We start from the raw sequence: 68,282 nt of genomic DNA, 5'->3' as shown, positions 1-68,282 counted from the left end.
TTTGATGAACCTACAATTTATCTATATTTTATGAGGTTTTTGCATGAAATTTTATGCTGGTTTAATTAGATTTTGCCCTATTTTAGCTTGATTGCAAGAAAGATTTCAGGGGGAGCCAAATCAACAAAAAGAAGGCAAAAGCAAGAAAAGAAAGCCCAAAATTTATCAAATTCAGCCCGGCCCAGCCATGAGAGCAAGGGAGTTTCATTCGGCCCAAGTAGTGCAAGCTAACTCTTTGGAAAACCCAAGGGAAGAAGCATAACAAGAAGGAAATTTCGGCCCAGCCCATTTTTAGCCCAAATAACAGCCTAGAGTGTAGCCCACATGAGCTCAAAAGCAAGCTAAGTTGTAGCCCAAATAGCAGCCCAAAGGGAGCTAGGGGCGGCAACTCCTAGAAGTTTCTTGAAGAGAAGGAGGGAGCACTCTAAAAGGTTCATGAGGGGTGTAATACACCCAATTCTAGAGACTTCAAGAAGGGGCAAGAGCCCCCTTGAAAAACTATATAAGGAGGCCTCTAGGAGGGGGGAGAGGTGTTCAATTGCTTGAGAGGAAGGCTCTCCCACTCTTAGAGGTTCGGCCACCTTGAGAGAAGAGAAGAGAAGAAGGCTAGGCGCAAGGAAGAAGAAGAAGAAGGGCTGAAGGAAGTTCAAGACAAGCAAGCTAGAAGAGAAGGTGAGTTCGAATTGAGGGTTTGTGATTCAAAGATCTTTTGTAATAAATCAATTATAGTTTCATTCTCATTTGATTCGAATTCAGTTTCTTTGTTATATTTTCTTTCTTCTTTCTCCTTTTTTCCATTCTTCCTTGATGTATTTCAGCTTGTAAAATTTCAGTTCAGCAATCTAATTCTTTTTGATTCATTCAAATGGTCATGAATTGTACTTGAAGTTTCTTGAATAATGGTGTTATTGTAGATTAATTCGGCCAACTAACCTTCAAAACTCAGATCTGAATTCTCAGATCTGAGATTGCAAGATCTGAATTGCTTGAAAGAGAATTCAGATCTGCAATTTTCAGATTGGCCGAATGGATCTAAAGCTTGGAATTCCTAGAGTGCTTGAGAGAGACTCTAGGAATTCAGATCTACTATTCAAGAACTGAATTGAGTGCAAGGTTAGAGATAACTTGCACAATTCAGTTGGTGATCAATTCAGATTTGAATTGATGCCTTAGAAGTGTTTGAAGAAATGCATGCATGGGGATTAGATTCTTGCTAGAGATAGAAGAACCGTCACTCATGCATAGGATGAACATGCGCTTGAGAGAGGCTGTTCATGACCTTGGGGTTTCACCAACCCAAGGCTCAATCATGATTTATTCGAATGATCCAAATTGATAGATTGCTGAATTCTGAGATTGACATTTACTGCTTACTCTTCTAACCTGATTTGAAGGCAATTGGGCCAATGATTTAGATAGATTTTAATTTAGGATTTTTTTAGCTTTCATTAAAGTTTTGATTTATTTGTTGATCAGATAAGAAGTGCTCAATTTAGTATTGGTAATTGTTTCCTTAATCCTCGTGGGAACGATACTTCACTCACTACTTTATTACTTGAACGGCTAGTGCACTTGCTAGTGTCACAATGAGCCACACATCAGGACATAACGCTCTCATCTGGACTCCGATTGAGATAATTCAAGATGCGTTGGAAAGATAAGGAAAAGTATACAACTTTAATGTTTTGAGTTTTGATAGATAAGGACTGAATCGATGTCAAAATCAGGCCTAATTTATCTACAACTGCATTGCTGACGTGCTGGAGCCATTTCTTAGCCTGCAAGTTTTCATCCAAAAATTGACCACTCTCCCACTAACATGAGAACTTGGTTTTATCTGCTGAAGAGAAGAGTATATAAAGAAAGGAAAAAGAAGATATTAGGGTTCGAACCCTTGAAAGAAAATGAAGAAGAAGAACTGCTAGGGAAAAAAGAAGGGCTGCTGAATGCGAACTGGAGAAGAATCACAGCGAGGAGATCGAAGATTGATGTAAAGATCATAAGTTGTCTTTCTCTTTGGTTCTACAGTTTGGTAACATAGATTTGATTAGGGTTTCTTGAGGTTTCCCTATTGAATCTTTATTCTTTCTTGCTTTTATGCGAACCATGATGAACTTTAATTATGATTTGTAATTAAATTTAAGCAGATCTGATTGAGTGTGATTTATTCTTGGGATTCTTGATTAGGGTTTCGATTTATAGAATAATCTTGGTCGAATTGTTCTTGCATCTTAGATTACTTGAATTTCTTGAGAGAGAGTTTAGGTAATCAGATCATCTAGTCAAGAAATGGATTGAATGGATATTAGAAATAATTGCATGGTTCGGTTGGCAATCATTCATACCTGAATTGATGACCTACGAATTCTTTGTTCTTAATGCATCTTTGGTGATTAAATTTCTAATAGAGATATAGGAATTGTCATTTAGAGATAGGGAGGGCTGTGCTTGAGAGAGGCTGCTCATAAATTAGGGTTTCGCCAATCCAAGACTGAATTCAACTCGTTTGGATCGCTTAAAGATTTGATTGCTGAATCAGTTCTGTCAATTTTTGTATGCAGTGATTCTTCTTATCATTAAAAGTGGTTTGATCCGAAAGTAATTAGGGTAGTTGTTTGTTCTTAATTACATCATGAGTGGCTAGGTTTCTATTGTTAGGGATTAATGCCTAATCATACATTTATTTTCAGTCATTAATAAAATCGATGAGGTTCTTGCTTATTGTGTTATTTGTGCGGATTACATATCATTGATTGATCACCAATGATTCATTCTTTAATCAAGATTATTCATTGAGAGAAGATAATTGAGGTGGAAGTAATAACACTCATTCGGCCAATGATTAGGTAGAGATATCAATTGTTGGTAGGATTTCCGTATAGGTGTATTAACAGCTTGTGTTTATGCAAAGAGGTGTTAGACATTATGAATTTATTGTAAATGAATGAAGTACATATTTGATTCATGTTCCTGTGGTGTGTTTCTATGTGATACCCTTAAACTGAACACTTATGAGACTTGTGTTAGTTTAAAATGATCATAGCCGTTGGATAAGTCTGTGGAGATTTATCTTGCCAAGGCTAACACTGGTGTGCTACCAAATGTTGGGGTGGCCTGTCTCAGCCGCCAGGGTGAGACCCAAGGCACATGTAGTATAGGATTAATTAAATCTTTGAACCAGACCAGATTTCCAGTATTGCCCTGGACCTTGGAGATTAATGGGCAAAATTGGAAAGTTACACCTAACCCCTAGACTCGATTATGATACCGCACTAGGTGTCGGATTGGGCCATCTTTGATATGCCAATCAGTGAAATCCTTAGTGGGGGTCAAAACCTGGGTATGTTGGGACAGTCTGAGAATTCATCTGAGTGGGTGATCATAGTGATAGGATCAGCCCCTTTGTCAGACAAAGGTAATGATCGAGGATGCACTCTCTCTGATGGAAACCAAGATTACCGGCAGCCAATTTCAATCATTGAGATTTGTTTTGCAAAATATATTTTATATGAGATATAAAAGTATATATATTACGTTTTCTAATTGTTTGCAAAAGGTTTTAATTCTCGAGATCCATGTAAGCAGAGAGTGCAGCACTATTGCTTGCAGCCGAAGGAGAGGTCCTCTCTTGTCGGGTAGTGTTTGATCATTATGGGCTGAGAGGTTAAGTGTAAGACCATTGAGGGTAATACCTGATGGGCTAATCTTGCATCTGCCCACAGTCCTTGGGTGTTACAAGGTGGCATGGCCCAGGGACCACTTAGGGTAAGTGTTGGGCCCATAAAGCCCATGTGATGGGTTTCAGGGGGTGCATTGTCCATAACAACGTATTCGGCCAGCCTTTGTAACAAAGGCTGGGCTGAACCCATGTGGCTGATGTGTAGATCAATGTTAGGGTCCCACACCATACAACAAAGCCCAACTGGGCAGCAGTTTGGAAGGCTAAGTGAGCGCATAACCTTATTGGGCCTAAAGCCCATTTCGAATTGGGCTGATTTGATCAGTTAAATAAGGGGCGAATTCTAAGATTATATTAGCAGATGGGATTGGATCTTAACCCTATCCACTCAGAGAGTCTAGATCTGAATGTGATTCAGATCTAGAAACCTCCTAATAGGATTAGGAGGGAGTTGATCTAATCTGCAGATAAGATAAGGGTTTACCCTTATCACTTAAAGGGAATTATGATCCAAATATGAATTGGATCAGCAACTCCTAATGGGATTAGGAGCTGATCCCTTTAAGTTTATAAAATGAGGAGGGGGCGGCAGCCTTTAGATGAAACATATTCACATCCTCTTCAGAGCTAAAATCACAGAAGAGAGAATTCAGCATCACTACGCTAAATCTCTCTTGTCGGCTCCTTCCTACTGTCGCCATATCTGCCAGTTCAATCTCCTATTCTCAGTGGGGGTGATCAAGATCAGATCTTGATATTAGTTCTTTGTGGAAGGACTAATTGGAAGGAGTGCTCATGTGTCATCCAACTGATTCTTGCAAAGGATCCGGTTCTTGTGTAGAACGTTGTTGATTCTGCTCCATCCTGCACTGCGCCATCTTGAGTGGGAGCAGTTTTTGGTTCCTTCCTTGGGCATGAACACCTCTATTGAGAGATATTATTTTTCCATATCAAGTATATCCCTCTCCTACTATTTTTGTTCAGATCTGGTTCAGTTCTTGGTTCAAGATTGATCCTTAAAAAATATGATTTTTCTAAATTAGGAAATACGATTCCCAGTAGGATGGAGAGAAATTTTTGAAATTCGCCCATTTTATTATACAAGATTTGGGCATCCATACGATGGATATCTTATCCCTTCAGTGGTATCAGAGCCAGGTACAAGTCTTGAACCGAATTGGATCAAATCTGAATCTGCGCAAATGGGCAGAAGGCGATTAATCTGAAATTAATCTAAAATTAATTTTTGGAAAATTTGTTTCTAGTTAATGGGCGATTAATCTGAAATTAAATTTTATAAATCTGATTATTATTTAAAACTCTTCTATATTAATTTTCTTGATTTTCTTGATTTATGGGCTGTTCGTACACATGGAGATTGAAATCTTGATTGGCGTAGGGAACCTGCGATTTTGCAATTTCATGATTATTTTATAACATTTGGTCTGCAAAATAATTTTTTTTAGAAGGGCATTTGATCTGATGTAATTATTAATAGAAATTAGGTTTTCTATTTATTTTTATTTTGGATCGAAGATGGCGGAGCAAGGAAGGAGATTTCGCAGACGGGAGAATCGCTATCTGTGATTTGCAATTTATGAAACTGCAAACTGTGATCTAACCTCTGTTTTGAAGGATGGATTATGCAAAGAACCCTATCTGACTGATTCTTGATTTTCTTTTATCAGTATTTAATTTTAGATTAATTTCTTGAATTAAATCTTTAATTAAAGATCAAACCCTAGACCCATTTGAATCAAATTGGTCCAAACTGGTTGGACCGAATCTAGGGTTCGATCAAGGCTGAATGTCAGCCCTATTTCTCCCACTAATGGGCCTAAGGATTGATAATTAATTGAAAGTTTAATTTGACCCAACCTGTAAAGTCCCAATTTTAATTTGTTAAAACTGCTAAAAGCCCACTTCACAAATAAAGCTATATGGACCAAATTGATGAACCCTAATTTCAGCCCATATACCTAGATAATATTAATGGTTAATATTATGGGCTTTAAAATGGGCTTTACAGATATTAATTTATTGGATCAATTCTTCCCTTCATGTGATGTATGGATGTGTGATGTGCTACATTGCCATGGTGTCCCTACTAGTCATTGGATGACCTCCCTTAGTAATGGGCCCTACACCTCCTGTAAAGGATACATGCAGAACCCTAGCTGATTTGGTCCCACCGAAATCTGGCTTTATGAAAGTTAGTGGGAGCCACTTTGTTTTGACCTAAATCAAACTAGGGCATAATCATTCGTTCCCTCCAGCAAATATGAGTGCATGTGATAGGGAGATTCATGTGATGAACTCTCTAAAAGCCTTCCATCATTAGCATGAGGATGGGTCCTTCAGTAATGAGGAAACGCACCAGAAAATGGGCTATCCATTTGTTGTTGGGCTTATTCGATTGTTTCATAAGATGATAGCGGCGTCATAGACCGATGTGGGAGGGGCTTCACCAAAAAATGGGAACTCTTTCACGGTACCTTGGCGTTCACGAATATGATGGGTGAGCACTCACTAGACAAAAATGTTTACTTGAAAACAACTCTGAACCTTGTCTGACAGAGGCCAAAGTGAAAACTCATATGATGAGTGGATATGATCCTTCACAGAAAGGTGGTGGGGTTTTGCACCTGAAATAGTTGGCTCCATGCACCCTCTATGGTTTCCCACATTTCCAGAGACAAGTCGTTGTCTTCGTCACTGAGATAGGAGGAAATCTTAGAGATAAACAAATGGGAATGAAACATAGATTCAAAGCCATATCCATGTAATGAACATGAATCAAATTAGGTTGTGGACTAATGTTTGCTATTTTACCAGAAAATGGCAAATGGACAACTTGCAAAGCTTCTTGATGACAACAAGCTTAAGGGCCCGAACTATGCCGATTGGTATTGTAACATCTGAAAGAAAGGTAGGATCCATCTAATGGATGCTATAAAGAATGCAGAATGGATGGGCAAATTTCAAAAATTTTCCTACCTTCTCCCAACTGGGAATCATATTGCCTAGATTTAGAATACAATATTCAAGGATCCTACTTGTACCATAATCGAACCAGATCTGAACAAAAAGGGAAGGAAGGAATTATACCTGATCCGGAAAAGCAGTATCTCCCAAAGTTGGTGTTCACGCCCAAAGAGGACACCAAGATCCGCTCCTACTGAAGATGACACAACTGTATGTGGAACGGAACCAGTAGAGTGCGTCCTACACACTGAATCCTTTGCAAGAATCCACTAGAAACTCAGAGCACCAAATCTTTTCAGTCTTTTTTGCAAAACTGATGTCAATAACCAATTTCTTGATTTCTTTCTTCTTCAAAGATCGAATCTTGTAAGAATGAATGGTGGCAGCTGGAGGAGAACTCTTGAAGTGAAGATGGCTGAAATTGCTTCTCTTCTCTCTGGAGTGTGTATGAGATCTAATCGCTATTCGTAGGATAATTTCTTGCACAAAACCCTAGGTTCAAAATCTGATTATGATCTCTTAGGGTTTCTCCTCTTTTCTTCTTGATTAAGAAACCTCCTAATTAGGAGTTATCCCAATCCAAATCAGTATTTGGATAGGAGATGATCTTAATCCTATCTGCAGATTAGGTTAGCATACTCTTGATCTTATCAGGAGATTACAAGATTCAAATCTGATTTGAATTTGGTCTCACAAAGTGGATAGGATTAAAGTCCCAATCCTTTTGCTAACTTTAATCCCGGATCCACCCCATAGATGGGTGAACATATCAGCCCAGCTTGAAATGGGCTTTTGGCCCATTAAGTGTTAAGTGCTTAAGTAGTTTCCAATTTGCTGCCCAGTTGGGCTTCTTTGTATGGCGTGGGACCCAAGCATTGATCTACACACCAGCCACATGGGTTCGGCCCAACCTTTATTACAAGGCCCAACCGAATTTACTGAAAAGCTCAGTAAACCCCTGAGTCCATTGCAGAGACCCTATGGGCCCAACACTTACACTAAGTGGTCCCTGGGCCAAGCCATCTTATAAAAACCCAGGGACTGTGGGCAGGTGCAAGATTAGCCCATCAGGTACTATCCTAAATGGCCTTACACTTAACCTTTCAGCTCTTAATGATCAAGCACTTCCTGACAGGAGAAGACTTCTCCCTCGGCTACAAGGAACAGTGCCGCACTCTCTACTTGCATGGATCTCAGGAATTAAAACCATTTGCAAACATTTCAAAACCGTATATATATATATATATATATATATATATATATCATATATAAATTTTGCAAAACAAAATTCCAACGATTGAAATCAATTGCCGGCAGTTTGGTTTCCATCAGAGAGAGTGCATTCCCGATCATTACCATTGTTCAACAAAAGGGCTGATCCTGTCACTATGACCACCCACTCAGATGAATTCTCAGACTACCCCAATATGCCCAGGTTTTGACCCCCGCTAAGGATCTCACTGATTGGCATACCAAAGATAGCCTGACCCGACACCTAGTGAAGTGTCATAATCGAGTCTAGGGGTCAGGTGTAACTTTCCAATTTTTTCCCATCTGTCTCCATGGTTCAGGGCAATACTAGAAATTAGATACGGTTCAAGGATTCGAGTAATCCCATACTGCATGTGCCTTGGGTCTTACCCTGGTGGCCAAGACAGGCCATCCCAACTCTTGGTGGCACACCAGTATCAGCCTTGGCAGGATAAATTTCCCTAGACTTATCCAATTTCTGTGAACATTTAAAACTAACACGAGTCTCAATAAGTGTCTAGTTTTAGGGTCTTACATAGAATTATACCAATCAACATGAATCAAACATGCACTTTATTTATTTACACTAAATATCAAAAGTACAACAGATCGGATTGAAGCTAAGGGCATACAAAATTGTCTAACAGCTCCCACTTGCACTTAGGTCCAATCTGGTACAAGCCGGAGTCCCATACTTTCCACGTGTTTCTCAAACTCCTTCTGTGTTAGTGGCTTAGTCAATGGATCTGCCACATTATCTACTGATGCTACCTTCTGAATTAGGACGTCCCCTCTACCTACGATCTCCCGCAGTACGTGGTACTTCCTCTCGATGTGCTTTGACTTTGAGTGGGCCCGAGGCTCTTTAGTCTGGGCTATCGCTCCATTGTTGTCACACAACAACGGGATGGGTGATGTGCTGGACAGAATCACTCCCAATTCGTGTATGAATTTCTTCATCCACACAGCTTCCTTGACAGCTTCACTAGTGGCAATGTACTCGGCCTCGGTTGTGTAATCTGCAGTTAACCCCTATTTCCTGCTTTTCCAGTAAAGAGCACACGATCCTATCGTGAAAACATACCCAGATGTAAACTTTCTATCATTTGGATCCGACTGGAAATCGGCATCAATATACCCTAGAACTTGTAGTGAACTACCTTCGAATACCAGACAAAACTCTTTTGTCCTTCGAAGGTATTTGAGTATGTTCTTCACAGCGGTCCAATGCTCTTGCCCTGGGTTGACCTAGAATCTACTTACCACACTCACCGCCTGAGCAATGTCCGGGCGAGTGCATAGCATGACATACATGATGCTCCCTACAGCTGAGGCATAGGGAATCTCTCTCATGCCCTCAATCTCCTCAAAAGTCTTGGGAGACATCTTCTTGGAGAGAGTGACTCCGTGCCTGAAAGGAGTCAATATAAGCAGCCTGGGATAATCCAATTATCCGCTTCGATCTATCTCTATAGAGTCGAAGACCCAGAATGTATGAAGCTTCTCCAAGATCTTTCATGGAGAACTACTGTGATAGCCATACCTTGACCGAAGTCAACATTCCTACATCATTCCCAATGAGTAGGATATCGTCCACGTACAACACCAAAAAGGTGATCTTATCCCCACTGGACTTCCTGTAAACACAGGGCTCATCCGGATTCTGCTCAAAGTCAAATGGTTTGACTACAGAATCAAAACGGATGTCTAACATAGCTTCCGCGTAAGTTACGAGATCCTCCTCACTAGTCAAGGCTTCCACCATGTAACTATCCTGGTCATAACCATATCAGACTGGTGGCCTGGATACCTGAGTGGATCTTCTAGGTTGGTCACTACCTGGAACTTGTAGGACATCTCCCACTGCTCCTGAGCTCTCCTCATCAAGAACTATTTCCTGGCAATGGGTGTCCAGGATGCATTCGATTTCTAAGAATTGGGCGTTTCAACTACAGAACACTTTCTGCTCACTTGGGTCATAGAATAGATAACCCACCGAATCTTTTGGGTAGCCTATAAATAGGCAACGACTGGTTTTGGATTCCAACTTGTCCGCACTCATTCTTTTAATGTGACCAGGACAACCCCAAATCTTCAAGTGTCTTACACTTTGCTTCCTTTCGGTCCATAGTTCATATGGAGTTTTTGGAATCGATTTGGTTGGAACCCATTTCAGCACATAGATAGCAGTTTCTAATGCATATCCCCAAAAGTATGTGGGTAATTCTGAGCGTACGAGAAGTGACCGGACCATGTCCAACAAGGTCCTATTCCTCCTCTCTGAAACACCGTTGAGTTGAGGTGTAGTGACAGGTTTGCCGAAGCCCTCAAAATTAGTACTAGTCCCACAATAAAATATTTACAGTAAAAGTGGTTCTAGGTCGAATCCCACAGGGAGCAAATCAGTAATCTCTTAGCCGAATGGACAAAGTAATTGTGTGGGAATATTAAATAACTAAAATTAACTAAACAAACAAGAGAAAATCAGTCTTACTGAATTCTGGTTCAAGGGTTCGGGTTGAATCGATTGGCCATCGATCCTAGGTACAATTCAGCATTCTTGCAATTCAAGCATTTAACCTTAGATTTATTAGGATAGCCATAATAAACCTTGTGTTTTCCTAATTCAGTTGACCAAACCCAGCATTCGATCAACACTTATCACAACTCAACTGGGTACGATAGCGTTCCATGTTAAACAGTGATAGCATTAAGATTTGTGAAAACAGTTAAACCAAAATAACAATAATTGAGATAGCTGCAATTACTGAATTTTGTTCCATCGATTCTTTTAGGTTGAACCATGTTAAAACATTGGTCAAAGGCTGTCACGAACAATTGACCCAAAAAGATAACAACCTAATTGCTACTTGTACCATTATTCGTGACAATTACGGATCACCGAAATCATGGATAGCAGTAGGAAAATCAACATTAATTCAGTTTGTCAGACTAATTAACATTAACATCCAATAAAAATGTGCAAGAGAACCAATGAATACTTGAATTGAAAAGAAAGAAAATAAAGTAACTACAGAACCTCACAATGACACAATCGAACCTCCCCCCTTGAACCAGAAAAAGAAGCTTAGCTGCTCATGATCTGTGCAATCTCCATGCTTTGCTTCTCCATGGCCGAACTGATCTTCTTGAGTTGCTTGATGCTTGATTTCTGGATGATTGAGTGATTTCTAGAGCTGGTTCGCCCCCCTCTTTATATAGCCAAAGGAGAGGGCTGTTTTCCAACTCCTTCTAGGAGATCATCTTATCCTTAGGGAGTTTTGATCTTATCTTGAACTAATCCTATCCTATCTCTTATCTAATGCTCTAATCTCAATCTTCTTATCTCTCTAGGATTACATTCAAGAATTTAGATCTGATAAAACTCTCTCCTTGGAGATTACATTCGAAATTCGGACTCTTAACTCTTGAATTCGACTTGGGCTGCTTCAAGCTACTTCTGCGAGTTGGGCTTAAGTTGTGAAATGGGCCTGGCTGCGAACTTGCTCCGACTTTGGGCTCGTTTTCTTACTCGATGCAGTTCGAATCTGTCAAAATGCAAAACATAAAATTTGTGGGCCTTCCTATCTTCTTTCTAATGCTTCTTGAATTGTGTAATTCGGTGTCCGGAATTGAGAGTTACGCCCAGATTACTGACTGTCGCCGAAACTGTGCAAAATCACCCGATTTGTCCTGTTTTCTTCCAATTGCCTTCTTTATTGCCCTGAATCGAAATACAAGAGTAATGAGTCCATTTAAGTGCTAAATAAATGTAAAAGAGTGAATATTAGGGGATAAAATTAGGGTTCGTTTTGGTCTCATCAAATCCCCCCACACTTAAACTTTGCCCGTCCTCGGGCAAGGCAAAAACTCAAGTAACACAAGAGAGACTAACTATTGTTTTTCAATCTTTTTTTTTTCTCTACATGAGGCCTGGTTCATTTCATGCTTTAGTTCAGACTTGGTAACCTTTCCCTTTTCATCTCTTTCTCCCCTTTTTCTTGTCCAAGAGTGATCGCAAATCACCATTCCTCATGGTCCCAAGTTAAATCGATAGTCAAGGAGACAAGCCTTCCAGGGCTGAAACTCCTTGGACTGCACGGGTGCTCATTGTTTTTAACAAACCAATTCAGCCAGATGCAATTACTTTCCTTTGAATCAAAACAAGGTGTGCTTATTACCATAAGCTTGCTATGTATCACATCTTCACCACTTAGTGTGAATTCCTAGGATCTGAAGGTGAGAATGGGGTTGGGGTTCTAGGGTGAGTGCATCTTATGCTCCATCTCACCCTTGCCTTCTTTTCAAGATGTGAGTGCATTTTATGCTCCATCTCACACTTGCTTTTATTTCTAGATGTGAGTGCATTTTATGCTCCGTCTCACACTTGTTTTTTGTTTCTAGATGTGAGTGCATTTTATGCTCCATCTCACATTAGTTACTATTTTATTTTCAAACTCCTCTTTTTTTTTTTTTTCACAAGAATCACAGGGTTTCACCGCCTGATCCATGAATTCATTGATTGTGGTCTCTATATGCCTAACACAGCAAGTTCTAGAATAATCAACCCGTGTTTGACAGATAATTATGTGAAAATCAATCAAACCCTTATGCATCTTGCCTATTGATTGATTAAAATCATGAGGTACCATATGCAGCCAAGAAAGATTCAGTTAGTCATGCTTGCATTCTATCTTATCTATTCAGCCTAAGCACATGATTCCTGATAAGTTGAAATCGTTCAAGGATAAGTTTCTAGGGAGTAGAAATTTCAAGAAGATAAGGTATCCCAAATTTCCATCAGATTTTCGTAATCCCCCCACACTTAAGTTATACATTGTCCCCAATGTATGTGATTATGCATAAAGTAGAAGGATTTGGGGGTACTTCCCTGTTTGTCTTGTTGGGTTCCTGCTAAACACAAACATCAAAACCAAACAAAATAACAAAATTAACTAAACACAATGGGTTGCCTCCCACAAGCGCAATTGTTTAACGTTGTTATGCTCGACATCCTCCTTTGCTACTTTAGCTCTCGTGGTTTCAGCTTTCGGTGTGCTCCCCTTCCATCCATCATGGGCGGGTTCAAATCTGGAATAGGGGCCTTCGTATCCAATTGTGCACTCGATTCTAGCTCCTCATTCATATCTTTTTCAAAAAATTCCTGCACAGTTGGATCAATAATATCAACCGAATGGTCTTCATTTGGGTACTTCATAGCTTCAAAAATATTAAATTTAATAGTCTCTCCGTCACATTCGACGAAGAGGGTACCCTCATCCACATCTATTTTGGTCTTGGCCGTTTTCATAAATGGCCTGCCTAATAGAAGTGGGGCTGAACTTTCGATCGTGTCCTCCTCCATCTTCAGAATGAAAAAATCAGCTGGGAAAATTAAATCGTTAACCTGCACCATTACATTCTCAACAATCCCTTATGGGAAGGCGTTAGAACGATCAGCTAATTGGATAACAGCTTTAGTTTCCCTTAAAGGACCTAATCTCAAAGCATAGTAAATCGAGTATGGCATGACGTTGATAGATGCACCTAAGTCTAGCATGGCATACTCGATTTTCTTATTGCCAATCACACAAGGTAGGGTGAACATACCTGGATCAGCATGTTTTTCTGGTAAGGTCCTCTTGATCATGGTTGAAACCTTCTCTCTAACTCTTGAGTCCTGCACCTTGTCTTCTTCTTGTCTTTTATCCACCTTCCTTGGTGAGGTAGGTTCTAGCTGCAGTTCCTTCCCGCTTCTCAGCACCACTGCACTTACATTCTCCTTGGGGTTGACTACCGTTTGTGATGGTAGTTTCCCGGAGCTCTGCACCTCCATCTTGCTAACGGCAGTGGCAAGTTGGCTGATTTGGTTCCCCAAATTCTGAATGCTGGCTCTTGTTTCCTGTTGAAATTGCTGAGTATTAGTAGCTAGAGCCTTAACTATATCTTCTAATGACATACCTGAATTCGAGGGTTGGCCTTGCGCTGTGATGGGTGTTGAAAACTGGGGCTGTCGACTGAAAAAATGGGGCTGGTATTGCTGCTGTCCTCCTTGGTTTCCGTAGCATAGGTTTGGGTGATCTCTCCACCCCGGATTGTAATAATTGGAGTAGGGATCATACTTTCGTTGGGGCTGGCCCGGGAATCCTTCTACGGCATTGACTTGCTGCATCGAACCATCTTGCAATGATGGACACATGTCCGTAGGATGGCCAGGAATCGAACAGATACCACACACCCTGGCAGTTTGTACTTGTCCTGCAGCAAATTGTCTTACCAAAGCAGTTAGGTCAGAAATCTGATTTTCTAAATTTACATGGCTTACCTCATTAACCCGTCTAATGGTACCGTCTGTCCTTGCACCGAACTGTTGTAAATTTTCGGCCATGTTGGAGACTAACTCCCTGGCCGCTTCGGGTGTCTTGTTCACCAAGGCTCCTCCACTGGCTGCATCGACCATACTTCTATCCATGGGCTACAGCCCTTCATAGAAGTATTGGATTAACAGTTGTTCGGGTATTTGGTGATGTGGACAGCTAGCAACAAGTTGTTTAAATCTTTCCCAATATTCGTATAGTGTCTCACCACCAAATTGCCAAACTCCACATATTTCTTTTCTTATATTTGCAGCCCGGGATGCAGGAAAATATTTATCTAAGAATATCCTATTCATCTCATCCCATGTGCATATTGAACCGGGAGGAAGAGTATACAACCAATCCTTTGCTTTATCTCTTAAAGTAAATGGAAAGGCTATGAGTTTTACCTGGTCCTCGGTCATACCGTGGGGTTTCATGCTTGAACAGACGACATGAAAATCCTTTAGATGTTTGTGAGGGTCCTCACCTGGGAAACCATGAAACAGAGGTAATAATTGAATCAAACCAGATTTGAGTTTAAAGGCTACCTCAAGAGTGGGGTACGTGATGCATAAAGGTTGTTGGTTCATAATTGGTGCAGCCAACTCCCTTAATGTTCTCTCTCTGTCAGCCATTCTTTCTACTTCTTCGAAGATGGGAAGGTCACAATCTGAATTCACCTTCTTTGGTGAACGATCCTTCCTTTGCTTCGCCTCCTTTCTTAAACGACGGGTGGTCCTCTCAATTTCGGGATTGTACTCAAGTTCACCTCGTTGAGAAGCATGAGTCATAAAACAAAAGAGGTTAACAAGAGGAAGGTAATAGCTAAGAAATTAAAGTTGCTCCCCGGCAACGGCGCCAAAATTTTGATGGGTTTGTCGAAGCCCTCAAAATTAGTACTAGTCCCACAATAAAATATTTGCAGTAAAAGTGGTTCTAGGTCGAATCCCACAGGGAGAAAATCAGTAATCTCTTAGCCGAATGGACAAAGTAATTGTGTGGGAATATTAAATAACTAAAATTAACTAAACAAACAAGATAAAATCAGTCTTACCGAATTCTGGTTCAAGGGTTCGGGTTGAATCGATTGGCCATCGATCCTAAGTACAATTCAGCATTCTTGCAATTCAAGCATTTAACCTTAGATTTATTAGGATAGCCATAATAAACCTTGTGTTTTCCTAATTCAGTTGACCAAACCCAGCATTCGATCAACACTTATCACCACTCAACTGGGTACGATAGCGTTCCATGTTAAACAGTGATAGCATTAAGATTTGTGAAAACAGTTAAACCAAAATAACAATAATTGAGATAGCTACAATTACTGAATTTTGTTCCATCGATTCTTTTAGGTTGAACCATGTTAAAACATTGGTCAAAGGCTGTCACGAACAATTGACCCAAAAAGATAACAACCTAATTGCTACTTGTACCATTATTCGTGACAATTACGAATCACCGAAATCATGGATAGCAGTAGGAAAATCAACATTAATTCAGTTTGTCAGACTAATTAACATTAACATCCAATAAAAATGTGCAAAAGAACCAATGAATACTTGAATTGAAAAGAAAGAAAATAAAGTAACTACAGAACCTCACAATGACACAATCGAACCTCCCCCCTTGAACCAGAAAAAGAAGCTTAGCTGCTCATGATCTGTGCAATTTCCATGCTTTGCTTCTCCATGGCCGAACTGATCTTCTTGAGTTGCTTGATGCTTGATTGCTGGATGATTGAGTGATTTCTAGAGCTGGTTCGCCCCCCTCTTTATATAGCCAAAGGAGAGGGCTGTTTTCCAACTCCTTCTAGGAGATCATCTTATCCTTAGGGAGTTTTGATCTTATCTTGAACTAATCCTATCCTATCTCTTATCTAATGCTCTAATCTCAATCTTCTTATCTCTCTAGGATTATATTCAAGAATTTAGATCTGATAAAACTCTCTCCTTGGAGATTACATTCGAAATTCGGACTCTTAACTCTTGAATTCGAGTTGGGCTGCTTCAAGCTACTTCTGCGAGTTGGGTTTAAGTTGTGAAATGGGCCTGGCTGCGAACTTGCTCCGACTTTGGGCTCGTTTTCTTACTCGATGCGGTTCGAATCTGTCAAAATCCAAAACATAAAAGTTGTGGACCTTCCTTTCTTCTTTCTAATGCTTCTTGAATTGTCCAATTCGGTGTACGGAATTGAGAGTTACGCCCAGATTACTGACTGTCGCCGAAACTGTGCAAAATCACCCGATTTGTCCTGTTTTCTTCCAATTGCCTTCTTTATTGCCCTGAATCGAAATACAAGAGTAATGAGTCCATTTAAGTGCTAAATAAATGTAAAAGAGTGAATATTAGGGGATAAAATTAGGGTTCATTTTGGTCTCATCATGTAGCAGGAGGAGTTAATTGTGACACTATCCTGTTGACCTTCAAGTAGTCCCTGAATTCGTTAGAGAGATACTCGCCACATCGATCCTATCAAAGGGAGAGATACTCTCCCTAACTGTTTCTTGACTTCCTGTTTGAACTCTTTGAACTTTTTAAAGGATTATGGCTTGTGTCTCATTAGGCATACGTAACCATATCATGAAAAATCATCTATAAAGGTGATGAAATACACGTGTTGGTTCCGTGTCCTAATACTCAGGGGACCATATACATCAGTGTGTATTAGGTCAAGTGTGCCTACACATCTTTTAGGCTTACCGTCAATTAGCCACTTAGTCATCTTACCTTGGAGGCAAGGCTCACAAGTGGGAAGATTTTCTATGGTTAGAAAATCCAAAGGACCATCCTTTACCAGTCTTGTGATTCGGTCAACACCGATATGGCCAAGTAAGTAATGCTATAGGCACGTGGGACTTACTGTATCACGAATCCTTTTCTTGGGATTTTTGACCGATGTAGTTTTGGTTAGGTTAGTTTCTAGAGAAGGATGTAGAACATGGAGACCGTTCTCCAGTTCCCCGCATGCGATGAATTTGTTGTTCCGTTTAACAGTAATCACATTACTAAAATAAATAGTATATCCATCAGCATACAGTTTAGAAACTGAAACTAAATTTCTTCTCAAGTTCTGTACATAAAGACAATCTTTAAATACAAGCATTCCATCTCTAAAGACTAATTCTACGGTTCCTATTGCCGCAGTTGCAACACTTGCAGTCGTTCCCAAGAATAGTGTCACTTCGCCTTCACTCAATCTTTTGCTAACTTTGAATCCCTGCAGTGAGTTACACGCATGAGTTGAAGCCCCAGAGTCAACACACCAGGACAAAGAAGTAACTAACATATTAGTCACTATGAAACAAGTTTTGATGTTACCTTTCTTAGATTCCAGGTAGGCAGGACAGTTCCTCTTCTAGTGGCCGGTCTGCTTGCAGAAGTGACAGACATCAGATGCCTTGTTCTTCTTCTACTTCTTAGGCTTGGCAGCTTTCTACTGGGGCTTTCTTTGCCTTTCTCTTTTTCTTGCCCGATTTGTTAGCTTCAGCAAGCATAACCACAGGCTCATCCTTCTTGAGTAGATCCTCAGCCCTCTGCAACATATTGCTGAGATCCTGGATGCTGACATTCAGCTTGTTCATATTGTAGTTCATTGTTAATGCATTGAAGGAAGATGGCAAAGAATTTAGGATGGCATCCACTTGCATGCCAAGATCTAGCTTGGATCCAAGGGCTTCGAGTTCGTTAATGTAGCCCATCATCTGAATATAATGGTCATGAACTTTATTCTCTTTGGACATCTGTGCGGTCATGAACAGTTTCAGGACCTTCTGTCGAGTAGAACGGTTCTGCTCTTCATACATTGTCTTTAGACTATCCAATATGTCATTGGCTAGTTTGATCTAATCGAACTGCCTCTGTATTGAGTTGTCCAGTGAGGCAATGACAAAGCAGCGGGCTAGGGAGTTCTTATCCTCCCAATCTTGATAGTCCCTCCTACGGGCCTCAGAAGCCCTATCACCCAGACGCTCTGTACCAGTCGGCATAGATTGGGCCCTTAAGCTTGTTATCATCTAGAAGCTTTACGAATTAACCGTTTGTCATTTACTAATAAAACAACAAAGACGTTAGTCCACAACCTTAGTTTGATTCATGTTACCTACATAGATATGGTTTTTAATCTATGTTTCATTCCCATTTGTTCATCTCTGAGATTTCCCTCCTTTCTTAGTGACAGAGACGGCGAAATGTCTCTGGAAATGTGGGAAATCACATAGGGTGCGCGAAGCCAACTGTTTCAGCTGCATAACCCCACCACCTTTCTGTGACAGATCATATCCACTCATCAAATGAGTTTCCCTTTGGCCTCTGTTAGACAAGGTTCAGAGCCATTTTCAAGTAAGCCTTTCTGTCCAGTGAGTGTTCACCCATCATATTTAGGTTACGCCTAGGTACCGTGAGAGAGTTCCCATTTTTTGGTGAAGCCCCTCCCCCATCGGTCTTTGACGCCCTATCATCTTATGAAACACTCTGACAGATCCAACAGCAAATGGATAGCCCAATTTTATGGTGTGTTACCTCATTACTGAAGGACCCATCATTGTGCTAATGACGGAAGGCCTTTAGAGAGTCCATCATATGGATCTCCCTATCACATGCACTCATATTTGTGGGAGGGAACAAAATTATGCCCTAGTTCTAATTTTAGGTCAAACTAGAGTGGCTGCCACTGACTTTCATAAAGTCAGATTTCTGGTGGGCCTTAATCGGCTAGGGTTTTCGTATGCATCCCTTTTTAGGATTGTGGGGCCCACCAAGTAAGGCGGGGTCATCCAATGTCCTTATGGGACACCATGGCAATGATGTGCATTCAGCCATGGTGTGCGCAAGAGTCACTAACGAGTCATCATGGGCCAAGTGTTTATGGCCCATGATCATAGCACATCCAACATCCAAACATCACATGTAAAGGAAGAATTGATCCAATCAATTAACTACTGTAAAGTCCATCGAACAACCCATTTAAAATCCCTAACTTTAACAATTAATGTCAACTAGGTATATGGGTTGAATCGCAGTTAGCAGTTCGGCCCATACAACGTTTCTCACAAGAGTGGGCTTTTGCAGTTTTAACCTTTAAAACTGGGCTTTATAGGTGGGCCGAATTAATCCCTTTCATTGAACATCTGATTTGGAACAGCAAGTGTGAGAAAAATGGACTGAAAACAGTCCCCTTCGAACCCTAGATTCGGTCCAAACAGTTTTGGTCCAATCTAGTCTGAAATTGTCCGAAACTGACTTTCAATTCAAGAATTAATTCATGAAAGATCTGAAATTATTAATTTGGATTTTAAACAATCACAAATCAAATATGGACTATTCGCACCACTTGCAAAACAAAGGTTAATCACTCGGGTTGCAGTTTCACAAACTGCAAATCGCAGAAAGCGATCTCTCCATCTGCAAATCTCCAACGCCGCCTTCTTCTTCCTTCTTCTTCAATCAATAAAATAAAAAAGAAAAAATCCTATTTCTATTAATTAATTACATTCTTGATAAAAAAACTATACATTCAGTCTAGAAAACAAAAAAAAATTATTTACAGACCGAGTTGAATGTATAATAATAATAAAAAAAAGAAGGTTGTGCAGACCATTTACGCCAAATTTGCACTGTGATCTCCAGGTTTGAACAATCCATTAAATCAAAAATAAATAAAGAATAGTTCTAAATAAATTTTGGATTTAACAGAAATTAGTTTCAGATCAATCGCCCTTAACAAGAAACAGTTTCTTGAAATAAAGAAAATAATCTTCGCAAAACTTGGCAGAACATCTTCTATCCATTTGTGCAGGTTCAGATCTGATTTTCTTTTGGTTCAAGATTCGAACCTATGGCTCTGATACCACTGAAAGAAAGGTAGGATCCATCTAATGGATACCATAAAGATTGCGGAATGGGTGAGCGAATTTCAAAAATTTTCCTACCTTCTCCCAACTGAGAATCGTATTCCCTAGATTTAGAATACAATATTCAAGGATCCTACTTGTACCATAATCGAACTAGATCTGAACCAAAAGGGAAGGAAGGAATTATACCTGATCCGGAGAAGCAGTATCTCCCAAAGTTGGTGTCCATAATCGCACTAGATCTGAACCAAAAGGGAAGGGAGGAATTATACCTGATCCGGAGAAGCAGTATCTCCCAAAGTTGGTGTTCACGCCCAAAGAGGACACCAAGATCTGCTCCTGCTGAAGATGATACAACTGTATGTGGACTGGAACCAGTAGAGTACGTCGTACACTGAATCCTTCGCAAGAATGCACTGGAAACTCAGAGCACCAAATCTTTTTAGTCTTTTTTGCAAAACTGATGTCAAGAACCAATTTCTTGATTTCTTTCTTCTTCAAAGATCAAATCTTGTAAGAATGAATGGTGGAAGCTGGAGGAGAACTCCTGAAGTGAAGATGGCTGAAATTGCTTCTCTTCTCTCTGGAGTGTGTATGAGATCTAATCGCTATTCGTAGGATAATTTCTTGCACAAAACCCTAGGTTTGAAATTTGATTATGATCTCTTAGGGTTTCTCCTCTTTTCTTCTTGATTAAGAAACCTCCTAATTTGGAGTTATCCCAATCCAAATCAGTATTTGGATAGGGGATGATCTTAATCCTATCTGCAAATTAGATTAGCTTACTCCTGATCTTATCAGGAGGTTACCAGATTCAAATCTGATTTGAATTTGTTCTCCCATAGTGGATAGGGTTAAAGGTCCAATCCTTTTCCTAACTTTAATCCCAGATCCGCCCCATAGATGGGTGATCATATCAGCCCAGCTCGAAATGGGCTTTTGGCCCATTAAGTGCTCAGTGCTTAAGTAGTTTCCAATCTGCTGCCCAGTTGGGCTTCTTTGTATGGCATGGGACCCAAGCATTGATCTACACACCAGCCACATGGGTTCGGCCTAGCCTTTATTACAAGGCCCAGCCGAATTCACTGAAAAGCTCAGTAAACCCTTGAGCCCATCGCATGGACCCTATGGGCCCAACACTTACATTAAGTGGCCCCTGGGCCAAGCCATCTTATCAAAACCCAGGGACTGTGGGCAGGTGCAAGATTAGTCCATCAGGTACTATCCTAAATGGCCTTACACTTAACCTCTCATCTCTTAATGATCAAGCATTACTCGGCAAGAGAGAACCTCTCCCTCGGCTGCAAGGAACAATGCCGCACTCTCTACTCACATGGATCCCAGGAATTAAAACCATTTGCAAATATTTCAAAACCTTATGTATATATATATATCATATATAAATTTTTCAAAACAAAATTCCAACAATTGAAATCAACTGCTGGTAGTTTGGTTTCCATCAGTGAGAGTGCATTCCCGATCATTACCATTGTCCGACAAAGGGGCTGATCCTGTCACTATGACCACCCACTCAGATGAATTATTAGACTACCCCAACATGCCCAGGTTATGACCCCCACTAAGGATCTCACTGATTGGCATATCAAAGACAGCCTGGTCCGATACCTAGTGAAGTGTCATAATCGAGTCTAGGGGTCAAGTATAACTTTCCAGTTTTTGCCCATCTGTCTCCAAGGTCCAGGGCAATACTGGAAATATGGTCCAGTTCAAGGATTCGAGTAATCCCATACTGCATGTGCATTGGGTCTTACCCTGGTGGCCAAGACAGGCCATCCCAACACTTGGTGGCACACCAGTATTAGCCTTGGCAGGATAAATCTCCCTTGACTTATCCAATGGCTGTGAACATTTAAAACTAACATGAGTCTCAATAAGTGTCCAATTTTAGGGTCTTACACTAAATTATACCAATCAACATGAATCAAACATGCACTTTATTTATTTTCACTAAATATCAAAAGTACATCAAATTGGATTGAAGCTATGGGCATACAAAACTGTCTAACAACCTTATGCTGGTCTCAACATCTAAAAAATTGGATAAGGTAGTAAAAAATCCTGCCCCGGAGCATCCAAGCGATAGGGTTTCTGAGGACAGAAGGAGGGAATTCCAATATTGGGAGCATAAAAACTCCCTAGCCCGCTGCTATGTCATTGCCTCCCTAGACAATCCGATACAGAGGTAGTTCGATCAGATCGAACTAGCCAAGGACATAATGGATAGTTTAAAGACAATGTACGAAGAGCAGAATCGTTCTACTCAGCAGAAGGTCTTGAAACAGTTCATGACCGCTCAATTGTCCAAGGGGCAACAGGTTTATGACCATTGTCTTCGGATGATGGGTTATATCAATGAGATTGAAGCCCTTGGATCCCGGCTAGATCTTGGCATGCAAGTGGATGTCATCCTTAACTCTTTGCCTCCTTCCTTCAACCCATTCATAATGAATTACAATATGAACAAGCTGAGTGTCAGCATCCAGGAACTCAGCAACATGTTGCAGAGGGCCGAGGATTTAATTAAGAAGAATGAGCCTATGGCTATGCTTGCTGAAGCTAGCAAATCGGGCAAGAAAAAGACGAAGGAAAAGAAGCCTCAGAAGAAAGTTGCCAAACCTAAGAAGTAGAAGAAAGACAGGGCATCAGATGCGTGTCAATTCTGCAAACAGACCGGCCACTGGAAGAGCAATTGTCCTCAATACCTAGAATCCAAGAAAGGTAATTTTGAATCATGTGTCATAGAAACCAATTTATTGGTGGCTTCTGCGTCTTGGTGTATTGACTCTCGGGCTTCAACTCAGCGTGTAACTCACTGCAGGGGTTCAAGGTAAGCAGAAGGCTGAATGAGGGTGAAGTGACACTCTACTTGGGGACTTCTGCAAGTGTTCCAGCTACGGTGATAGGAACTATAGATTTATTTTTTAGAGAAGGATCCATTGTACTCAAAGATTGTCTTTTTGTGCAAAACCGAAGAAGAAATTTGATTTCTGTCTCAAAACTGTGTGCGGATGGATATTCTGTCTTTTTCAGTAATACGATTACTATTAAAAGAAACAACAGATTCATCGCATACGGAGAACTGGAGAACGGTCTCTATTTTCTACATCCTTCTCTAGAAACTAACTTATCCGAAACTACATCGGCCGATAACCCCAAGAAAAGAGTACGCGACACAGTTAATCCCACATGCCTGTGGCATTACCGACTTGGCCATATTGGTATTGACCGAATCAAAAGACTGGTAAAGGATGGTCCTTTGGATTTTCTAACTGTAGAAGATCTTCCCACTTGTGAGCCTTGTCTTTAGGGTAAGATGACAAAGAGGCCATTTAACGGTAAGCCTGAAAGATGTACAGGCATGCTTGACCTTATACATATTGATGTGTGTGGTCCCCTGAGTGTTAGGACTCGTAACCAGCACGTGAACTTTATTACATTTATCGATGATTATTCTCGTTATGGTTACGTGTACCTAATGAGACATAAGTCTGAATCCTTGGAAAAGTTCAAAAAGTTTAGACAAGAGGTCGAGAAACAGTTAGGGAGAGAAATTAAGTCCCTTTGATCAGATCGAGGTGGCGAGTATCTCTCTGACAAATTCAGGGACTACTTGAAGGTCAACGAGATAGTATCATAGTTGGCTCATCCTACTACACCGCAACTTAACGATGTTTCAGAGAGGAGGAATAAGACCTTATTGGATATGGTCCAGTCACTTCTCGTTCATTCAAAGTTATTCACATCCTTTTGGGGATGCACATTGGAGACTATACGTGCTGAACTGGGTTCCAACCAAATCAATTCTGAAGACTCCCTACGAGCTTTGGACTGGAAAGAAACCAAGTGTACGACACTTGAAGATTTTGGGTTGTCCGACACACGTTAAAAGAACGAGTCCGAACAAATTGGAATCCAAGACCAGCCGTTGCCTATTTGTAGGCTACCCAAAAGACTCTGTGGGTTACCTATTCTATGACCCAAGTGATCAGAAGGTGTTCTGTAGTCGAAATGCACAATTCTTGGAAAATGATTACATCCTAGACAATCATCATCAGGAAATTGTTCTTGATGAGGAGAGCTCGGAAGTAGTGGGAGGAGTCCCACAAGTTTCCCACAAGTTTCCCACAAGTTCCAGGTAGTGACCAACCTAGAAGATCTACTTGGGTATCCAGGCCACCAGTCCGTTTTGGTTATGACCAGGATAGTTACCTGGTGGAAGCCCGGACTAGTGAGGAGGATCCCGTGACTTATGCGGAAGCTTCGTTGGACATTGACTCCCTTAAGTGGGTAGATGCCATGAGAGCTGAGATGGACTAAATGGAGACCAATGGAGTCTGAACTTTAGTAGATCCGCCCCCTGGGGTAAAAGCAATTGGTTGCAAATGGATTTACAAGAGGAAGAAGGGCCCCGATGGCAGGGTTGAGACCTACAAAGCTCATCTGGTGGCGAAAGGGTACACTCAGAAAGAGGGCATCGATTATGAGAAACCTTTTTGCCTGTGGCCATGCTTAAATCCATTAGGATCCTACTAGCTATAGAAACATACCATGACTACGAGATTTGGCAAATGGATGTCAAAACTGCATTCCTGAATGGAGATCTTACTGAAGATATCTATATGCAGCAACCGCAAGGCTTCATCGTTGCGGGTTAGGAACACATGGTATGTAAACTAAATAGATCCATATATGGACTTAAAAAAGCTTCTAGGAGTTAGAATATCCGATTTGACTCTACTATCAAAACGTTTCACTTTAAGCAGAATCCGGATGAGCCCTGTGTTTACAGGAAGACCAGTGGGGACAAGGTTATATTCTTGGTTCTGTATGTAGATGACATTCTACTCATTGGTTATGATATAGGAATGTTAACTATGGTGAAAGTGTAGCTTTCACAGCGGATAATAGGATTATTCCAATCTGCTTACATTGACAAAATTATCAAGAGATATAGCATGGAGAAGTCCAAGAAGGGAAATGTTCCTTTCAGACATGGAGTCACTCTCTCCAAGAAGATGTCTCCCAAGACCTCTGAGGAGATTGCGGGCATGAAGGATGTTCCATATGCCTCAACCGTAGAAAGCATCATGTATGCCATGCTGTGCACTCGTCCTGACATTGCTCAGGCAGTGAGTGTGGTAAGCAGATTTCAGGCCAACCCAGGGCAGGAGCACTGGACTGCTGTGAAAAACATACTTAAGTACCTTCGAAAGATAAAAGAGTTTTGTATGGTATTCGATGGTAGCTCACTAGACATCTAGGGGTATACTGATACTGATTTCGGTCAAATCTAGATGATCAAAATTCTACATTTGGGTATGTTTTCACGATAAGATCGTGTGTTGTTTCCTGAATGTCAGCAAACAGGGGTCCTAAGTAGCAAATTAACAGTCCACAACCCAAGCCGAACACATTGCCGTAAGTGAGGTTGCCTTATGAATGAAGGTGTTCATTCCTGAATTTGGAATTCGGTACATCACCCATTCTGCTGTTGTGTGACAACGGGAGGTTGATGTTAAGAGGTAGCGTCAACGGAGAATGTGGCAGACACATTGACTAAGACACTGACACAAAAAGTGTTTGAGAAACACGTGGAAAGTATAGGACTCCAGCTTGCACCAGATTGGACCTAAGTGCAAGTGGAAGTTGTTAGACAGTTGTATGCCCTTAGCTCAAATCAGAATGATGTACATTATGAATTTATTGTAGATGAATAAAGTCCATATTTGATTCATGTTCCTATGGTGTATTTCTATGTGATACTCTTAAACAGGACACTTATGAGACTCATGTTAGTTTAGAATGTTCACAACCGTTGGATAAGTCTGGGGAGATTTATCCTACTAATGCTGACACTGGTGTGCTGCCAAATGTTGGGGTGGCCTGTCTCACCCGCCAGGGTGAGACCCAAGGCACATGCAGTGTAGGATTAATTGAATCTTTGAACCGGACCAGATTTTCAGTATTGCCCTGGACCTTGGAGATTGATGGGCAAAACTGGAAAGTTACACCTGACCCCTAGACTCGATTATGATACTGCACTACGTGTCAGATTGGGTTGTCTTTGATATGCCAATCAGTGAGATCTTTAGTGGGGGTCAAAACCTGGGTATGTTGGGACAATATGAGAATTCATCTGAGTGGGTGACCATAGTGACAGGATCAGCCCCTTTGTCCGACAAAGGTAATGATCGGGGATGCACTCTCTCTGATGGAAACCAAGACTGTCGGCAGCCGATTTCAATCGTTGAGATTTGTTTGCAAAATATATTTTATATGAGATATAAAAGTATATATATATTACAGTTTCTAATTATTTGCAAAAGGTTTTAATTCCTAGGATCCATGTCCGCAGAGAGTGTAGCACTGTTCCTTGCAGCCGAGGGAGAGGTCCTTTCTTGTCAGGTAGTGTTTGATCATTATGGGCTGAGAGGTTAAGTGTAAGACCATTAAGGGTAATACTTGATGTGCTAATCTTGCATCTGCCCACAGTCCTTGGGTGTTACAATGTGGCTTGGCCCAGGGACCACTTAGGGTAAGTGTTGGGCCCATAGAGCCCATGTGATGGGTTTTAGGGGGGGCACTATCCATAACAGCGTATTCGGCCAGGCCTTGTAACAAAGGCTGGGCTGAACCCATGTGGCTGATGTGTAAATCAATGTTTGGGTCCCACGCCATACAAGGAAGCCCAATTAGGCAGCAGTTTGGAGGATAAGTGAGTACATAACCTTATTGGGCTTAAAGCCCATTTCGAACTGGGCTGATTTGATCAGCTAAATAAGGGGTGAATTCTAAGATTAGATTAGCAGATAGGATTGGGTCTTAAACCTATCCACTTAGAGAGTCCAGATCTGAATGTGATTCAGATCTAGAAACCTCCTAATAGGATTAGGAGGGAGCTGATCTTATCTGCAGATAAGATAAGGGTTTACCCTTATCATTTAAAGGGAATTCTGATCCAAATATTATTTGGATCAGCAACTCCTAACGGGATTAGGAGCTGATCCCTTTAAGTTTATAAAATGAGGAGGGGGCTCCAGCCTTTAGATGAAACATATTCACTTCCTCTTCAGAGCTGAAATCACAGAAGAGAGAATTCAGCATCACTGCGCTAAATCTCTCTTGTCGCCTCCTTCCTACCGCCGCCATATCTGCCAGTTTGATCTCCTGTTCCCAGTGGGAGTGATCAAGATCAGATATTGATATCAGTTCTTTGTGAAAGGACTGATTAGAAGAAGTGCTCACGTGCCGTCCAGCTGATTCTTGCGAAGGATCCAGTTCTTGTGAAGAATGCTACTGATTCTACTCCATCCTACACAACGCCATCTTCAGCGGGGGCAGTTTTTGGTTCCTTCCTTGGGCATGAACACTTCCATTGGGAGATATTATTTCTTCGTATCAGGTATATCCCCTCTCCTACTATTTTTGTTCAGATCTGGTTTGGTTCTTGGTTCGAGATTGATCATTGAAAAATATGATTTTTCTAAAATAGGGAATACGATTTCCAGTAGGATGGAGAGAAATTTTTGAAATTTGCCCATTCTAGTCCACAAGATTCGGGCATCCATACGATGGATATCTCATCCCTTCAAGAGGATTTCAATTGGGAGAATGAGAATTCATCAATTGTAATCCCATTTAATTGAACATAGGTTTAACTAATCGACTCTTGAGAAAGATTGACTAGTGCTTTTAGGAAACACCTTGGAATATAACAACCCTCGTGAGATTTTATTTGTATTGAATCTTGATGATTGTGATAGGATTAATCCCTAGCAGCTTTGTTATTGATTTTATTCAAGTTCTTGCTTTTGTCTTTTAATTTCCTTAATCAGTAGTGCTAGTTTAAATTCCTTAATTCGCAACCCAATTGATTATTGCTTTAAACAAGTTGAGAAGAAATTAATAGGTGGCTAAATACTTCATTCCTCGTGGGAACGATTCTGCACTCCTTACTATATTATTTGCACAACTCCGTACTCTTGCAGATAATGGTCAAGTTTTTGGCATCGTTGCCGGGGAATGAATTTTATTTAACACCATAATTAATTTAGTTTCTCTTGATTTAAAGCACAGTTCTTTATTAGTTTTTGCTAGTTTTGTTTGTTTGCATTCTTTCTTTTGGTACTGTTTCGGTGTATGTAGAGAATTCGAAGTTCACAACCCGAGATGGTGGAGGATAATGGAGGTAACCAAGCAGATCGACATGATAATGAGAGAACTCTTAGAGATTTTGCTATGCTTGCACTGCATGGTGAACAACAGAGTATTGCAAGGTTGAACATCAATGCCAATAACTTTGAGATCAAGCCAGCTCTACTCCAAATGATCCAATCAAGTGTGCAATTTTATGGCATGGGCATTGAAGATCCTAATGCTCACATTGCAAATTTCTTGGAAATTTGTGATACCTTCAAATACAATGGAGTTTCAGATGATGCTATTAGGCTGAGGCTTTTCTCTTTCACATTGAAGGATAAAGCTAAAGCGTGGTTAAATTATCTACCAGCAAATTCCATAACCATATGAACACAGCTGGCACAGGCTTTCTTGGCTAAGTATTTTCCCCCAGCTAAAACCGCAATGATCATCAAAGACATCACTACTTTTCAGCATTTTGAGAATGAATCACTGCCCTCACCATGGCCCACCTAAGGGACTTTTGATTCAGACCTTCTACAATGGAGCTACTCGCACTACTAGAGATACTATTGATGCTGCTGTAGGAGGTTCTTTGATGAGCAAAACTATAGATGTTGCTTTTGATCTCTTAGAGGAAATGGTAGCTAATAACTGTTTGTGGCCAGCCAAGCAGCTAAATCCACCTAGACAGGGAGGCAAATCAGAAGTAGACTCCATAGCATTCTTGCAGGCTCAAATTTCAACCTTGATCAAGCAATTGAGAACCATGAACATGCAGGTCAACGCCATCAACAATTCTATGCAACCAATTTGTGAGTATTGTAATGGTATAGGCCATGTTAGTTCTGACTGTTGTGTTGGAAATTTTAATTTTGCAAGTGGAAATTTTATGGAGCAATGCAACTTTGGGGGGAATCAATTCCAAGGAAGGCAGATCAACAATCCATACTCCAACACATATAATCCAGGGTGGAGAAATCACCCCAATTTTTCATCGAGTAGCAATAACAACAATGCTAGCAGTTCTAGTTTCCAATCCAACAACATGCCTAGACAGCAAGGACCACCAAGATTCCAGCCACATCCTCAACAAGATAAATTAGCTTCTTTTGAAGCCAAGCTGGATAAATTCATGGCCATGATGAGTAGCAAGATGAGCAACCGGAATGAGGCACAGAGAAGGATGGAAGCTAAATTTGACCAAATTGCAAAGATCCATTCATCTTCAATTCACAACTTGAAGGTGTAGATAGGGCAACTAGCCAATGTTGTTTTGGCTAGGAACCAAGGTAATCTACCAAGCAATACTGGGACTAATCCAAGGGAGCAGCTCAAAGCAATTTCACTAAGGAGTGGGAAAGTGCTGGAGCCAAAGCAAGATGTGCAAAGTAAGAGGACAGACACAAATGATGAGAGTCCTTCATCAACCAATGCTAAAATCCATGATGAAGAAACCAGTGATAAGTCAGAGGGGAAACAAGGTGACAAGGAGAACCACTCTAATGCCCAACCTTCACCCTATGTCACACGAATCCCTTTTCCTCAAAGACTGAAGAAGTAGCAGACTGAACAGTAATTTTCCAAATTTTTGGATATTTTTAAGAAGCTACAAATCAATATTCCTTTTGCAGAGGCTCTTGCCCAAATGCCCCAATATGTTAAATATTTGAAGGAGATCATCAATAATAAGAGGAGATGGGAGGATGACCAAACTATCCCATTGACTAAAAAGTGCAGTTCAATCATCACCAGCAAGATGCCTACCAAATTAAAAGACCCAGGGAGTTTTACAATTCCATGTGTTGTTGGTAGCATTGAGTTTCCTAAGTGTTTGTGTGATTTAGGTGCTAGCATTAATTTGATAACTTTGTCTATTTTCAGGAAACTTGGTTTAGGAAAAGTGAAACCTACCTCGATGACCTTGCAACTGGCGGATCATTCCATCAAGAAGCCCCATGGCATGGTTGAGGATGTACTCGTGAAAGTGGACAAGTTTATATTTCCTGTGGACTTTGTTGTGCTTGATTTTGAGGAGGATCGTGATTGCACCTTGATCCTTGGCAAACCGTTTCTAAACACAGGGAAAGCATTGGTTGATGTGTATGAAGGAAAGTTGACCCTTCGAATTGGTAGAAGGGTTGTCGAAGCATTGGTTGATGTGTATGAAGGAAAGTTGACCCTTCAAGTTAGTAAGGTAGAAGAAGATTTTGAAGATGATGCAATGGATGAATGACGGGTTGTCGAAGCCCTCAAAATTAATTCTAATCCCACCTTACAACAAAATTGTAGTAACAGTGGTACCGGGTCAAATCCCACAGGGAGCCAGTAATTAATTTCTCAGTCGAATGCGCAATTTAAAGAGTGGGAAATTTGAATAATTAAAATTCTAAAATAACAAAAGAGCAAATAACAACTAACAAGGAATATTCAGTCTTACTAACTCTGATCCAAGGGTTCGAATTGAGTCAATTGGTCATCGATCATAGGAAAAAAATCAGTAGTCTTGCAATTCAAGCATTTAACCTTAGGATTTATTAGGATAGCCATAATAAACCTCGTGTTTTCCTAATTTAGTTGACCAAACCCAGCATTCAATCAACACTTATCATTGACCGACTGGTCACAATAGCATTCCATATCAATTAATGATAGCAATAACCTCCGTGAAAATAGTTAAACCAAAATAAAAATAATTGAGATAGCTGCAATTATCCAATCTTGTTCCGTTGATTCCCTTTAGGTTAAAACATGCCAATACATTGGTCAAAGGCTGTCACAAACAATTGACCCAAAAAGATATTAACCTAATTGCTACTTGTACCACTACTCGTGACAATTATGGATCATCGAATTATAGATAGCAGTAGGAAGATCAACATTAATTAATTTATCAGACTAATCAACATTAACTTCCATAAGAACGTACACAAGAATCAACGAATACTTGAATTAAAAGCAAGAAATTAAATTAAACACATAACCTCATGATGACACAATATAATCAACAATCCCCTTTGAATCAGAAAAGAAAAGCTTAGCCGCTCATAGTTGTCATCTCCTTCTTGCTTTGCTTCCAAGATGGATGGACTGCTTGCTTGCTTGATTGATTGATTTCTTGATTGATGCCTAAAGCTGGTCCGCCACCCCCCCCCCCTTTATATAGCTTTAGGAGGAGGGGCTCTCTCCAAATCCTCTTAGGAGATTATCCTCAAAAATAGAAAGTCTAATCAGTTTTGATCTAATCTTGTCCTATCTCTTATCTAATAATCTCTCTTATCTAGTAATCTCAATCCTCTAATCCCTCTAGAATTACATTTGAAATTTAAATCTGATGGGACTCTTTATTCTTGAATTCGAGTTGGGCTTCTTCAATAAATTGGGCTACTACAAGGCTCTTCTGCGAATTGGGCTTTAGCTGTGGGCTGGGCTTCTCTACGAATTTGCTTCGACTTCGGGCCCGATTTTGACCTCAATGCAGACCGAATCTGTCAAATCCCAGAATATGAAATTATGGAGTTCTCCCTTATCTTTCTGGTGCATCTTGAATCACCCCAATCGGGTCCGGGTTTGAGAGTTATGCTCAGATTAGTGAATGGTGCCGAAACTGTGCAAAATCGTCCGATTAGCCTTGTTTTCCTCCTGTCGCCTTCTTGCTTGCCCTGAATCGAAATACAAGAATAATGAGTCCAATTAAGTGCTAATTTAATGTAAAAGAATGAATATTTGGGGATAAAAATATGATATTTTTTATTCCCATCAAATCCCCCTACACTTAAACCTTGCCCGTCCTCAGGCAAGACAAAATTCAAACAAAAATAAAACAAGGACAAACTAACTATCCTACCAATTTTTTAAACTCAACTCTCCTTCATCTTTTTCCAAAATTATTCTAGGTTAAATATTGTGAACCATTAAATCAACACAACCAAGTCATACACGACTCATTCATCAATCAATCTAATTTTTGCTACTGCAAACCTGGTAGTAAATCAGGTAAAACCTTTTTATCTTCTCTCTCTTTTTATTTTCTTTTTATCTCCTCCGAAAAAGTGAGTGCATTTTATGCTCCATCTAACTTTTGGATTACTTGGTTAGTAGGTGCACTTATGCTCCATCCTACCGTTTGAATTTCTAGCTAGTAGGTGCATTTTAAAACGCAATCTAAATTCTAACCTAAATCCCCTCCCCCACACTTAAAACTTACATTTTTCCCAATGTGAGGTTAAATGCAAAGAAAGGGCAGAAAAACTAAACTAGAAATGTAAAAACAAAAAGAAAAAGGAAAAACAACTTCCCTATCATGGATCCTCTAACTCTCGTGGTCGTAGCTTTCGGTGTGCTTCTCTTTCATCCATCATGGGTGGGTTCTAATTTGGAATAGGGGCCTGCAAAATAGATGAAAGAAGTTTTGTGTGAGCTGGAGGTAAACTAAGAGTTATAGTTTTAAAAGATTCCAACTCAAAAGTCGAATTTTGCAATTCAGGATTCAACACAAACTCCTTTTCTGCTTGTTGTAATTGATCAGGCCCATTGTTAAATGCAACTTTCAGTGTGTCTTCATCATCTAGTTCAAAAGTTTGCTGCACTAAAGAGTCATTAATATCTATAGAAAAAATGGAATGCACACAGGACGAATCTAACTCTTCCTTCATATCCAATTGTGCACTCAATTTGAGATCCTCATTCATATCTTCTTCTTCAAAAATTTCCTTATTGGAACTCTCAGGTGGATCTTGTTCTTCCTCTTCTTTCTGCTCTTCATCCACTTTCCTTGGCGATGCAAGCTGTGACTGCAATTCCTTCCTACTTCTTAGCACCATTGCACTAGCACTCTCCTTGGGATTGACCATCGTCTGTGATAGTAGTTTTCCAGAAATTTCTGCCTCCAACTTGCTAATAGAAGTAGTAAGTTGACTGATTTGGTTCCCTAAGTTCTGGATGTTGGCCCTTGTTTCCTGTTGGAATTGTTAAGTGTTAGTCTCTAGAGCCTTAACTATCTCATCTAAAGACATACCTGAACTTGAGGGTTGATTTTGGACTTGGTTAAGTGCTAGAATTGGAGGTTATCTATTAAAAGCTTGAGGCTGGAATTTCTGTGGCCCTCCTTGATTTCCATAGCTCAGATTGGGATGATCCCTCCACCCAGGATTGTAATAGTTAGAATGGGGATCATATTTGCATTGAGATTGGCCAAGAAATCCTCCTACGGCATTGACTTGTTGCATTGAATCATCTTGCAATGATGGGCACATATCCGTAGGATGCCCAGGAATTGAGCGTATGCCACAAACCGTAGTCATTTTTAATTGCTCTGCAGTCAATTGACGAACCAAAGCAATTAGATCATAAATTTGACTTTCCAGATTAAAATAGCTTACCTCATTAACACGTCTGATAGTTCCATCTGTTCTTGCTCCAAATTGTTGAGAGTTCTCAGCCATGTTGGAGATCAATTGTCAAGCCTCCTTAGGTGTTTTGTCTTCTCAATTTCGGGAATATATTCTAGTTCACCTTTTTAGGTTAGCTTTCAAAACTCTTTTAGGGTAGGGGAGAGGAAGTTTAATAGCATCTAAATTGAGTTTAGGTGTACTCCCTTTGGTCTCCATTTGTGAATCATCTACCTCAACTTTTTGATCATCATCATTAATCTCCCCAATAGTCTTTCCACTTCTCAAGGCAATGGCGTTCACCTGCTCCCTTGGATTCTTCTTTGTATTGCTATTCAATCATCCCTCTCTTCTTTCTGATAGCATGCTCACAATCTGCCCCACTTGAACTTCTAAGTTCTTAATAGATGCCTCTTGATTTAAGAATCTCTTTTCGTGATCTTGGAACTTTGCTTCAGCAGTATTAATGAACTTAGAAATCATGTCCTCTAAGTAAGTTTCCCTTCTTCTCTTGCGGAGGCAGCTGTTGTTGAAATCCCATGGGTGCTTTTTGTTGATTGTTATCCCATAAAAATTTTGGATGACTCCTCCACCCTGGATTGTATGTATTCGAACAAGGGTTGAAATTTGGCCTGCCACCATGAGAAACAAAATTAGCACTTTCATGTGAAGCAAAAGGATTACCTACCTGACAATCAGAATTTCTATGTCCCAATTGGCCACAAAGATCACATGGATTACAAGATGACATATTTATTGCTGCAACACTAAGATTGTCTAATTTTTTATTCAAAGTAGCAAGCTGAGCAGATAAAGCTGAAAAAGAATCTAGATGATGCACTCCCCTTCGATCAACTAGGTCATTATTCCATTGGTAGCTATTTGATACCATCTCTTCCACTAGATCATAGGCTTCCTCTGGAGTTTTCCTTATGATTGTGCCTCCTGTAGCTGCATCAATAATAGAGCAATTAGATGGAATAATACCATTATAAAAAGTTTGAATTTGACGCCAAACTGGTATTCCATGGTGAGGACACTTCTTAAGCATCACTTTAAATCGTTATGACACCTCATACAAAGATTCCATCTCTAGTTGAACAAAAGTAGTGATATCATTGATCAATTTTGCTGTTTTAGAGGGAGGAAAATACTTAGCCAATAATTTTTGAGTCAAATCATTCCAAGTAGTGATACTTCCTATAGGGAGTGAGTTAAGCCAATCCTTAGCTCTAGCATGTAATGAGAATGGAAAAAGTCTAAGCCTAATAACATCATCGCTAACTCCATTATGCTTGAATGTGTCGCATATTTTTAGGAAGTTAACGATATGTGCATTAGGATCATCACTCAGTAACCCACTAAACTGAATACTCATTTGGATCATTTGTATAATCGTAGACTTGATCTCGAAATTATTGGCTTGAATCGTTGGCTTGCAAAGGCTAGAAGTAGCCCCAACAATTGTTGGACAAGCATAATCCAAAAGAGTTCAATTTGCTTCATCTGACATCTCTTCCTCAACTTCTTCTGCTGGTTCGCTTCCTTCAACCCTCTCTCTCTCTCTTTACTTTTGTTGGCTCTTTGCAGTATGCGAAGGGTTCTCTCTATTTTAGGGTTGAATTTTGCTAGTTCTTCGGCTCTAGTGCGTGTCATACACTAACTAATCTGAACACAACAAGAATTTGAATACATTAAATAAAGAGTAAAATCCAAATTAACAAAGGTTAACAAGTTCTAATATTATTTTAGGATTAAATCCCTGACAACGGTGCCAAAAACTTGATAGCTATAATTATATAACCCTAGCAAATGCACTAGTTATCAAGTAGTATAAAAATATCGTTCCCACGAGGATTTAACAAAATAAGTACTAAAACTATAGTTTCCCTTTGATTATTTGGACAACTAAATTTTGGATCTAACAAATTTAACTACTAAAAATTAAAGATAGAAAAAGAAATAAAAACAAGGGCAATCAGTGACTGAACTTGCAACGATCTAATTGAAAGCGCTAGGACTATTAATCCACCTAACCATTCCAATGAACATCAATTTATTAAATTAACCAAGATAATTTGTTATTATCATAAGCTGAAGTTTTTCCTAATTTATTTAGTATTCCCTCCCAGGATATATCAAACCTACTTCTATCAAGTAATCCTTCGATTCCTCGACTAAAGTTCTCGAGATAGAAAGTGCATTAAGTTCTATGAAAAACCTGTATCATCAGATGAATCATGTATATATATATATATTCCTATATACCATTCAATTCACACATAAACCAAATCAACTAAGAGGTGGCCAAACTCCTAATCGCATTATGCATAATAACTCATAGACAATATGAAAATAAAAACAACTTGATTGAATTAAATAAAAATCAATCCATGGTCATGATTAGGCTTTCCATAGCCCTAACTATTAAATAAACTAGTTCATGATAAAGGAATTTAAACAAACAAGGTATAAGAAAGAACTCATAATGTCGCCCTTGAGGTTGAGATCGATGAGCTTGTCTTCTCCTTGCCGCCGCCTTCTTTTTCTCCTACATTGCTGACTACCTTCTTGAAGGCTGAAGCTTTCCTAGAGGATTTCTCCTTGATTGCTCCAAAGATTTATTGATACCTTGGTGCTAGTCTGCCCCCCTTTTATATAGCTTTAGGAGGAGGGGCTGTTTCCAACTCCTTTTTGGAGTTTTTCTCAAAAATAGAAAGTCCTAATTCCTTTTAGATCTAATCCTATCCTATCTCTCATCTAGTAATCTCAATCTCCTTTATCTTTCTAGAATTACATCAAAAAATTAAATCTGATAGTTTGTAGTTTCCTTATTCTTGTACTCGTATTGGGCTTCTTCAACAAATTGGGCTTCTGCTGCGAACTGAGCTTCCCTACGAATTTGCTCAAACTTTGGGCCCAATTTTGGCTTTTATTCAGCCCGAATCTATCAAAACTCAAAACATAAAAGTTATTGAGTTTTTCCTTATCTTTCCAATACATCTTGAACCATCTCAATCGAAGTCTGGATGGGAGAGTTATGCCCAGATTACTATGCGGCACTGAAATTGTGCAAAATTACCTGATTAGCCTTGTTTTTCTCCTGACGCCTTCTTTTATGCCCTGAATCGAAATACAAGAATAATGAGTCCAATTAAGTACTAATTAATTGTAAAATATGTATATTTAGGAATAAAAATATGATAATTTTTATTCTCATCAGGCTGCTCTATGTACCCCTTTGAAAGGAATCAGGCCAAGCGTAGTTCAAAATGCCTTGAAATGGCAAAGAAGAGAGAATAGCAAACAAGATGCAATAACAAAAGGAAACTCTCGATGGTTGGAGATAGGGTAGAGAGCATTGACCCCTCTGTCTCAGAGATTACATTCAAATTCATGCAATTGGCTTGACATTATAGATGATACTCAAAACTGACCAAAGAGGACATTCAAAATATGCTAACGAAAGGGAGGACTTAGTTCAGAGATGACTCTTGAGGCTCAAGAAATGCAATCAGACCTTGATCAATTAGCTTCTGAACTGCAATATTGAGATGATGGAAATTGTCAGTGTCATGCCCTGGGCTTCTATGATAGTCGCAATAGGCATTCTCATTGTAATGCTTTGGTTTATGCACCAAGGGATGTCTCTCTTCTGGCAACTCTAAATATCCATCATTCAACAAGGCAGGTAACAACTGAGAGTATGAACAAGGAAGTGGGGACAACTCATTTTCTGTTTAGAGAATTTGTTGTACCCTTGGGATACGCTGCTGTTGGCATGATTGTGGACTCACTGAAGTAGGCACCCCGAAAGAACGATTGGTTGAAGTTGTGGCTGCAAAGCTAATTGGGTGGCCAAATATGAACTGTACTTCACTCCTTCCTTGATGCTTGGTTCTGAACTTCTTTGTCTTAGAGGTGGTTTCCCCTACTCCAACCATCAATGGGTTAATCTATCCATGCCTAAGAGATTCTTCGATTCTAACAACTCCTTTCACCACTTCACTTAAGTCTTTAGGCAGTTGTGCAACCAACAAAGTATGGTAGGTATCTTTCAAAGTTTTGACAAAAAGCCTATCCATTTCTTCATTGGGCATGAGGTGTTGTAGTTCGGATGCCATTTCACACCACCAATAGGCATAATCTATGAAAGACTCCCCAGGATTCTGAGTCTAGCACTAATTCCATGTTATAAGAAAAGTGGTCTAAGAATGCTTTAAATGCTTGTTTCCATGACTTCTTTTTCTCTTCCTCAAGATTGGCAAACCACATTCTAACACTCCTAGTCAAGCTTTTCTAGAATATCTAGATTATAAGCTTCTCATCGGAACCATACTGAAACATATCCCCGCAAAACATTTTTAAGTGAGTTTGCAGACAACTTTTTCCATCATATTTCTCAAAATCGGGCATCTTGAACTTCTCAGGCAATTTGGCATCTGAGTACAAACATAACTCCTTAAAATTCATGATTCCCAAATTGTGGACACCCTTTACTTGCCTCTTCTCTTCCTTTAACTTTTCTACATTATACTTGAGGGGGATTTGGAATAGGGGAGGTGGTGTAGTGAACTTGGAATCGTCATCGCGAAAAAGGGTTAGAGAGGATTGAGCATAGGACTATCCTAGGAAGCTAAAGGTTGGCTGACGTGGGGGTTGACAGTAGGACTGTTTAGTAAAGCTATGAGTTGGTTGGGAGGAAGGCTAACAATAGGGGTGCTCTATGAAGCTGAAAGCTGGTTGGGATGGAGGCTAGTGTGACAAAGCAATGAACACAAAAGGGGGAGGTGTAAAGGTCGTATTGGGTGTGCCGGATATTGGAAATGAAGATGATGTGAAAGATGCGAAAGTTGTTGATGTGCTCGGAGGTGTGAAGGTGGGAAAGGTTTCCGACACTAATGAATGAGTGCTTTGATCTAATAAGGAAGGAGGCGGTACTGATCGAGTATGCTCTTCGTGGAAGGCCGCAAATTGGGCTATTGCATCTTTTGGTAATCGGTATATGGAACCAAAGGCTGGTATGTTTAAGTTCGTTGAAACGCACAAACCTATAGATGAGGAGGCAGTTGTAGGATCATTCTTGATTGAGTATTTTGCCATGGCACAGGAAACCGATCGGGTTACTACACAAAGGGTTGGAGATTTAAGATTCCCAATGCTGTGTCCTCCTGTCAACATAACTTAGTTAGCAACTCCTTTGTTTATTTTGCCCTCATTCACTCTCTCTCACTCTCTCTCTCTCTCTCTCTCTCTCTCTCTCTCTCTCTCTCTCTTTGAATTATTTATTATTTTGGAAATTTTTTACTTTTTTTGAATTTGAATTTTTATTCCTTGATATTACCCATCTCTTCTTCTCGTTTTTTTGGTCTTATTTTTTTTTTGGAATTTTGGATTTTTCTTCTTTTTATGCATTTTCTTTGGATTTTAAATTTTTTCTCTTTTTGGTTTTCTCTTTTGTCTTTTGTCTTTTTTTTACTTTTAATATCATTTCATTTTTGTTTATTTTGAACTTTTAACTTATTTTATTTTTATTTTTTTTGAATTTTGATTCTATTATAATTTTTTCTTCTTCTTCTAATTTCATGTTATTACTCTGCACAGATCTACATTTTACCATCTACTTATCTATTATCAATTTTTTGACTTGTGACTCCTTGATTGATCTAGGATAATTTAATTTGTTATCATTTTTTTTTAATTCTGGTTTTGACTTTTTTAATTTTTTTGTTTTTGTTTTTGTTTTTGTTTTATTATTTATATTATTTTTTATATATTTGTTCTATAAGAAATATTCAAGATTTCTGTTATTTAAATGATTTTTTTTTGTTTTCTTTCTTATTTCCTTTTCTTCCTTCATTTTTTTTTCTTTTTTCTTTTCTTTCCATTTCTTTTCCTTTTTCCTTTTTATATTTCTATTTTTGCTAGTTTTTTATTTTTTTATTTGATTTTTGGTTTGTTTTTACATATATTTGTAATATTTATTTTGTTTTTAAAACATCACTTTATTTTTGTATTTTTTAGAAATTAATTTTTTTTTATTTTTTTTCTTTTCTTTTCTTTTTTTTCTTTTTCATTTTTTTGATTTCATCTTTAATTTTTCTATTTTTAATTTTTTTGGAGTTATTATTATCTTTTTATGTTTTTTAAAATTTTAATTGAATTCTCTTAGGAATATTCATTTATTTTTTCTCCTTTTACTTTTATTTTCTTATTTTTTTTTCTCTTTTACCCTTTTTTTCATTTTGATTGTATTTTTGAATTCCTTATTTCATTATCATCTTGATTTTTCATATATTTGTATGTTCAAAATTTTTTGCTTCTTTATTTATTTATTTCTCTAACAGTTTATTTTGGATTTCAAGAAGTTTGTTATTTTACTCCTTTTTTTTACTTTTTATTCCATTATCTCTTTTTCTACTTTTTTTTTTCTCTTTTTTCCTCCTTAAAAAAATATTGCCCTTTAATTTTTCTCTCTTTCGATTTTTTGTTGTTTTTTTGTTATATTTTTTACGCTTTATTTGATTTTGATTTTTTAATGGGAATTTTGTTTATTTTAATAATTTTTCTTTTAATTTTACCTCATTTTCTTTTTTTTTTTCTATTTCAAATTTTTGAAGATTTTGGATTTTTTTAATTTGTTTGTTTTTTTTTTTATTTTCTTTTATGTGTATTTGTGCTTAACTAAACCTTACTACCCCTTTTTTATTTCAATCAATTTTTTTTTTAATTTTTTTTGGACTTTTTTATTTTTTATTCTTTTGTTTTTGTTGTAGGTGTATTTGTATCTAACCTTCCTACTCTTTTTTATTTTTTTTCCTTTTTTTAACTTTTGATTTTATTATTTTTTTAGTTTTTTTTATTTGCATATATTTATCCTGTTGTTCTATTCCTATTTTATTTTTATTGGACTCTTGATGGGACATAGAATGCTAGAACTAATGCAAAATGGTGTGTGCAGAGTGTAAGTAAGCAGATGGGCAATAATGGAAATTAAGCAATAACAGCTATATAAGCAGTTATTATTTCTAATAAAAGAAAAATAACCTAGAAGCATGCATATATACAAGAAAAGGCTATCAAGCCAAATGGGTCCTATGTGGCCTCACCAGTCTGTGAGCATCAAAAAATGGCTCACTTGCCACTTGGGCTGGGAATGAAATCGCCACCCATCAGTTTAGGATAATGGAGGCGATGGGACCTCCAAGAATAATTTTCAAAGATTTTTTATTTTTTGTAGTGACTCCAAAGCCCAATGTACTGGTCCGGGTAGATCTCGGATGGGAGAGGGAAGGGGTTAGACACCCCTATCCCGAGTCCAATAGGTGGGGCCCACATGGGAACTCGGGTAAGAGTAAATGCAATGCAAACAAAAGCAAATCACAACAATGAACTAAAAAAAAGAACTTCCTATTTTTATATATTTCTATTTTTTAATATTACTCTAATAAAAGGATTAACTTCAGTAAATATGAATATACCACATACCACCATTACTCAAGTGGGAACAATCTTACTAGATCTTTATTAATGACAGGACAAACAAGATAAATCAAGTTAACAAAAAGGAATGTAGATTGATCTACAATGACTCACAATCTTTAACATCTTATTCAAGTGAAACTTAAATCTTTATGATAACAACTAATTAACATCGATAAATGAAGGTCATGACAGATTAACAACATGATTATTGATAGGAAAAAAAATCGATAAAATCAGAAATTAAATTTGTAAATAACTGATAGATTCAACTAAAACAGGGCTATTTAAATCCTAAGGAAAAATGATGGCGGAACTGGGTTGGTACCGAGAGCTACAAGAGCTGAATAAGTCCAGTCCCTCTCCTCCCAACTTCTGACGCGAATAAACTGCCGAGAAAGGGAAATGTGAATGACAAGAGAAATAGTAAATATAACAAGAGCTAAGACAGATTTTACCTGATTGGGATATGGCTTGAGAACGAGATCTGCTGCTACAACAGGGAGATTTTTATTAGGAATATTCGTCTGCAACCAATGATGACAAAGTAACCGCTAGATCAATGAGAGAGGGGCCGATCATTTTTGTGTGAGGATACTATTCGGGTTTAACAAAGAAGCATGATAGCCTAAATCGCCATTGCCACTAACTTCAGACAGAGCACCATACTAAGGAAATTGATAGTTGATGCAGCACGATCTGGTCACTCCTAGTTGGCTGAAACTTGGCTCCTAGCTAGGATAGATGACACCTGAGATGAAGAGGAACGTGAAGGGTTCCTGGGGAGCTCTCCCAGCGGGAACACTCCGATGTCTAAGTTAGAATTCTGAGAAAACTCAAGGAAAACACAGAGAGTTAAGAGTGTTGAAACTGCTAACTTTAATACCTTTGCTTCGTGAGGATCGGGGTCCTCTTATACTAGAGCTCAGTCACATCAGGCGTAACCGCCATTGCCCTAGCCATTATTGCCAGGGCTGAGGTGGCAGGTGCAGGCTACTGCTGTAGGGTACGAACTCGTCAGGCGTGCCATGCTTTTCAGAGACTGCAGGCACGACATTGCTTGGCAAGAGATGTGGGTGCTGCCACCAGATTCGGCAAGCACGGATGTCAGGCGGATCTTCCTTGCAGGTTGCCTAGCTACATTGAACCGAACCGCCTGGGGCTGGGTTGCCTTGCACCGAGGTACCAAGGTTTGCCGAGGTGCTCGCACTGGAGGCAAGCCTTAAGCAAGTACGAACAGGAGTCTCGACGGTGCTGTCCCGAGGTATTTCTCCCTCGGGACACTTAGCCAAAAGCTGGGGTGCTCCCTTCTTAGGGAGGGAGAGCTCAGAGCCCCTTAGGAGGAGCTCGGTTCCAAAGGGGAGCTCGGGTCCCTTTGCACGGAGGGAGTTCGGTGACGGGTTTGTCGAAGCCCTCAAAATTAGTACTAGTCCCACAATAAAATATTTGCAGTAAAAGTGGTTCTAGGTCGAATCCCACAGGGAGCAAATCAATAATCTCTTAGCCGAATGGGTAAAGTAATTGTGTGGGATTAAATAACTAAAATTAAAAGAATAACAAACTAAACAAACAAGAGAAAATCAGTCTTACCGAATTCTGGTTCAAGGGTTCGGGTTGAATCGATTGGCCATCGGTCCTAGGTACAATTCAGCATTCTTGCAATTCAAGCCTTTAACCTTAGATTTATTAGGATAGCCATAATAAACCCAGTGTTTTCCTAATTCAGTTGACCAAACCCAGCATTCGATCAACACTTATCACCACTCAACTGGGTACGATAGCGTTCCATGTTAAACAATGATAGCATTAAGATTTGTGAAAACAGTTAAACCAAAATAACAATAATTGAGATAGCTGCAATTACTGAATTTTGTTCCATCGATTCTTTTAGGTTGAACCATGTTAAAACATTGGTCAAAGGCTGTCACGAACAATTGATCCAAAAAGATAACAACCTAATTGCTACTTGTACCATTATTCGTGACAATTACGGATCACCGAAATCATGGATAGCAGTAGGAAAATCAACATTAATTCAGTTTGTCAGACTAATTAACATTAACATCCAATAAAAATGTGCACAAGAACCAATGAATACTTGAATTAAAAAGAAAGAAAATAAAGTAACTACAGAACCTCACAATGGCACAATTGAACCTCCCCCCTTGAACCAGAAAAAGAAGCTTAGCTACTCATGATCTGCGCAATCTCCATGCTTTGCTTCTCCATAGCCAAACTGCCTTCTTGCTTCTTGGTCTTCTTGATGATCTCTTGGATCTTGGAATGAATGATTGCTAGAGCTGGTTCACCCCCCTCTTTATATAGCCAAAGGAGAGGGCTGTTTTCCAACTCCTTCTAGGAGATCATCTTATCCTTGGGGAGTTTTGATCTTATCTTGAACTAATCCTATCCTATCTCTTACCTAATGTTCTAATCTCAATCTTTTTATCTCTCTAGGATTACATTCAAGACTTTAGATCTGATAAAACTCTCTCCTTGGAGATTACATTCGAAATTCGGACTCTTAACTCTTGAATTCGAGTTGGGCTGCTTCAGCTACTTCTGCGAGTTGGGCTTAAGTTGTGAAATGGGCCTGGCTGCGAACTTGCTCCGACTTTGGGCTCGTTTTCGTACTCGATGTGGGCCGAATCTGTCAAAACCCAAAACAGAAAAGTTGTGGGCCTTCCTTTCTTATTTCTAATGCTTCTTGAATTGTCCAATTCGGTGTCCGGAATTGAGAGTTAGGCCCAGATTACTGACTGTCGCCGAAACTGTGCAAAATCACCCGATTTGTCCTGTTTTCTTCCAATTGCCTTCTTTATTGCCCTAAATCGAAATACAAGAGTAATGAGTTCATTTAAGTGATAAATAAATATAAAAGAGTGAATATTAGAGGATAAAAATAGGGTTCTTTTTGGTCTCATCACTCAGGGTGCTCCACCCTCAGGCTTGGAGTGAGCTGGGCCTTGCTTCTCGGTGAGTTGTCATACCCGCTGAGTTATTTGGTCAGGCCTCAGCGAGCTTGTTACGCCAAGTTGTGGCCAGGCTATCACGCTGAGTTGTCACTTATGCCAGGTCATGTCCATGTGTCCCCGTGCTACGAGGTCAGGCTAGATCACCCTACATCAATTGCCCCCTGCTCCCCGTGCTGGGGGTTCTGACCTAGCTGCGGGGAGTTCGTGGTCTGATAGGTGGATTTGGCTCGGGGCCTAAGTTTTCATGTCTGCTAGCTCATCGGTTGCACCGGTTCTCTGCTCGGCTCTACCAAGCACAGCTTGGGTCATGTACGGTCTACGCACGGAAGTCACACGACTTATGGACTCCATAGACGTCAAAAAACGCGCTAAACCAATTTTGCCTTGAGGGTTGCGCAACTGGTTTTCATGAGGACCGTCAGGTCATTTCGATTGCAACCATTGATGCCCACGTACAATGGCTATAAATAGCGGGGGTCCTGGCCACTTTTTCTTCACCACAAATCCTCAGCTGTAGTCTTGAGCTTGCGTCCAAAGCCTCCAGCTCGGGTTAGTTCTTCCTAGTCCGGTTCATCTTTCTTTGGTGAGTCATCCTAGCTCCTCTTTTAATTCTGTTAGTTATGTCTTCCTTCAATAGTCAGCTAGATGAGCCCAAGGTGGGTACCTCGGCTCAGGGTGACCCTGCTGGAGTCCAGTTCCCTGAGGCACGGGAGGCCTCAGGTAAATTGGCATCCACCTCTCACTGAGGTCAAATGCTGGACAGGTTCAGACCCTCTACTATGACCCTAGAGAGGCTCCGCTACCTTATTTGGCAGTACAACCTACCCAGGGAGTACACCTACAGTTTACATGCGGGTAACTTCCCATGGGAGCACGGCCCTGACAGCATCGTAATCTTCCAGGAGCAGCTCATAGCCAAGCTCCGCCTTCACTTCCATCCACTTATAGTGGAGGTCTTGAACCATTTTAACGTTACGATAAACCAGCTCCACCCGAACTTGGTCCATAACGTGGTCGGGACCATCTCCCTTTGCTATGAGTATGTCCTCCCCCTGAACTTGGACATATTTTCTTCCATCCTCACAATAAAGAAGAGCACTTCATGTGTTCTCCCCAAGCACAGGAGGGCCTATTACTTGTCCCCTCGCCTAGGCTTCAAGTTGATGTATAAGCTCCCGAGCAATATCCCGGCTTGGAAGTAAGACTACTTCGTAGTCCGGAACCCTGCGGGGTGGCCCTTCCCCACTCACTGGAGGGCAGCTATCCAAGACCTCGGCATCGTCCTTGACAAGAAGACAAAGGAGACATTCCAGTCGTGGGCTGAGATCGGGTGTCCACTGCGGGGTGGCCCTACCTTTTCTTTTACTCGAGTACTAATGCCGAGATCTGTTGTAGGTTCCATGGAAGCGGATAAGCTTAAGGGGGATAGACTCTTCAAGCATATGGAGGGGAGGAAGAAGTGGGCTGTTAAGAGAGCTCACATCAAGTCACCGTCGGCCCTAGACCTATTCATGGGCTAGGTGGCCCAACGGGCCGGCTCGGCCTGGCCCGACCCCCTGACGGGCTTGAACATGCTTATAGGCTCGCGAGCTTAAAGTCGGGCCAAAAAGCCCGGCCCATAATAAATTCGAGCCAGGCTCGGGTTTTGTCAAAATAGCCCAGCTTGAGCCCTGCCCGACCCGACCTAATATTAAACTTAAAATTAGTTATGTGATTATGTCCATTTGAATAATTTTTTTGATTTAAGAATGTAAAATTGCGTTTTAAAATATAAAATAAACGGAAAAATACCATCTTGTAGGCCCATTGTTCATTTAAATAGAAAAAAAATACAATTTGAATTTTTAATTCTAATTTGAATTGGGAAAATTGTTTTTTTTTCAATTAGGTCGGGCTTCGGGCTCGAGCTCGGGTTTCGGGCTTTTTACCAGGGCCGGGCTCGGGCCCAAGTTATAGGCCCGTTGGTCGGGCCAGGCTTGGGGTCGGGCCTAGTATATTTTCATTAGTGACAAGTGAAAGCCCGGCCCAACCCAACCCGGCCCAGCCCTTGAACTGGTCTAGTCGGCCCCCATTCCCGAGTCCAAGCTTCCACTAGCTCCCTCTTTCGAGCCCGAGTTCCCTGGCACTCCTCCAATCATTGACTTGGAGGAGTCCATACCACCTCGTGAGTCTGCTACGAATGCAGTAGTTGAGCCCGAGATTATCACCAGGGCTGCTGACGTAGCAGCTAAGGTCTCCGCCGAGCCCATTCGTACAACCGAGATGACGATCTCCATCTCGGGGAGCCCGAATGGGGGCCGAAGTACCTTGGTCCCCTAGTACGGCCTTCAGAAAAACAAAGGAGCCATTTATTCCGAGGAAATCTCGACCTGGGCTGATCTGCTCACCCCTACACAGCTCGGAGCTCGAGCTGCTACCCACACTATGGTGGTAAGTTCTCCCTTCTTTCTCCCTTTCTTTTATATGTATGTTTCTTCGGTACTAACCAACTTTCTTTGTCAGGTGAATTCCGCCGTGCACGCCCTAACTCTTCAGTCCAAGAGGAACCTGAAGTAGGCTCTGACCACTGAGGAATCATCCCACGCAGCTCATATTGATCTAAGGGCAGCTCGCGAGCAAATCCACCGGTTGGAGAGCGGCGCCAGGAACTAGAGTGACGTTATTGCGGCACTGACGACGGAGAAGGACGAGCTAGCACACGAGAAGTACGAGCTAGCACACGAGAAGTACATGCTGAGGGATGAGGTGGAGGCCCTCAAAGCGGAGCTGACACATGAGAAGGGTGTGTTGAGGGGCGAGCTGGACGCCCTCAGGGCAGAGGCGGAAAGCCTTAAGGAGAACAAGAAGGCCCTCCTACACGAGGTGGAGTTCCACAAGGCTAACATCGAGGAGAAGATTAAGATATTTACTCAAGCCATAGAGGAGAAAAAGATCAAGGCTGTCACGGAGTACATCCAGTCTGACAAATTCGATGCTGTTCTGGGGGAGGCCTACCGCAAGGGGTTCAAGCTCAGTAGGTGGCTGATAAGGCACACATACCCTGAGCTTGACACGAGCGCCATCACCACCTCGCGAAACATGGATGAGATAGCTCGTCAAGCGATAGAGGATCCGGATTCCAAGGAGGAGGATGGTGACGAAGAAGCAAACACCCCTGATCAGCCCGAAGCTCCCGAGGAGATCCCGCAGAGCCCCCAAAGTGATTATTTTCTATATTCCAAGCCTGCGAGCTCAGTCTGTTGTTGCTTTTTTTTTGTGTCGAGCTCATTGTACAAAACTTACTTGTTAATGAAATTGACTTTTCTTTTCCAAGTGTTGTTTTATCCGAGCTATCATAGTTGAGTGTGCAAAGTGATTGACATAGTAAGGCATAGTAAAGGCATATGCCCAAACTGTCTTGTAGCGTACACCGAGGTGATTGACATATTAAGGCAAACGCCCAAACTGTCTTCTGGTTGTACGCCGAGGTGTGCTAAGCGTCATGGAATCTACTGGTCTGCTTGCACCCTCGATACATTATGTACTGTGGTGCCGAGCTCGGTGGTCAGCTCAGTGTTTTAGCCCCTTGGTCGGGGGGGAGTGGCTTCAGCCACCCTTAGAATTCGCTTGTGTCATAGAGGTGGCTAGGTTATTATGCCAGAGTCTGTTAGTTTGGCATTTTGGCCCTTAAGCCCTAAGAGTGACTCGTGGTCTGCTCTTGGAGTTCGCCCATGGTGTAGAAGCGACTGGGTTTTATTGCGCCAAGGTCTTTGTTAGCTCGGCATTTTGGCCCTTAGGCTCTGAGAGTGACACGTAGTCTACTCAGTTATTTATAGGTAGTATTGCCTTAGGTTGATAATATTCCATGCCCGAGGTACTTGTTTCCCTTCCAGGGCTTCGAGCTCGTATGTTCCTTTCCCAAGTACTCGCTTTACTCGGTAGGGTCCTTCCCAGTTCGAACCCAACTTACCAACACAGGGCTCAAGCACCATAACCTTATGGAGAACCAGGTTGCCAATGCGGAGAGTCCGCTTTTTGACCCTGGTGTTATAGTATTGAGCTACCCTTTGCTGGTAGACCGTGGTCCTGATGTATGCGAGGTCCCGTATTTCGTTAAGTAAGTCGAGATTGGTACATAGCTCATCTTCATTTGCCCTGTCATCATACGCTTCTAGTCTCAGCGAGGGAACTTCGATCTCAACTGGAATGACTGCTTTGGTGCCATAGGTGAGGTTAAAGGGGGTTTCTCCTATGGCAGTCTTTTCCGTGGTATGATAGGCCCATAATACACTAGGCAGCTCGTTTTCCCATAGTCCCTTAGCTCGGTCCAAGCGCACCTTTAGTCCATGGAGAATAGCTCTGTTCATGACTTCCGCCTGACCGTTTGCCTGAGGGTGCGCTACTGAGGTGAAATTCTACTGAATTCCCATGTCTTGGCACCAGTTTTGGAATTTGATGTCTTCGAACTACTTACAATTGTCGGAGATCAGTACCCGAGGTAATTCGAAATGACACACTATGTTCTTCCAAAAGAAGTTTTGCACATTCTGGGTTGTGACTGTTGCAAGGGGTTCAACCTCGACCCACTTCATGAAATAGTGAACTGCCGCCACTAAGAACCTCCTTTGCCCTGTCGCTGGTGGGAATGGCCCGAGTAAGTCTATCCCCCATTGTGCAAATGGCTATGGGCTAGTAAGTTATTTTAGGTCGGCGGCAGGCCGGTGGTGGACGTTGGCCAGTAATACCCCTATCATAGTGGTTTCTTAGCGAGGGCTCTGCCCCCCAAGTGTCCACCGCACAGGCCCTCATGAGTATCACGGACGACGAGCTCAGCTTCAGAGGGTCGCAAGCAACACAAGTAGGGGAGCGTGTAGGATCTTCGGTACAACCATTCGTCTAACATGACGTATTTGGCTACCTGACGCTCTACCCTCTGGCGGCATTACGATCTGCGGGGAGGGTCCCGTGTAGCAGGAAGCTCATGAGCGGATCAATCCAGCTCGGCTATGCTTGAACGACGGGAGCAACCTCCTCTTTCCCCTTAAGAATGCTAGACCGAGGCAAGTTCTCTATGTACACAGTTCTCATGGTGTTATCACCAGTGCTGGCTAACTGGGATAGCGCATCGGCCTCAACGTTCTCTGTCCTTGGGATTTGCTGGATGAAGTGTGACTGGAAGTTGAGTAGAGCCCCTCTTACTTTGGCCAAGTAAGCTACCATGGTTGGCTCGCGAGCTTCGTACGCACCCATAACCTGATTGACCATGAGCTGGGAATCACTGCATACGACAATGTGATTGGCTTTTACTTCCTTTGCTAGATCCAGCCCAGCTAGTAGCACCTCGTACTTTGCTTCATTGTTGGATGCCGCAAACTCAAAGCATAGTGCATACTCCAGTTTCACACTGCTCGGCCCGTATAGAACGATCCTAGCTCCGCTGCCCTACCGGTTTGACGAGCCATCTACATGAAAGATCCAGGGTTCCTCGTCCCATTTTGCACAGGGCCTAACTAGGAGAGATGTCGCGCTGGTTGCTACTTCACGATGCTCGAGCTCAACCAGCCCGGGAACCCCGGGCTCACCCACACTGGAGACCTCAAGTTCCACCGGGTTGGTGACTTCGAAGCTAAAAGTGCATTCTGCGACAAAATCTGCTAAGGCTTGGGCCTTGATAGCAGTTCGTGGCTTATACTGGAGTTCGTATTCGTTGAGTTCAATGGCCCACTTCGTCAGCCTTCCCTAGACCTCGGGCTTGAGCAAGACTTGCCTCAAAGGTTTGTTGGTGAGGACAACGATGGTGTGAGCTTGGAAGTACGGACAGAGCTTTCGGGCTGGCTATGACCAGTGCATAGGCTAACTTTTCTATCTCTGGGTACCATGTCTCTACTCTCTGCAACACTTTATAATATAATAGATGGGTCGTTGGACTCGATCTACTTCTCTTATTAGTACCGAGTTGACCACCTCGCCACTTGCCGAGAGGTATAACTCTAAAACATCACCTTCTTTGGGTTGGGTTAAGATTGGGATGCTGGCGAGGTGCCTTTTGAACTCGTCCAACGTGAGCTGGCACTCTTCGGTCCATTCGAAGCCTTTGCTTTTTATGGCCTTAAAGAAGGGTAGGTAGTGATCTGCTGACTTGGACATGAAGCGGCTCAGAGCAGCTAATCGGCCATTCAACTTCTGAACCTCATTCAACTTCCGAGGTGGTCTCATTTCTAGGATGGCTTTGATTTTATCCGGGTTGGCCTCAATGCCCCGTCGGTTAATGATGTACCCTAGGAACTTACCCGAGGTGACACCGAAGACACACTTGTTCGGATTTAGTTTCATATTAAATCTACGCAAGATTTCAAAAACCGAATGTAAATCTTGTATTTAATCAAGTGAAATTTGGGTTTTGACGACCATGTTGTCTACATAACACTCTACTTTTTTGCCAATTAGTGGCTCAAACATTTTATTTACAAGTTTTTGAAAAGTGGCCCCAACATTTTTCAACCCGAAGGGCATGACCTTGTAACAGTATAGGCTAAATTCGATTATGAAGGCAGTTTTCTCTTTGTCAACTGGGTTCATCTTGATCTGATTGTAGCCCGAATAGGCGTCAAGGAAGCTTAGCAACTCGTGCCCCGAGGTTGCGTCCACTAGACGGTCTATCCTGGGAAGTGGGAAGCAATCCTTTGGGCAAGCTCGGTTCAAGTCAATGTAGTCGATGCACATGCGCCATTTACCGTTAGCCTTTTTCACCAGAACGGGGTTGGCTATTGACGGGTTATCAAAGCCCTCAAAATTAATGCTAGTCCCACAATAAAATTTTTGTAGTAATAGTGGTACTAGGTTGAATCCCACAGGGAGCTAGGGAATAATTTCTTAGCCGAATGCGCAATATAATAGAGTGGGAAAATTAAATAATTTAAAATTCTAAAAGAACAAGAAAGCAATAGCAATATCAAACAAGAGAAATCAGTCTTACCGAATTCTGATTCAAGGGTTCAGATTAATCAATTGGTCATCGATCATAGGTAGACTTCGGCAGTCTTGCAATTCAAGCATTTAACCTTAGATTTATTAGGATAGCCATAATAAACCTTATGTTTCCTAAATCAGCTGACCAAACCCAACATTCGGTCAACACTTATCACTAATCAACAGGGTACGATAGCGTTCCATATCAATTAGTGATAGCACTAAGCTTTGTGAAAACAGTTAAAAAAAATAACAATAATTGAGATAGCTGCAATTATCAAATCTTGTTCCATTGATTCCTTTTAGGTTAAAACTTGTCAATACATTGGTCAAAGGCTGTCACGAACAATTGACCCAGAAAGATATTAACCTAATGATGATACAATTAAAAAGCAAGAAACTTGAATTAAATACAGAACCTCATGATGACACGATCGAACTCCCCCCTTGAACCAGAAAAGAAAAGGCTTAGTTGCTCATGATTTTCGAACCCTCCAGGCTTTGCTTCTCAGTAGGCCGAACTGATTTTCTTCGTAGCCTGAGTTGCTTGATGCTTGATTGATGGATTGTTGGATGCCTAGAGCTGGTCTTCCCCCCTCTTTATATGGCTAAGGGAGAGGGCTGTGTTCCAACTCCTTCTAGGAGATTAACCTAAGCTAGATAGTCCTGATCTGTTTTGAACTAATCCTATCCTATCTCTTATCTAATGATCTAGTCTCAATCTTCTTATCTCTTTAGGATTACAATAAAAACTTTAGATCTGATAAGACTCTCTCTCAGGAGATTACATTCAAAATTGGGACTCTTGGCTCTTGAATTCGAATTGGGCTGCTTTAAAAACTTGGGCTACTGCAAGGCTTTTCTGAGAGTTGGGCTTCAACTGTGAAATGGGTCTGGCTGTGAACTTGCTCTGACTTCGGGCCCGATTTCGTATTTGATTTGGACCGAATCTGTCAAAACCCAAAACATAAAAGTTGTGGGCTTTTATTTCCTCTTTCTGATTCCTTTTGAATTGTCCAATTCGGAGTCCGGAATTGAGAGTTATGCCCAAATTATTGACTGTTGCTGAAACTGTGCAAAATCATCTGAATTGCCCTGTTTTCTTCCAACTGCCTTCTTTCTTGCCCTGAGTCAAAATACAAGAGTAATGAGTCCATTTAAGTGCTAAATTAATGTAAAATAGTGAATATTAGGGGATAAAAAAGGGTTGTTTTTAGTCTCATAAAATCCCCCCACACTTAAACTTTTGTCCATCCTCGGGCAAGGCAAAACTCAAGCAAAACAAAAGAAACTAACTACCTATTGACTTTTAATCTCTCTTTTTCTCTACATGAGGCCTGATCCACTTCATGCTTTAGTTCAGACTTGGTAACCTTCCCCTTCCATCTCTTTCTCCCCTTTTTCTCGTCCAAGAGTGATCGCAAATCACCATTCCTCATGGTCCCAAGTTAAATCGAAAGTCAAGGAAACAAGCCTTCCACCGGCTGAACCTTCTTGGACTGAACAAGTACCCAATGCTTTAACAAACCAATTCACCCAGATTTAAAAATCTTTCTTTGTTTCTTAGGTCAAAAGAAGGTGTGTTATTGCCATAAGCTTGCTATGTATCACATCCCCACCACTTAGTATGAATTCCAAGGGTCTGAAGGTGAGAATGGGGTTGGGTTCTAGGTTGAAGGCATTTTATGTTCAATCTCACCCTAGCTTTCATTTCTAGATGCGAGTGCATTTTATGCTCCATCTCACATTAGTCACAATTTTATTTTATTTTAATTTTTTATTTTTTTTATGCACAATGGGTCTCGCCGTCTGATCCATGAACTCATTGATCATGGTCTCAATATGCCTAACATAGCAATTTCTAGAATAATCAAACCATGTTTGACAGATATTTATGTGAAAACCCTCATGTGGATAACTTTATATGCATCTTGCCTATTGATCAATTAAAATAATGAGGTACCATATGCAGCCAAAAAAATTCAGTTAGTCATGCTTGCATCCTATCCTATCTATTCAGTCTAAGCACATGATTCCTGATAAGTCGAAGTCATTCAAGGATAAGTTTCCAGGGAGCAGAAATTTCAAAAGGCAAGGCCAAGAAGTGATGATCAAAGCATGCTAGGGTTATCCCAAATTCCACCAGATTTCCCTAATCCCCCACACTTAAGTTATACATTGTCCCTAATGTATGTGGTTATGCATATAGTAGAAGGATTTGGGGGAACTTACCTGTGCGCCTTGTTGGGTTCCTTCAGATATAAAATCAATTGCTAAACATAGAAATTAAAACCAAACAAAATAACAAAATTAACTAAACACATTGGGTTGCCTCCCATAAGTGCAATTGTTTAACATCGTTATGCTCGACGTCCTCCTTTGCTTCTTTAACTCGATGAATAACGTGGAAGGTCCAACCGTAGAAGAGACATTTGCATCCTCATGAAACAACTTCAACCGATGCCCATTCACCTTGAAAACCTTGCCCGTATTGAGACTTTTGATCTCTACTGCACCATAAGGAAACACATTAGTAACAACAAATGGACCCATCCACCTGGAATGCAACTTACCTGGCATGAGTTGGAGTCGAGAATTGTACAATAAAACCTTTTGTCCAATTATAAATTGTTTTCTTAAAAGTAAATTATCATGGAACAATTTGGTCTTCTCTCTGTAGATTTTCGAATTCTCATATTCTTCTAACTGCAACTCTTCCAATTCTTGCAATTGGAGCTTCCTTGCCTTGCCAACTTCTTCCATGTTCATATTGCAATGTTTAATTACCCAATAGGCTCTATGTTCAATTTCAACTGGCAAGTGGTAGGATTTGCCAAAAATCAACCTGTAAGGGGACATCTCTATTGGTGCATGCCCAAAGTGCATCATCTAGATATAGGCTCCAATCCTTTCTTCCCGGATTCACTGTCTTCTCTAAAATGGACTTGACCTCTCTATTGGAAATTTCAGCTTGTCCATTTGTCTGGGGGTGATAAGCAGTGGCGATTCGGTGATGCACTCCATACTTCCTCAGCAAGACTTCGATGACTCTATTGCAAAAGTGGGTCCCTTGATCACTTATGATGGTTCGAGGAATGCCAAACCTACTGAAAATGTTAGATTTGATAAACACTACAACACACTTAGAATCATCAATCCTGGTGGCCTTTGCTTCCACCCATTTCGAGACATAGTCAACTGCCAAAAGTATATAAACAAAACCACAAGAGGGAGGAAAGGGTCCCATGAAATAGATACCCCAAACATCAAAGATTTCACATACAAGAATAGGGGTTTGGGGCATTTCATTCCTGTGAGATAATGCACCTATTTGTTGACATCTTTCACAATTTTTACAAAACAAGTATGCATCTCTAAATAGGGTTGCCCAATATAACCCACTATCTAAAACCTTTCGAGCAGTTCTCTTTGGCCCAGAATGACCACCACAAGCATAATTATGACAAAAGCTTTAAATTGACATATGCTCATTCTCAGGGACACACCTCCTAATTACTTGATCAGAGTAGAATTTCCATAGATAGGGATCGTCCCATACATAATATTTTGCCTCATACCTGATTTTATTCTTCATGGACTTGCTAAGGTAATTAGGAAAAATTCCGGTGAGCAAGTAGTTCACAATATCAACATACCAAGGAACTATACCTTTTATGTGAAACAATTGCTCATAAGGAAATTGCTCAGAGACGGGTGAGGAGTCCTCATCTTTTACCAACCTACTTAGATGATCTACCACCGAGTTTTCAGCTCCCTTTCGATCCTTAATCTCCAAATCAAACTCTTGGAGCAAGAGTATCCACCTTATCAGCCTCAGTTTTGACTCCTTTTTCGCTAGCAGGTATTTCAAAGCTGCATGATCAGAAAATACAATTACTTTAGAGTCAAGCAAATATGACCGAAATTTATCTAAAGCAAACACAATTGCTAATAGCTCCTTTTTAGTGGTTGTGTAGTTGCACTGTGCAACATTCAATGTTTTTGAAGCATAGTAGATGGCGTGGTTCCTCCCATCAACTCATTGACCTAAAACACCCCCTACTGCATGGTTGCTTAAATCACTCATGATCTCAAAGGCAAGTTCCAATCAGGTGGTTGAATAATGGGTGCAATTGTTAATAGTTTCTTGAGCTTGTCAAATGCTTCCTTGCACTCATCTCCAAAATCAAAAGGCACATCCTTCTGAAGCAAATTGGACAATGGCAGGGCGATTTTTGAAAAGCCTCTGATAAACCTGCAATGGAATCCTGCATGTCCAAGAAAGGAACGAACTTCCCTAACATTTGTAGGGTAAGGTAAGCTCACAATCAAATCAATCTTGGCCTTCCTCTATTCCTCTAGCCAAAATAACATGTCAAAACACAATGCCTTCCTTTACCATAAAGTGGCATTTTTCATAATTCAAAACAAGATTTGTCTCTACACATCGATTCAGAATTTTACTTAAATTACTTAAGCAATCATCAAACGAATCACCATAAACAGTAAAATCATCCATGAACACTTCAATGCACTTCTCAATAAAATCAGAAAATATACTTATCATTCATCTTTGAAAAGTGTCTGGAGCATTACATAGACCGAAAGGCATCCATCTATAAGCAAAGGTACCAAATGGGCAAGTGAAAGTTGTTTTCTCGTGGTTCTCCTGGGCAATAACTATCTAATAATATCCTGAGAATCCATCGAGAAAACAAAAGAAGGCCTTACCGGCTAATCTTTCTAATATCTGATCGATGAAGGGTAAGGGAAAGTGGTCCTTTCAAGTGGCCAAATTAAGTTTTCAAAAATCAACTACCATACGCCAGCCACTTTGTACCCTCATTGGGATTAGTTCAAAAATCAACTATAGGACTTACCCATTTACTATTCAAAATTGGGTAGATTATCCCTTCATCTAACAACTTAAGTACTTCTTTCATCACTACTTCTTTCATTACCGGGTTGAGCTTTCTTTGTGGTTCTCTAACTGGTTTGGCACCATCTTCCAAAAGGATCCTATGCATGCAAATCGAGGGGCTGACCCCCTTTATGTCAGCTAAGGTCCAACCAATTGCCGCCTTATTTTCCTTTAAGACTTCGATGAGCCGCTCCTCTTGTTCTTCATTATGCATACTTAAGGTGATCAAGTAAGGTCTTGTTCACCCAAGTATGCATACTTAAGGTGATCAAGTAAGTTCTTTAGTTCCAACTCCGGAGCCTCAAAACAGAAGGCAACAATTTTTTGTGAGAAAGTGACAATGAAAGATCATAATTGATTACCTTTTATCCCAGGATCGGTTCTGGAGTATCATAGGATGTCTCAAACTCCTCCTCCCTATCCAATTGTACACTGAATTCAAGTTCTTCATCTATGTCCTCTTCTCCAAAAACTTCGTACACAATTGAATCGACAATGTCAATAGAGCAGATAGAATGGCATTCATTTGGATATTTCATAGCTTCAAAGATATTAAATTTAACAATCTCTCCGTCAAACTCAACGGAGAGGGTACCCTCATCCACATCTATTTTGGTTTTTGTAGTTTTCATGAATGGCCTGTGACTGTGTCCTCCTCCATCTTCAGGATGTAAAAATCGGCTGGAAAATTAAATCATTAACCTGCACCAACACATCCTCAACAATCCCTTCTGGGTAAGCATTAGAACGATCAGCTAGCTTAATGACAACCCTAGCTTCCTTTAAGGGACCTAATCTCAAAGCACAGTAAATTGAGTATGGCATAACGTTGATGGATGCACCTACATCTAGCATGGCACGCTTGATTCGTTTATTGCCAATCAGACAAGGTAAAGTGAACATACCTGGATCAGCACGTTTTTTCGGAAAGGTCTTCTTGATGATAGCTAAAACGTTTTCTCCAACTCTTACCTTCTCATTGATTCGCATTCTCCTCTTGTTAGTGCACAATTCTTTTAGAAACTTTGCATACTTTGGGATCTGTTTTATAGCATCTAACAAGGGGATATTGATTTTCACCTTCCTGAAGGTTTCTAAGACTTCCTACTCATATTCCTCCTTCTTGGATTTTTCCAACCTACTAGGAAAAAGTGGTACAATGGCATTAGTAATCTTTGGGAGAGGGGGGCCGGGTATTACCTTAATGGAACCTTTATTTGAATCATGTCTCTCCTCTTCCTTATCTCCTTTATATGCCTTCCTTGGTGAGGTAGGTTGGGGCTGCAACTCCTTCCCGCTTCTCAGCACCACTGCACTTGCATTTTCCATGGGGTTAACTACCGCCTGTGATGGTCATTTCCCAGAATTCTGTGCCTCCAACTTGCTAATGGAAGTAGCAAGTTGGCTGATTTGGTTTCCCAAGTTCTGGATGTTCTTGTTGAAATTGCTGAGTGTTAGTAGCTAGAGCCTTAACGATTTCATCTAATGACATACCTGAACTTGAGGGTTGGCCTTGCGTTGTGATAGGTGCTGAAATTGGGGCCTGTCTATTGAAAGCTTGGGGCTGATATCTCTGTGGTCCTCTTTGGTTTCCGTAGCTCAGATTTGGATGATCCCTCCACCCCGAATTGTAGTAATTGGAGTAGGGATCATACTTTCATTGAGGCTGGCCCGGAAATCCTCTTACGGCACTAACTTGCTGCATCGAGCCATCCTGCAATGATGGACACATATCTGTAGGATGCCCAGGAATCGAACAAACATCACATACCCTAGCTGTTTGCAATTTCCTTGTAGCCAATTGTCTAACCAAAGCAGTAAGATCAGAAATTTGGTTTTCTAAATTAACATGACTTACCTCATTAACACACCCAGAAGTGCCATCTGTTCTTGCTCCAAACTGTTGTGAATTTTTGGCCATGTTGGAAATCAATTCCTTAGCCACTTCAGGTGTTTTATTTACCAAGGCTCCTCCACTAGCTGCATCTACCATACTTCTATCCATAGGTTGGAGTCCTTCATAGAAGTATTGAATCAAGAGCTGTTTGGGTATTTGGTGGTGTGGATAGCTAGCAACAAGTTGTTTAAATCTTTTCCAATATTCGTATAGCGTCTCACCACCAAACTACTGAACTCCACAAATTTCTTTCATAATGTTTGCAAGTCGGGATACAGGAAAATATTTATCTAAAAATATTCTGTTCATCTCATCCCATGTATGTATCGAACCAAGAGGAAGAATATATAACCAAACATTTGCTTTATCTCATAATGTAAATGGAAAAGCTATTAATTTTACCTGGTCCTCGGTCATACCCTATGGTTTCATGCTTGAACAGACAATATGGAATTCCTTGTGATGTTTATGAGGGTCCTCACCTGGAAAGCCATGAAAAATAGGAAGTAATTGAATCAAACCAGATTTTAGTTCAAAGGCTACCTCAAGAGTGGGATATATTATGCATAGGGGCTGTTGGTTCATGATCGGTGCAGCCAACTCCCTTAGTGTTCTCTCTCCATCAGCCATCCTTTCTTCCTCTTCGAAGATGGGTTGATCACAAGTTGGTAGGTCAAATTCAGAATTCACCCTTTTAGGTGAACGGTCCTTCCTTTGCTTCACCTCCTTCCTTAAACGATGGATAGTCTTCTCAATTTCGGGGTTGTACTCTAGTTCACCTCGTTGAGAAGCACAAATCATAAAATAGAAGAGGTTAACACAATAGAAGGTAACAAGCTAAGAAATTAAAATAGCTTCCTAGCAGAGGCGCCAAAATTTTGATGGGCTGTCGAAGCCCTCAAAATTAATGCTAGTCCCACAATATCAATGTTAGACATTTTTGTATGTCCTTAGCTTCAATCCAATTTGATGTACTTTTGACATTTAGTGTAAATAAATAAAGTGCATGTTTGATTCATGTTGTTTGGTATATTTATGATGGGCTAATCTTGCACCTGCCCACAGTCCCTGGGTTTTTATAAGATGGCTTGGCACAGGGACCACTTAATGTAAGTGTTGGGCCCATAGGGTCCATGTGATGGGCTCAAGGGGTCACTGAGTTTTTTAGTGAATTCGGCTGGGCCTTGTAATAAAGGCTGGGCCGAACCCATGTGGCTGGTGTGTAGATCAATGCTTGGGTCCCACGCCATACAAAGAAGCCCAATTGGACAACAAACTGGAAACTAGTTAAACACTGAACACTTAATGGGCCAAAAACCCATCACGAGCTGGGCTGATATGATCACCCATCTATGGGGCGAATCTAAGATTAATGTTAGTTAGTAAAAGGATTGGGCTTTTGACCTTATCTACTATGGGAGACCAAATTCAAATCAGATTTGAATCTGGTAAGCTTCTGATAAGATTAGGAGTAAACTAACTTAATCTGTAGATAGGGTTAAGATAATCCCCTATCCAAATATTGATTTGGATTGGGATAACTCCTAATTAGGAGATTTTCTTAATCAAGAAGAAAGGAGGAGAAAACTGTTTCGAAAATATCAGATTTCAAACCAAGTTTTTATTCAGTAAGGGAATAAAGCCTTCTGGGTAGAGAGATCAGATCTCACAGAACTCCAGAGAGAAGAAAAGCTGTTCAGCCATCTTCGTCCTAAGAGTTCTCCTCCAGCTGCCGCCAACCCCTCTTGCAAGATTTGATCTTTGTAGAAGAAAGAAGTCAAGAAATCAGTTCTTGACATTAGTCTTGCAGAAAAGATTAAAAAGGATTCGATGTTCAGGTTTCTAGTGGGTTCTTGCAAAGGATCCAATGTGTAGGGCGCACCCTACTGGTTCCGTTCCATCCACAAATGTGTCATCTTTAGCAGGAGTTGATGTTGGTGTCTTCTTTGGGAGTGAACACCAACATTGGGAGATATTGTTTCTCCGGATCAGGTATAATCCCCCATTTTTCTCTTGGTTCAGATCTGGTTCGATTATGGTTCAAGTAGAATCCTTGAATATTGTATTCTAAATTTAGGGAATATGATTTCCAGTTGGGAGAAGGTAGGAAAATTTTTTGAATCCGCCCACCCTTTCCACACCCTTCATGGCGTCCATTAGATGGATCCTACCTTCTTTCAATCGAATCCCACAGGGAGCTAGGGAATAATTTCTTAGTCGAATGCGCAATATAATAGAGTGGGTGATGAACCTACAATTTATCTATATTTTATGAGGTTTTTGCATGAAATTTTATGCTGGTTTAATTAGATTTTGCCCTATTTTAGCTTGATTGCAAGAAAGATTTCAGGGGGAGCCAAATCAATAAAAAGAAGGCAAAAGCAAGAAAAGAAAGCCCAAAATTTATCAAGTTCAGCCCGGCCCAGCCATGAGAGTAAGGGAGTTTCATTCGGCCCAAGTAGTGCAAGCTAACTCTTTGGAAAACCCAAGGTAAGAAGCCTAGCAAGAAGGAAATTTTGGCCCAGCCCATTTTTAGCCCAAATAACAGCCTAGAGTGTAGCCCACATGAGCTCAAAAGCAAGCTAAGTTGTAGCCCAAATAGCAGCCCAAAGGGAGCTAGGGGCGGCAACTCCTAGAAGTTTCTTGAAGAGAAGGAGGGAACACTCTAGAAGGTTCATGAGGGGTGTAATACACCAAATTCTAGAGACTTCAAGAAGGGGCAAGAGCCCCCTTGAAAAACTATATAAGGAGGCCTCTAGGAGGGGGGAGAGGTGTTCAATTGCTTGAGAGGAAGGCTCTCCCACTCTTAGAGGTTCGGCCACCTTGAGAGAAGAGAAGAGAAGAAGGCTAGGCGCAAGGAAGAAGAAGAAGAAGGGCTGAAGGAAGTTCAAGACAAGCAAGCTAGAAGAGAAGGTGAGTTCGAATTGAGGGTTTGTGATTCAAAGCTCTTTTGTAATAAATCATTTGTAGTTTCATTATCTTTTGATTTGAATTCAGTTTCTTTGTTATATTTTCTTTCCTCTTTCTCCTTGTTTCCATTCTTCCTTGATGTATTTCAGCTTGTAAAATTTCAGTTCAGCAATCTAATTCTTTTTGATTCATTCAAATGGTCATGAATTGTACTTGAAGTTTCTTGAATAAGGGTGTTATTGTAGATTAATTCGGCCAACTAACCTTCAAAACTCAGATCTGAATTCTCAGATCTGAGATTGCAAGATCTGAATTGCTTGAAAGAGAATTTAGATCTGCAATTTTCAGATTGGCCGAATTAATCTACAGCTTGGAATTCCTAGAGTGCTTGAGAGAGACTCTAGGAATTCAGATCTACTATTCAAGAACTGAATTGAGTGCAAGGTAAGAGATAACTTGCACAATTCAGTTGGTGATCAATTCAGACTTGAATTGATGCCTTAGAAGTGTTTGAAGAAATGCATACATGGGGATTAGATTCTTGCTAGAGATAGAAGAACCGTCACTCATGCATAGGATGAACATGCGCTTGAGAGAGGCTGTTCATGACCTTGGGGTTTCACCAACCCAAGGCTCAATCATGATTTATTCGAATGATCCAAATTGATAGATTGCTGAATTCTGAGATTGACATTTACTGCTTACTCTTCTAACCTGATTTGAAGGCAATTGGGCCAATGATTTAGATAGATTTTAATTTAGGATTTTTTAGCTTTCATTAAAGTTTTGATTTATTTGTTGATCAGATAAGAAGTGCTCAATTTAGTATTGGTAATTGTTTCCTAAATCCTCGTGGGAACGATACTTCACTCACTACTTTATTCCTTGAATGGCTAGTGCACTTGCTAGTGTCACAATGAGCCACACATCAAGTTTTTGGTGCCGTTGTCGGGGATTTAGGGAAACATTGAGCATTCTTAATCTGATCTCATTCAGCATTGCATTCATAGTTGGGTTAATTTGCTAACTTTTTCATTTCAGCTTGGACTGCAACTGCTGTACTACTGTAGTTATGTTTCTTCTTTCTTAAGTAGATTACTTTCTTTTTCTGGTTTCAGTTTCATTTTAATAAAGGTATATTTCATTTCCTTTAAATCTTGGTGTTGTTACATTCAAAAAGAAAAAAAAAGAAAAAAAATTCACAAAAACATGAGTGTTGCAGATCTGAGTTGCATTCGGCACTCAGATCAACAGAATTCAGATCTGCAGCACTCAGCCGAAAAGAATTGCTTGTGTTTCAGACTTTTATTTCTTTTTCCATTACAAAAAGAAAAAAATATATAAAATGAAAAAAAAAGAGATCTTTTGAACATCAAGAGGAGCAATTGAGAATTCGGATCAGAACTCAGATCTGAGTGCCTATTGCAGATCTGCAACAGTTCAGATCTGAGTTCCTCTGAACTCAGACCTGAACTGATGCAATTTTGAGGGGAATTGGGTGTCATCTGAACTCAGACCTGAACTGATGCAATTTTGAGGGGAATTGGGTGTCATCACCACCCCAATTCACCCTAGGGTACTTCTGCTATTCTCCAAAAACAATTTGGTAGAAATAACTGAAGGTAAGGCAATTGAGATTTCAGATCCGAACTCAGACTTGAGTTCAGACCTGAATTCTGCTATTGTAGATCTGCTCAGTTCAGATCTGAGTTCAGATGAACTTAGACCTAAACTGATACAAGTTTAAGGTGAATTGGGTGCCATCATCACCCCAATTCACCCTATGATAAATCCGACATACCCCAAAGGTAATTGGATAGCAAAGAATGAAAAAGAAAATTCAGATCTGAACTGATACAGATCTGAACTATAGTTGAGGACTGAACTGGTACAGAGCACATTTTGGATTTTGGGTGAACTGAACATTTGCTTTATCCACTTGTAACCGAGCTACATTAGCTAAGGAGGTGTATGTTTGGGTTGAACAATTGTGATGCCTCAGTTATTTAATAAAAAATTAGCACTTTCCAAGTATTTCTATTAGCATTCAGATCTGTAGCAGGGCTGCTATAGTACAACAGTTAGCAGACCTGATTTCAAATTTCTACAAAAGTTGTGTGGACCGAATAGCTTTGCAATACCAAACATTGCAGACCAAATTTTCAGGTCTTAGCAAGTGTTTGATATGCATCAGCTATACAGGTTTGAGCTTCAATTGTAGAGCTTAAAATCCTTAAACCAAGCCTAACTCAGGACTGGTTTTAGTTTATTTCAGATCCTTTTAATATATTTTTCAGATCAGATCTGATTTCAGCCCTAAAGCATCACAGATTTGATTCCAACCTTAATGGATGTATATTGTAGTTTATACCAATGAGTGTGTATGAATATACAACTCAGATCTGAATTATTATTTGTTAATTTCTCTGGACTAACAATACCAAAGACTTGTAGATCTGAACTCAACTAAATTGGGTCTGAATTCAGATGTTGCAATCGATGGATGTAGATAAAGGAACCTTGAATAAGATGTTGGTTTAGATCTGCTTTTAGTATAATCGGCTTCATTTATTCATGACAGGATGTAGGTTTTTGTATTCCAATAATTCACTTTACATTTTCAGTGTGATAGGATTAGTTTTTTATTTTCTTTTGTGAATATTGGCCTTTTTATTGCTTTGACCTTAACAGTTTATGACAAGCAGACCTGAACTGGAAGAGATCCTTTACGACCCGGAGATTGAACGGACTCTCCGTGTCCGTTTAAGAGCTGCTAGGCAAGTCAGACAAGAAGCACAAGAAGCACAAGAAGCTCAAGAAATGGCTGAGCAGAGGACTATGATGGACTATGCCAAACCCACTCTCACTGGAGGTGCCTCCAGCATTATCAGGCCCAATATTGCTGCTAACAACTTTGAGATCAAACCTACCATCATACAAATGATTCAAAACACGGTGCAATTCTGTGGATTGGCCCACGAAGATCCCAATGCACACATTTCTAACTTTTTAGAAATTTGTGACACCTTCAAACACAATGGGGTAAGTGATGACGCCATTAGGTTGAGGTTATTCCCATTTTCTTTGAAGGATAAAGCCAAAGCATGGCTGAATTCATTACCGGCAGGATCAATAGCTACGTGGGATGAAATGGCCAGCCGTTTTCTCTCTAAATATTTTCCCCCTTCTAAAACTGCTAAAATGAGGAATGACATCACTACTTTTTTCCAGCAAGAGGGGGAATCTCTCTATGAGTCCTGGGAACGTTACAAGGAGCTACTAAGGAGGGTTCCTCACCATGGCCTTCCGATTTGGCTGCAGGTGCAAACATTTTATAATGGTCTGATCGATTCAAACAAGACCATCTTAGATGCAACAGTTGGGGGCTCCATAAACAATAAGACTCCCGAGGTTGCCCATGCACTCATCGAGGAGATGGCTGCCAATAACTACCAATGGCATTCAGAAAGGACACCAGTTAGAAAGTAGCATGGCCTTCATAATGTGGATACATACACAGCTCTCTCTGCACAAATAGGAGCACTTAGAAAAAAATTTGATGAGATGCAGATGGCAGCTATGCATGTACAGTATGATAAGTGTGGGGGAGGCCATGATAGCACTGAATTCCAAGTTGGCAGTCAGTCTTTTCAGTCCACAGAACAAGTAGACTTTGTTGGCAACTTTACAAGACAGCCAGGAAATCAGTACCATCATGCCCATAACCCCGGATGGAGAGGCCACCTGAATCAGCATGCACCTAAGCCTTTCCACCAAAACTTCTATCAGCCAGAACCGAAATCTAACTTGGAGGAGCTGATGACCAAGTTCATAGCTAGTGCGGAAAACAGATTTCAGAATAACGAAACATCGATAAGGAACTTGGAAACTCAGGTTGGGCAGCTGGCACAGATGATTTCAGAAAGGGCTCCGGGTACCTTACCTAGTAACACCATGGTAAACCCAAGGGAGCAAGAGGCTGTTGGGAGAATTCCCAATTCAGATACTTAGTCATAAACTGTCTTACTTGCTTTTTGTTTTTCATAGCATTTAAGTTTAGTTAGTTTTTCTTAGAATTTAATTGAATAAAGATACTGATCTCCTCTTCTAGTTTGCAAGTGATTTCTAGCAGAAGAAGTTTTCCACCGACAACATATTCCAGAATTTAAGAATGATCTTCAGGGAAGTCCTCTAACTACCTCCTATTACTTGATGATGCTGTTGCTAGTTTTATTGTTACTGCCTAACAATACAAACATTGAGGACAATGTTCATCTTAAGTGTGGGGGAGTGAGCCCGAGGCTAGGGTATGAGGGCTGAAACCATGCACCCCAACACACATATGCAGGCAATGACATAACCAAAAAAAAAAATGACTGGAACCCCTCAAGTTCATTACTATTTATTTGATGATTTTTTTAAGAAGGAATTCAATGAGTTGAGGGAGACTGATGTACTTGTTAAGTTTTTATTCTTGTGAATGACCCAATTTGATATATGCATGAGAAAAGGGGAGCTGAATATGCTTTTCAGAATGACTAGCCCTAACTATCTTCATGTGTATGGAAGCCCTTAATTTCATGGTTAATGGTCAAGAGAGCTAGTGCACATCTGAAGTGCTGATTCTTGAGGTTCAATAATTGCAAAGAAGGACAAAAGCCCAAATTGACTCTACTATTCTGAGCTGAATAGTAAAACTAGCAGCTTAGAACATGAGTCCTATTTACCTACCTCAAGCAAGTGACCAGTGTGAGATGGAGCATAAGATGCACTCACACCAAAAAAAAAAACAAAAAAAAACAAAAGAGAGAGAAAAGTGTGTGAGATGGAGCATAAAATGCACTCACATCGAAAAAAAAAAAAAAAAAAAAGAAAAGGGTGAGATGGAGCATAAGATGCACTCACCCCTAGAATTAAGAAATTGTGGTGATAGCTGAGGTTCAAAGGGGCACTCTAAAGTTGAACTCTCATTAAGATTTAGTTACAGATGAGAAACTTAGTGAAATTTGATTATTAACCTTGACAATTAAGGAGTTGATTTATATATGAATTAGGAGTGAAGGGTAGACTATGATGAAAATCATATTCTCCTTTCCGTGGATCTTATACATATCTTAAATAGTAATTTACAAGAATAAGAGTTGAGCACTTACAAAAGTCCCCCGACTACTGAATGAATTTCTATCTTAAAAAGTTCACCAGGTAAATGGTAAGAACAGAAGGGGGGGAATGTTCAGTTTATGGCTGATGTCCTTGCTTGAGGACAAGCAAAAGCTTAAGTGTGGGGGTATTTGATGAACCTACAATTTATCTATATTTTATGAGGTTTTTGCATGAAATTTTATGCTGGTTTAATTAGATTTTGCCCTATTTTAGCTTGATTGCAAGAAAGATTTCAGGGGGAGCCAAATCAACAAAAAGAAGGCAAAAGCAAGAAAAGAAAGCCCAAAATTTATCAAGTTCAGCCCGGCCCAGCCATGAGAGTAAGGGAGTTTCATTCGGCCCAAGTAGTGCAAACTAACTCTTTGGAAAACCCAAGGGAAGAAGCCTAGCAAGAAGGAAATTTCGGCCCAGCCCATTTTTAGCCCAAATAACAGACTAGAGTGTAGCCCACATGAGCTCAAAAGCAAGCTAAGTTGTAGCCCAAATAGCAGCCCAAAGGGAGCTAGGGGCGGCAACTCCTAGAAGTTTCTTGAAGAGAAGGAGGGAACACTCTAGAAGGTTCATGAGGGGTGTAATACACCAAATTCTAGAGACTTCAAGAAGGGGCAAGAGCCCCCTTGAAAAACTATATAAGGAGGCCTCTAGGAGGGGGGAGAGGTGTTCAATTGCTTGAGAGGAAGGCTCTCCCACTCTTAGAGGTTCGGCCACCTTGAGAGAAGAGATGAGAAGAAGGCTAGGCGCAAGGAAGAAGAAGAAGAAGGGCTGAAGGAAGTTCAAGAGAAGCAAGCTAGAAGAGAAGGTGAGTTCGAATTGAGGGTTTGTGATTCAAATATCTTTTGTAATAAATCATTTGTAGTTTCATTCTCTTCTGATTTGAATTCAGTTTCTTTGTTATATTTTCTTTCCTCTTTCTCCTTGTTTCCATTCTTCCTTGATGTATTTCAGCTTGTAAAATTTCAGTTCAGCAATCTAATTCTTTTTGATTCATTCAAATGGTCATGAATTGTACTTGAAGTTTCTTGAATAAGGGTGTTATTGTAGATTAATTCGGCCAACTAACCTTCAAAACTCAGATCTGAATTCTCAGATCTGAGATTGCAAGATCTGAATTGCTTGAAAGAGAATTCAGATCTGCAATTTTCAGATTGGCCGAATTAATCTGCAGCTTGGAATTCCTAGAGTGCTTGAGAGAGACTCTAGGAATTCAGATCTACTATTCAAGAACTGAATTGAGTGCAAGGTTAGAGATAACTTGCACAATTTAGTTGGTGATCAATTCAGACTTGAATTGATGCCTTAGAAGTGTTTGAAGAAATGCATGCATGGGGATTAGATTCTTGCTAGAGATAGAAGAACCATCACTCATGCATAGGATGAACATGCGCTTGAGAGAGGCTGTTCATGACCTTGGGGTTTCACCAAACCAAGGATCAATCATGATTTATTCAAATGATCCAAATTGATAGATTGCTGAATTCTGAGATTGACATTTACTACTTACTCTTCTAACCTGATTTGAAGGCAATTGGGCCAATGATTTAGATAGATTTTAATTTAGGATTTTTTAGCTTTCATTAAAGTTTTGATTTATTTGTTGATCAGATAAGAAGTGCTCAATTTAATATTGGTAATTGTTTCCTAAATCCTCGTGGGAATGGTACTTCACTCACTACTTTATTTCTTGAACGGCTAGTGCACTTGCTAGTGTCACAATGAGCCACACATCAGTGGGAAAATTAAATAATTAAAAATTCTAAAAGAACAAGAAAGCAATAGCAATATCAAACAAGAGAAATCAAGTCTTATCGAATTCTGATTCAAGGGTTCGGATTAATCAATTGGTTATCGATCATAGGTAGACTTTGGCAGTCTTACAATTCAAGCATTTAACCTTAGATTTATGAGGATAGCCATAATAAACATTGTGTTTTCTTAAATCAGCTAACTAAACCCAGCATTCGATCAACACTTTCACTAATCGACTGGGTACGATAGCGTTCCATGTCAATTAGTGATAGCATTAAGCTTTGTGAAAATAGTTAAACAAAAATAACAATAATTGAGATAGCTGCAATTATCGAATCTTGTTCCATTGATTCCTTTTAGGTGAAAACATGTCAATACATTGGTTAAAGGCTATCATGAACAATTGACCCAGAAAGATATTAACCTAATTGCTACTTGTACCACTATTCGTGACAATTACGGATCATCGAACCATGGATAGCAGTAGGAAAATCAACATTAATTAATTTGTCAGACTATTTAACATTAACATCCAATGAGAATATGCACAAGAACCAATGAATAC

General features: G+C 40.3%; 1 protein-coding gene and 1 non-coding gene across 2 annotated transcripts; one reads left to right on the top strand and one right to left on the bottom strand.

Moving 5' to 3' along the window:
• The first annotated feature begins 28,315 nt into the window (after positions 1-28,315).
• On the top strand, positions 28,316-28,675 carry LOC148848820 (uncharacterized). The gene has a single exon (XM_088951365.1). It carries the CDS (start codon positions 28,316-28,318, stop codon positions 28,673-28,675), a length of 360 nt encoding a protein of 119 aa, XP_088807491.1.
• Positions 28,676-64,006: 35,331 nt separating this feature from the next.
• On the bottom strand, positions 64,007-64,113 carry LOC148848819 (small nucleolar RNA R71). The gene has a single exon (XR_016101586.1). It is a non-coding gene; the product is annotated as a small nucleolar RNA R71 (small nucleolar RNA).
• Positions 64,114-68,282: the final 4,169 nt, after the last annotated feature.

This window comes from Nelumbo lutea, chromosome 6 (genome assembly GCF_056320005.1).
Source record: "Nelumbo lutea isolate HS-2025 chromosome 6, American lotus-T2T, whole genome shotgun sequence".
In the NCBI taxonomy this organism is placed as follows: Eukaryota; Viridiplantae; Streptophyta; class Magnoliopsida; order Proteales; family Nelumbonaceae; genus Nelumbo; species Nelumbo lutea.
The sequence above is the reverse complement of the archived record's forward strand: the minus strand, read 5'-3'. Positions and strand labels throughout refer to the sequence as shown.

Excerpts from the sequence above, each read along its gene's own strand:
- LOC148848820 (XM_088951365.1), top strand. The coding sequence starts at position 28,316 with ATGGTGGAGGATAATGGAGGTAACCAAGCAGATCGACATGATAATGAG.